The sequence below is a fragment of the Misgurnus anguillicaudatus genome, chromosome 15, assembly GCF_027580225.2.
Source record: "Misgurnus anguillicaudatus chromosome 15, ASM2758022v2, whole genome shotgun sequence".
NCBI classification, from domain to species: domain Eukaryota; kingdom Metazoa; phylum Chordata; class Actinopteri; order Cypriniformes; family Cobitidae; genus Misgurnus; species Misgurnus anguillicaudatus.
This window is the reverse complement of record NC_073351.2, coordinates 12,477,924-12,550,012: the sequence shown is the minus strand read 5'-3', so window position 1 is coordinate 12,550,012 and position 72,089 is coordinate 12,477,924. Positions and strand designations below refer to the sequence as shown.

Below are 72,089 nucleotides of genomic sequence, written 5' to 3'. Positions count from 1 at the left end.
GTCTTTTATCAGACATACCAATTGTTATAATTTATATTTGTGCTGGTCAGTTATGAATAAAGGTAACATTCAACTGCTAGCAAAAACCTGAGAATTTGGTGGGGCAGAGGGTCTCTCCCCTAACAGATGTTATCTCACTACAAACTTTTAAATAAAGCTTGAGAGCCCTGCATTCACCACAACAAACTTGGTCAGACATTTAAGTTAATCGCCTGATAGAACACAATAAGTAGTCTGTTGATAATGCAAAACAGGCAAGACATTCAACCCTCACTCAACCATCCATGTCATGGTCTCATTTAAGCACTTATGTTTGTATTGAATGTAGCCTACTGCACAGATACTGCTGTTAATTTTAGATGGTTACAGTTATTGTTTTCAATAGCCAAACCAAGTTTAGCCTGTTAAATACCAAATAAACATATTGTTTATGTATACTTTCATTCTTTCTTGTTTGTTGCTTGATAAGAAAAAAATCAGAAATCGGCTCGGAATCGGCCAATTTGCTTGTTAAGAAAATCGGTATAAAAAACAGCCATGAAAAATCAAGATTGTGCATCCCTATTTGTAACCAAGCAGGAAAATATAGTAGGAAGATTGTGGAGGTCAATAAAGCTCTAAAACTTGTCCAAACATTGCTTAAAATAAATAATTTTGTGTTCAGCAGAACAAAGAAATTTATACAGGTTTGGAACAACTTGTGGTAAGAAAATTATGACAGATTTTTGTATCTATCCTTTTAATGAGCTGCATTGACATTATAAGTGTGCAATTGATGGGCCATGATATCCCAGCATGCTTTGAAAGTCGTTCAAAGATTCAGAATCATTGTCATTTACACTTTCGAATGATGAATTTTTAGTAAATGTGCGATGTTATTAAATAAATTTTAGATTTTAAGGAATGTACTATTTAATTTAAACTGATGTCAAATTATAAACTAAGACTCTCTATATATTAAAGAATGCAGATAGAAACAGTGTAAAAAGTTGATTCAACTGAACAAAAAAGTCACCTACAGTACAGTAGTTGCCTTAAAATTGTTTGTTATTTGACTTAAAATAGTACTTGACACAGTATGTGACCCTCCCTGTGAAAACCAGGCTAAAGTCAAAAAATTTAATTGTGAGATTACAAGCATCAAAGTTTGATTTCACCTATTATTAGGGTGACGGATGTCGTATTTGTCGCATATGTCATCGAGGTTCTCACATTTCAGTTAAAAACATATACAACGTAGTTTCATTCTTACCTTGAAATGTAATAGTTGCTTTTCTGAAATAGAACCAGAAATAATAAACGTCGATGATGTATGCGATCGACAAATACGACTTCCGGAAGACGTACTGGAAATCCTGGCCAGGACGCGTCCCGGAAAAATGGGACGTTTGGTCACCTTACCTATTATTTTAACTATGATTTCAATCTTTGACATGGTCTTAGTCAGTAATAAAGATATCAGTGTTATATTTTCACAGAATGTTCTTTACATCATGTAGGATGAGTTATATTAAAAACAACAAATCACACAAAATAAAAACTACTTTAGTTAGGTTTCTACAGCGAAGATCATAATGTTTTTAAACAACTTTTTTTGTGTTAACTAATATTTGTAAGTTTAATCAACCACAAAACCTACTTTATTAAGTTGAACCAACAAATCTAAATCTAAGGCTTATATTTAGTTTTCTAAATGCTTAGTTAAGAGGAAATGATATATAAAGATGTATCTTATGCAAGCTGTCACAACAGAGAGTGAGGGGGGAACAGAATACCAAAACATAACTGATATATTATCTTCATGGCTAATTAATACCTGCCACATGATAAGAATCTATGTGAAATATGTTACACGCGTATCTCATTTCAGGGCTAGGCAACCGACCAAACCGTTTCGTTCGAGATTTCCATTTGAGAAAAAATATTTGTTTCATTTCTCATATAGGTAGGGTGTTATGAAAGCAATCATATAATTATGTACTCAAGCATATTCACATATATTATTTTCATATGTTTTAGCTGATTGCAGTGTATGCCAGCATAGCAATTTTGTCATAGCCGCAGTAGTGCTCTGCTATCATAGTCAATTACAAAGTCTCTAATTTACTTATATAAATTTGCTTAATGTCTTTATATGTTTTGGATAATTTTACCCTCTCCAACATTTTTCATACCCACAAAGGTGTGATTAGCATTACTGTTTGTCTGCATGTTTTGAAAAAAAAAAATAAAAAATCAGTAATGTTTTCTTTTCCTGCTTCAAAGGTTCAAGTGAGAAATTTAATTATGAAAATAATTTGATTGACAATTAATATATTATCAAAAGGACAAAAAAGCCCAAAGGCAAACCCCTTCAGATAGCAAATAGAGATGACATCATGTACTATAGGAAAAAAACAATTAATAATTTCCTTCCAATTACTGTAAGAGAGGATGGTAGGACGAGTCAGTCGGTTTCATGACCTCATCGCTTCATAACAATGATTCATTGAGGGCCACAGGCTTAAAGCTACATGGCAAATGGTGCCCATAAGTTTAATTTGGCATTTTACAACTATTAGGTCACAACAGTTCTGTGCCATCCTTGAAGGTGGCCTTTCTGTATATATTTAATTTATATTTAATAATATATATAATTTTAAATTGATGTAAAGGAAAAAGAGAGCTATTATTAAACTCTTACATTCCATGTGTCTTAATGCTTGAAATGTTTGCAAAGTCAGTGTGTGAGTGTAGACATTTGACACCCATTCTTTTAATACCACGTCGAGAGATTTGGTGTTTGATAAGACATCAAATATATATTCATAAATCATTATATGATGTTAAATATGTGTGTTACTTTGTTTCCCACAAACAATTCGGATTCTTTTGATGTACATTTGATGGTTTATTTGCTTTGGTACTTTTCAAACGTTTAAATCGCTGTACCTTGGCTGAGCTGTTTAAAAGACTTTGCACAGAACTAGTTCACGGTCGGTCCTTCTTTTCCCTAGCAATCACATATTAAGTCGAAATTTAAATGGCGTTTTAATCCAAGAGAAACACGATTACGAATTCTGGAATGATATGTGATGGCTATTAGTGTGTAATTGAAAAGCAAACATTATTTTTAGCTCAATGAAAGTGGTGGCCTAATGCAATTACTCCAGTGATGTGTGATTTCCAGGCATTTTAAGTACTCTTCTCTGTGACCAATCCAATCTCTTTACGATCTGCTTCATAAATGATAGTGTTTTGCCTGAATGCTGCCCAGGATCTTCTCATGTGAGTTATGAGAACATGAGTATGTGAATCAGAAACTGGTTTAAGACTTTGGACTGTACTCTGCTAACATTTGTACATTAAATCACATAGTTCTTGTGTTATGCGTTCACAGTTCATATAGGTAGTAATTTAACCCGTGTTAACTTTAACCTGAGAATTTTCTAATCTGTTTGTTCTTGTCATCCGACGGTTTCCAGAGTAACCCTGAATAGTTTGTCACATACTGCAGTGAATAAACCTTTACACAACCAGTGACAGGCATAGCTTTATTAAATTGGCACAACACTGTTAAAAATAAACCGTACATTTTACGGTAGAAAACCGGCAGCTGTGGTTGCCAGATCTTTACCGTCAAAAATACGGTAGCAATGTTATTGGTTTTACGGGATTGCACCCATTGTACTGTATATTTTACAAATTTTAAATGTTTTTTTTACAGTTTATAACTGTCTATTTAACATGTTTATGTTGCTAAAACAGTTTATATCTGTCAAATTCAAGGGTTAACATTGTAATATTTATGCTTCATTACCATTTTTACAGCTCAAAACTATTTATTGTAAAGGTTTATGTTGTACAAATGACGGTTCAGTACCATCTATTTTACAGCTCAGAACTGTCTAATTTAAATGCTACACTGTAAAAAAATCTTTAAAATAGATTACCAGTACTATTTCCATTATGTTTATAGACATTTCCTTTAATTCCTTTAAAATACTGTAAATTTACAGTATTCTCCGTAGTCTTTACAGACACTTTAATCCGCCTATGAAACGCAACAATGGTGACATTCAACAACAAAGCTTCACGCTGCAATGCATGCTGGGTACCAGGATTGTAGAAAACTCATTCATAACTCCCATCATGCATTGTGACATGACAAAATTGTGCAACTTTCTTACCATTTACTGTCACCATCATTGAGATTTGTATCCAAAGTGTTGATGTCTCTCTGAAGCAAAAAAAAGAAACTAACTAAAGCATTACAGCAGTCTTGTTCAAAGCAGTGTCCTTTTTTCAACTGAGCATCACTTTTTTGTGCTTTATATCTTTATTGTTCTTTTATCATTTCATGTTCATAAAATATTTATAAAATTTTATGCATATAAAATTATATGCATGAAATACAAGCAATTAATAGATCACATGATAGTTTTTCCTACACCCTCTAGCAATAAACAAGTGATCTTGATAAAGCACTGTTGCTAAAAGAGGAGAGTTAGGTCAGTGAAGGTTACAAGGACAAATGCCTAACTAAAGGAAACACTAATCACAATAATGGTGACTTCAAATGAATCTTAAAGGGGACATATTATGAAAATCAGACTTTTTCCATGTTTAAGTGCTATAATTGTGTCCCCAGTGCTTCTATCAACCTAGAAAATATTAAAAAGATCAACCCAATAACTTAGTTTTGGTAAACCATTTTCTGCAAGCATGTGAAAAATAGGTCATTGTAATTTGGCCCTTATTGTGATGTCAGAATAAGGTAATACCGCCCCCTTTATCTGCACTATCCAACCACAGCACAACCATTCAGTAGGGAGAGAAAGAGAGAGATAAAATATTTCACAGCACAATTGAGTTTCAATAGCAACAAACCACCATCATTGTGATCAGATGTTGCGCTTCATCCGCTCATTTGCATTTTAAATGACACACCCAAAACGGCACACTTTTGCTCAGACCTATTTTAGACTTACACTGTAAAAAAAATCCGTAGGAATTGCAGCTGAGTTGCCGGTAATTTACCGTAGATTTAAATGTATGTTATTCACTGGCAACATTATGTTCAAAGTTAAATGAACATTAAACATTAACAAGTCTTTGTCTTTACAGAGCAAAACTAAAAAAAAGCATCAAGCAAAACATTCTGGGAAACAAAATCTGAAGCAAAAACCAAAAAAAGGTTGATGATGATTTCTGGTTCCCAGAATGCTTTGCATGAGGCTGTTATTGTATAGTTTTATTCTGTAAAGATAAAGACTTGTTAATATTTAAAATTTATTTAACTTTGAACAAACTATTGCCAGTAAATAACATAAATGTAAATCTACGGTAAATTACCGGCAACCCAGCTGCAATAACATTGAAATTTTTACGGACTTTTTTTACAGTGTAGTTTTCATCTTAAAAAAAATCTCATAATATGTCCCCTTTAAACAAACACAAACTGGAGATTTAATGGGATAAATTTGGTGGAAAATATCCATTTGACTTGTGATTACATCACGTCAGAAAGAATATTTGTCTACTAAATCACGTGTGTGGATGCTGGAATAGTTGAGCACTTTTATCTTGTTTTGACAGCAGTTGTAAACTTATCGTCCATGTTTAGAAAATAATTGTAATTTTATGTTTAAAAGTAATTTTAGTGTGATAAAATTAGGAACTTGATGACAAATGCCTGCATGATGACCACTATAGTGCAGACTGATATTATTCTAATTTTTAAACTCTATCAACAAGGATTTAGTAAAATATAAACAGATGGTTCAGTATATTGGTAACAAATATATTCTCTCAAAGTTTTAATGTTACATCAATAACGCATAATGCCATATCTATTACGCTGATATTGCTCAATAATTTTTTTTTTTTTCATTTTTATGGTAATACAGTATCTTGTTAATTTTACTGCAATAAACCATATTTTTATATGTTTTTTACTGTTAAATGTAAGGTCTTAGTCTGTAAAACTAATTAAAGTTTTTCACAGTGAATCCTACGGTTATCACATGTTTTGTGAAATACGGTTTTATACTGTATCATTTATACGGTATTTTACTGTTCAAATTACAGACATTTTTTACAGTGAAGGTTGTTGTTTTTTTCCTTCTGGCATACGTGTTTTATTATATGTTGGGGATTTAACAAATTATTTCCATTACTGCTTATTTAAAGCCAGTTTTCAATATTTCCAACTTAATATACCAGATATTAAAGGGATAGTTTACAGAAAAATACCTTAAGTTGTTTTAAAACTATATAAATGTCGTTGTTTTGCAAAACACAAAGAAAAATGGTTTAAATAATATTTGTAACCAGATAGATCAGTGGCACCATTCACTTTCATATTATTATTTTTCCTAAGTCAATACTGTGAAATTAGATGATGACAGAATTTTCATTTTTGGTGAACTATCGCTTTAAAGGTGCAATGTGTAACTTTTAGAAGGTTCTCTTGACATAAATGCAAAATAATATACAAAACTATATTATCAGGGGTGTATAAAGACCTTTCATAATGAACCGTTATGTGTTTATTCCCTTAGAACGAGACCTTTTTATCGACATACAAAGAGGGTCCCCTAACATGGAAGTCGCCATTTTGTGCTGCCATTTTTCTACAGAAGCCCTTAACAGACAATTATTATTACTAAGTTGTCTTCAACGATGACATGTTTGTCTGGTGGCAGCTAATGTAGCTTCTCTACTGTATGTGTTTCCAAAGCAAGGGGTGAGCAGTGGACTAAGCAGTTGGTTGCAATTCGCAACCTCACCACTAGATGCCGTTAAAATTTACACACTGCACCTTTAAGACTCAATTTCTTGTTGTTTCAAATAATAGTTGGGTACACATTTAGAAAAAATGCCCCCTTGCTGTCACTGAGGCAGTACCCTTTCAAAAACACTTTGGAACCTAAGTAGTTCATAAAACTGTGTATTTGTTTAATACATTTAAGTTATTGTGATCTAGCAAGGCTTTTTTACTTTCAATATTATTATAATTTATTTATAATAATAAATTCATAAATAAAGAGAGCATGTTAGTACCTCAAAGATACCAAATTTATGCATATCTGTACCTAATTGGTATATATTAGGACATTTTAAAGGGGAGAACCGGGTGTAAGTAACGTGAGACGAAAGTAACAAAACGATTTTCTCCGAGCCCTGATAACATTTGCATCCCAAACTATGAAAGCATCTTTAGCACGCAACCCTTGACAGAGCTGACAAATATCGCATTATTTACTCACCGTTTTCCACGTGTAGATCCAGAAAAGTGTTTTCAACCATAATAAGTAAATTCCTAAAGCGGTCATTTGTGTTTCTCGTTTCATGTGTTATAATACTGATCAATCTGCAGGTTATTTAGTGCTCTAACACATCCTGAAGTTTGACTTCACAGAGTAATTAAAAATAAAAGTAAATTGGGTATAAATGTCAGGAGTTCCTTGTCCCGCTGCTAATACCGTTGTATATGTTGAAAAAACGTTTCCTATTTAAATTTGCGCATTAATCTGCGAATCGCATGCGAGCCGAACTGTCATGCTGCAATGCGGTACACCACTAAGTAATATTAACCGTATGTAAAACAACAGTACAATCACACATGTGTAAAGTTAATAATACGCCAAAATGTATGTTTAAAATTACTTACCAATTTTCTTGATTCCCGTTGTACCATGCCGAGTTCATCCATGCGTTGTAGTGTAACAAGATGGCGGAAAGCTGAATCTGAGCTGAACGTCCTCACGCACGACCACGGATGACGTTAGAAGTCACGTGACAATGGAAACTAATATTTTTAATTTAATTTACAGAAATGTATTTACTTTACACCAACAAGACTTACTTTTAATTTAAATAAAACACATTCTTTACATAAAACTGATGGCTGGATAGAAAATTTATTTTTTTGAGTTAGATCAAATATAACAACTTCTTTAGAGTAATGACATGCTTTGTGCACTTTTTTCAGTGTATATCTTGAAAATTGATATTATTCTAATTTGATTTAATAAAATTTTCAAACTGTTGAATTTTTTTTTAATTCTCAACAATTTAAGTTTGCACTGTTGGTTGCTTTTGAAACATTTGATGAAACTGAAATTTAAAATAAAAATGTAATTTCATAATTTTTTACAAAGATAAATGACAAGCTCATAGTTATGTATATTTACTTAAAACAAGTGTAACACAAAAATCTATCTTGTTTTGTTGTGTTACTTTTGACCCACCAGCGTGTTACTTTCACCCCTGCTCTCCCCTACTGCCCAAGTGACAGCAAAAGGACAATTTGAAAAACATTTCTGACATAAAGTTAGTATTCCAATTCTGAATATCTGGTATATAGAAGAAATACTGAACATTGGCTTTAATGAAACTAAAACTACAGAAATGCAACTTTAAATATTAAGTAACGTATGTATAGTTACAAACGTCTACCACCAAGTAATCATTTTCAATGGATCAATACAAGCTGAAATTTTTGTGGGTGTGTTGGGAATATTAAACAGTAGGTTCCTTCACTTCATCATCTAGTCTCATAAATGCTTGTTCTTTTGAAAGATTCATCACTTTTATAGATCGTAAATAAATCTGAATTTAAGCTCTGCTCATCAATCAGTATCTACATATTTTAGCAGTTAACACATTCAGCCCTAGCCTTAGTTTACTTTAACCATGTGCGTTTGTGTGTGTGTGTGCGAAATCTGAATGTTTTGTCCGTTCATGGGTGTTGTTGTGCATCTTTCAACACGCTGTTTGCATATGCATACCTATCAAATCCACCATGCCGAACTATGCATACCCTGTAATCGTTACCATAATTGATCTCACCAGGATTACTTTGTTTTGATTCCCCTTTGAAGCTGTTTGCTTTGCAGCTTTATGCCTAATTAATCACATAATCAGAATTAGGCGCAGCGGTTTCAGTGGCCTGCACAGAATAAACAGGACTTTCAATAGGTGGGTGGCCGAATGGTTCGTAAGCGAATACACACCTGGTTACTCTGTAAACTGTTGTATATCAACACAATGACTCAGTTTGTGCACTAGATGTTTGCTTGAAAACGTAGCTTATGTGTCAATGTAGCTTATGTAAACATTTCTCCTACGTATGATTTATAATTGATCGACATTAATCTTAACTATTCAGTGATCTTGGATGGACTACATGTGGATGGTTGGAATTGAGGATGGATTACATAAGAACATCACATGGGGTCATGATGACAGGTACACGTGAAATAAATCGGGTTGTTATGTTTCACCTGCTGAACACAAGGAAATACAAGTTTTACGAATGCTGCCAGTCTCTACATTGTGTTCACTGGACACATGCCAGGTTGATTCGGCTCGTTCAAGTTCACCAAATGCATGCATTACATCCCTTTTTATGTATCTGAAGTTTTGTTATTCATTACACCTTTCTGTAGGAGTAAAATTTCCATTTTGATTGTAGTGGTACTGTCATGCTCAGCTGGCGCAACTTATTTTGAGTAATAATTAAAAGTAGCAATGTAACTAACATAACAAGATTTTTCAGTAGCGTGACTGTAACTGAAATATACTGAACCCCTTCCAGGAACAAGTTATTTTTTACCTCAAGTCGTGGTGTAGCATTACAAAACATCACATTGTTGTTGTTATTTTTGCTCATTATCTTGTGCACGCTGCCATGCAACCAGTCAAGCTTAGACCATCGTTCGCTACTGTAAAAAGTAAAAGTTGGATTAACTTAAAAAATACTTAAATTGGTAATCCCTTAACTTAAGTCTTCTCGCTTTAACTTAAGTGATATAGTTGATAAAGCTTAAATTTGTTTGGTTTCACCGTTCCTGTAGGCCCACTGGCAGCACGTGCTCGCGTAACAAGAGCGGCGCTGAAGCGCAGTGCTGCGATTGTTTCAGTGTCGGCTCTATTTTTGCTGCACTGCTCAAGCTCAACTAAAGTGACAGAGCATTGTTTATAGTTAAATAATCTTAAAATGACGCCAATAGTGTAATTTTACCATAAAATCATGAATGTGATGCCAAGTGTGTTTAAACAGTCATGACTTTGAGCAAAAAAAAACAAAAAACATTGAGATATACTGTATAAAAAAGTATATCTGTTGCCAAAAGACTGCACTGTCATTCACTCTCTGCCCAGCGCTAAATGATTTCTCATCTATCTTAATAATCTTCAGAGAAACAGATACATCTATAAATCTAAATCTTATGCTTATACTGTTGAAGGAAAACACGATCAATTGCATTATGCTGTCAATCACTGAGTGAAATCTATTTTACTTCAGAGAAACAGATTTAATAATGTGCCATGAGCTTTTTATGTCTATAATTGTGTATTGTGTCGTTATTACATGGACCAGAACAGCACGAAAACAATGTGCATTAAACAAATCACAGTTATATAAATTACACTGACCTTCAAAAAGCGTATTAAAGAGGTTTTGCTCATGAAAGCATGTAAAATAAAGTAATGTGAACTTTAGATTTTTATACTGTTATTAAACTGCACAGTATGCGCTACAAACGCAGCCGGTGTGAAAGCACAATGGCCATGCTTGGCAAACGCTCTCTTCATGCGCTGCTCCCGCTTGCGATGTAAAACCAGAGTTACTTTTTACAGTGCAGTTTCACATGTGTATTAATACATTTTACTTTATGTTGTCTCCCCAGTTACCATAGACAATTATAGACAAATATGGTTTTGTTTAACTGACTTGATTTCATTTAAATATATTCACTTTTAGACTTAACTGTAATTTCTACAGTTACTTACCACAAAATGGACAGTAAAATATCATTATTTTCTTTTCCAGTTCATTACTGTAATATGCATTGCATTATGGGTATTGACATTTAATTTACAGTGATTTACTGTATGTTTTGAATTTGCGGTAGACTGCTGTAAAACAACAGCAGTAGTGCTACTGCAATTGAATAAAACAGTGTTATAAGAGCATATAAAATGGAAAAATAAAATATATTCATAAAATGAAATACATTTTATTTGTTATGCTTTTAGCAGTGAAGCAAATTTCAAAATGTGAATTGTTTTTCAGCAGTGTAAATAATTTATTGAGAATTGCAGATTCAAGAGAGTGATTATAGATAAATGCTTGACCGTCAGATTTAAATTTGACCTCAAGACTTCAAAACACTAGTGACGCCAAGATTTCGCTCCTCAGAGTGTCGGGAGAGTGACAGAAGAGGCAGCGTAGCAAGTACTTTTATAAAGTGACTCTGTGGCACTGTGGTAGTGTTACGGCCCTATATGACCTGGGTTCGATTTTCCCTTTGAGGCAATGCATTTTTTAATACTAGGTTACAGTAAGGGTATTATAATTTAAAATGGAACTGCAGTAAAGGCATCATACTGTAAAAACATGTACAGTTATGTTACTGTAATGGGGCATTTACAGTAGCTCACTGGCAACACGTTGCCAGTGAGTTACCGCATATATATACAATAAAAATCTAACAATGTTGGCCTTTCATAAAGTTGCACTGTGAATATATATTTTGCCTACTGAATACTTTTCAAAAGTTTATCAATGGAAAGCTACCGTACTGTTTTCTAATTTTACTGCATGTCTTATTAAATCTCATAGTGTATGTTCACACTATGATCATTAAGAAAACTGCTAGCTGCCTAACTAGGCATCACCCCCAAATAAACACTTTGCTATAGGCTTGGAAATATGGAGTTGAAAGATGGCCTCCTTTCTGTTACTCACAGCAAATAAGTCTATCAACAAATCAGTCTCGCAGGAAGAGGAGCCGCTTAAAAGCTCATAAATGTCTCCTTTTCTGCATTTCCTTGTTGGTTATCTTGTCCCTCCGGGCTAACGGCTGCTCTGCCCTTGCACTGTGTAGAAGTTTGAGGCAAAGTTAAGCGCGATTCGGCATATATAGCTTCAGATAGTAAAGGTCTAAAAAGCTATATTGCAATTAAGCCTTTGGCGCTTTATAATTTAATTAATGTCAGGAGAAAATAATACTCAGTCACTAATCATTAGCGATTTTTATAGTAATTCTGTGTTTTATAAATTGTCTTCAGGACACTTTATATCTCTCTATCTGAGTTTATATGAAATAAGGACTCTAAAGGGTTTCACTCTTCCAGCAGGTCAGTTGCATGCATCACTATTTGCAATGTATTTTATTTGTCACTATTTGTACCGTCTGCACTAACCCTAATCTAAAGCTGTGTCAACTTCGAAGGCTACGACCTTCTAAGGGCGTATTCTAAGACTGACTGCATCACAGCAGCATGACTAAAGGCTAGTAAGGCCGTCCCAATTCGAAGGATGCTTAAAATGAAGCCTCAAAAAGTCCTTATTTCTCTGCGCTGTTAAGGATAGAACGAATGAATACTTCACAGCCAAGGTTATCCCAAGATTCATTGCGCGCCTCTAATGGCTGCATATAATGACTGGATATTCTAAAATAAACAATTAAAACCTTTATTAAATAAAAGTGTTTTTAGCAAAAAAAAACTTCTGTATTAACTCATTCCTGGCCAGCCATTTATTGAAAAGTAGCCCCGCCAATATTTTTTGTGACTTTCAAAAAAGTTTCACAAAATGCCTTCCAGGAATTTCTAAAAAAACATATAAACATACAAATATATCAAATATATCAAATGAAAGACAAACAAACAATAAACAAACAAAATGGGGGAAACCCGTTTCATCCTATCTATTTTTTTTTTCTTTGCTTATAAACTCTTAAATATGGGTATTTTTCTTTAAAAATATTTTTTTAGCAAAAAGCTGAAATAATTGCATGTTTTTGAAGGAATTTTGTAAGAGATCAGATTCAAAACCATTATCAATCATTTATTTTAGTGTACGCTTACGTGATGTACAACGATGTGCTGAAAATTAACTTTTTATTTTTTATTCATTTTTTTAAGGGATCCGTAAAAACTAAATAATAAAAGTGTAGTAGCCCAGTCTCACGAAATTTTGTTATATAGTCACATAAATTTTTGATTATTTTTTTGTGATCTTATCATGAATTCCCACGTTTTTTGTGATCGTATAATGAATTCCTGTTTTCGTGTGATTATCACGTAGGCCTATTGGTTACTCAACTGTTTTGTCCTATTTTCTTACCATTGTGGCTTCGGTTTTAGATTTACATAAAATGACATCCCTACCCAAACACAAATCTAACCTTAACGCCAGGCGACATATAAAGAAATAAATCAGAAAAAATAGTATAAACCAATACATAAAGTGACATTCTTATGCAAGCACGAAATCTAACCCTAAACCGAGGTGACAATGGTTTGAAAAAAGGAAAAAGCAGTTAAGTAACCAATACGTGATAATCACACAAAAATAGGAATTCGTTAAAAGATCACGAAAAAACGCGGAAATTCTTTTTAATATCACAAAAAAAAAATACAAATTTTAGTGACTATATCACGAAACCTTGTAAGACTGGTAGTTGTATTACACAAGCTACTGTAAGCCAGTAGTTGGAATGGCACATGAACACATAATGCACATATTGTACACATGACATCACCGTTTTCACAGAATGTGTTGTAGTTTACTTGGACGATAATTGTGTTCTTTAAAAACTTTGAATCCAGTTTTCAAAAGTTTGCTTTTCATACGCCACAAAATGCTGTTGTTATGTAAATAAATGGCCAAAACTAATAAACGGTTTTCAAATTTTATAGCTGAAATTTTATCGTGTAAACGGCCCATAGATTGTCAACCTGTCTGATCTATAAAGGCTGTTGGAAATTACTTCAACTGCAAACATCAACAAAACAAAAGCACGTAGATCACTGGAAATTAATAAAGCAGAAGAATATATACGTCTGCACACCAAAGCTCCAAAAATACAAAATAATTGATAATAGACTTTACATTTTGGACCTGCAAACATCACCCAATATGTACAATCCTGAACCAATTAAATAAAAGGGCATTAGAATTTAATAAGATGGGTCACTTACAGTACTGCATACTGTCTACTACTAACTAACCGTAGTGTTGTATTTTAAGATAATTGTTCTGGATTGGACAAATAAGTTTTAGGGCGATCAACCAGACTATATCAACTTTTGGAAGAATCCTCTCAACCAAAGACCCTTTAATGTCCACCCTGACCCTCTGTTCCAACCAGGGATGCCACACATGTCCTGAAAAATAATATCCTAAAATACACTTTGCCCTCTCCATGTAAACAGTGAGCCAAACGTGAAAAAAATCTAATTACACTTAAATAAGTTATTCTCTATGTTGGTGTTTGTTATTTTGATCACATTAGTTTTTTTTTAAGGTTGGTTTAAGTTGATTATTAGACTGCCAAGTCACCCAATAGTGTATTTCGACAGCTTGGTGGTTGCTTAAATGAGACCACAATAGCCCATAAAATGCAACCTCCACAATGGGCCACATATTGAGTTATAAAAATCCACACGGTTTTGTAATTTGCCAACAACAGAAAACATCGCAAAAGTAAAAATGAGCAGATAAACTGATGCTTTCCCTCATTAGTTGCACTCCTGTATGGGTCTGGCATACAGGAAAATTGGACTGCGGTACCAAGTTTAACCATTTGAAATCAATGTTACATACAGCTCCTTTAAAGCAATTCAAAAAGTTATACCTACATATAGACTTTTTTTGCTTTAGATTAAAGTTTTTGTATGCATTTTGCAACAGCCACTAATACAACGTGCAACTTCCCTTTTTTGTTTGTGAATCACTAAGTTAAATTCTGCCAAAACTAATTATGTAATGTGAATGCAAAATTACATTTTGATAGGAGGTGTCGTCTCCAAACAAAGCACGTTTCTTTCAGGTAAACTGGCTCGTACCCTCTTGTCATGCCGTCATCTGTTTAAATTGTGGCTGTCATAAAATAATTGCGTTATTATTACAAGTTGTTTCCCAGGAACAGATCTTTAATCCTTTCTTGCTCTTGAGTGCATCTGACATGTAAACAAGCTCTCAAATGGAGCGTTGATTGTTGCTGAAGGTACGGCCGTGCAGAGCTGCTTTATATTACAAAACTCAACTTTTCACCCACTTAAACAAAACAGGAATGCATGTTTCATCCTGAGCCACGGGCATCTATGGGCTCTTACAGCAAACATGGAAAACAGTTAATGCCCAATGACAGATTGTCATGCTAGAGATTCCTTGCCATGAATCGTCATGCTGTCAAGGTGAAACATAAAAGAGTTTAATGGAGAATATCTGCACCTGATGCTAAATATGTGGTATTTAAACAATATTTTTTGTTTATGTAGAAAGTGTTACTTTCATAAAAGAAGGTCTTTGTATCATACGGGCAGGTTTGTGAGTGGGTCATGTTTTTGTAGACAAGCGTTTTGCCGCTAGGCCGAAAATTGATTTACATGTTTCTGTTCACACCTAGGACTCATCGTATATCACGAATGACAGGCGGAGATCGAGATGCAGCAGGCACATTCAGTCCACAAACAACCCAACATTAATCCAGCCCTATAATTGTTTCGAATTTATAGTGTTGCATTGCCTCCGAGCAAATGAGGCAGATGCTTGCACAATCGACTGGCAGAGGTGTTTGGATACGCAGTGCTTAGCACTGGCATTTTTTAAGAGTGATCCAACTAAGTTACCGTTGCGTACACGTGCTTTCGTGCATGTCGACCTGGGTTCGTAAAGAGTTTGAAAAGTTATGCTTTTGAAGTGAGAAAGTCATTTTATTTTTATTTGTTTCTGTTAATGTTTTCCTTAAAAATGTGTTATAAAAGTACATATAAAAGAATAATCTTGGTTCCGGTAATGCGTATCGTAACTCGTTGGCTTGACCAAGTGTTGGATTGTTGTTACACAACTATGGGTTATAATAACCCAGCAGTTGGGATAAAACAACCCAACATTGGGTCGATTTTAACCCAGCATGTGTTCTGTCCAATACTTACCCAGTATAAAATGTACGAACCCTAAATGTGAGAATGGTTTCATCCAGTGTTTTGATTATAGAAAGGAATGTTAATGTACTGTATATAAATTTATAAACCTAATCATATATCATCAAGAGATGTCTATCAAGTTTTCATCACATTTAATAGAGGTTTAAGTTTTATTTAATGGCATTCTGACTCAGTTGACATTTAAATGAACCTGACAGCAGTAAAACAAGAAGTAATCTTCATGTTTTTAAGTGATTAACCTCCACACTGTGCTATTCTTGACAAATGAATAGATGGCCTATTCTGCTCAAGAGACAGACAGCTTGTTTATATCCCACTATTTTACAGATGCCCTGGTACCACAATACCAGGCTCACCCAGGGCAAGCCCTGACACCAGCCCTGCTCCCATCCAACTGATGCCAAACTGCTGTCAGTATCTGCTCCGAGGGGAAGCAACATTACTTATGTCTCAGATCCACTGATGGACGGATATGATGCATACAGAGTTTTTAAAGGATGAATGAATTTAGTGCACACGCCTTATGCCTGATCTTTAAAAAGATCCAACCAATCAATCTGCTAAAGTTGCAAAATAACTAAGTCTTATGTTAAAAAAACTGTAACATTGTATGCCTGGGTCATTTAGCATTGCTTCACTACATTATATATCACACACACACTGAAAAAAATACGAAGCATTTTGTCAAATCAACACATATGTTACTTTAGCTTAAAAAAGTCATTTGGCTACACACAGTAAAAATGGAGATAAAAATGTTTTATTCTTTATTATATAGAGGCAAAGATTTCATTTAAGAAATACATAGCCTGCATGAGCTCTATGTTTTATAGCAATGTGGCTGTGTTGTATCATTATATTTGCAGGATATCATCTTTTCAGTGGTTTCACAATAACTGTGAATCACTTTATCTGTGCAATATCTTGTATTGTAGCTCAACTGGTAGAGCATTGCAGCAGCGCAAAGGTCATGGGTTTGATTCCTAGAGTACATGCACCACAATATTGTTGTAGTGTATTCCTAAAATGTAATGTTTGTTTTTTGGATCAAAGTTGGCAGGAAGATGTTTTAATAACCTGTCAATGGTGGGGAAAGAGTTAATATCTTAGCATCAGTATTGTGGAAGTTTTTAGTTACAAATTACATTTTTAATAATGTAATTAGATTAATGTACATTACTCTCTCCAAAAAGTTAATAAATACTTTCTAAATCCTATTTAGTAAATAATACAAATATAGTCTTGAAATCGATTAAATCACATAAAAGTAAATAAATAATTCTGGTCACATTTTTTAAGGTCCAATTCTCAATATTAATGCAATGCAACTAACTACTAATTACTTTTGCCTCAATATAGTACTTACTGCTTAATAATACTTATTAAAGTAGTTGTTACGTTTAAGTATTGGTAGGAATTGGATTAAGGATGTAGAATAAGGTTTTTCAGAATCAGGCATTAATATGTGCATTTAATAAACAGCCAATATATCAGTAATAATGTCAATAACCAACCAGTTAATAGTGAGAATTGGAAACGACATTGAGTGTTACCATTATTCACTGAAAAAAATATTCTTTGAATTTAATCAATTTATTTAAGGTAAGTGGTTGCAATCAATTTATTTAAGCTACATTTAAACAAAAGTTTTATATTTTATTTTACATTAATAATCTTTTTTGTTTAAATGTAGCTTAAATAAATTGATTGCAACCACTTACCTTAACAAAATTGATTAAATTCAATGAATCACTTTTTTCAGTGTTCTTATTAAACCAAAGTATTTAAAGTAAGAAGGAAATATAAAAAAAACATGCATTTTAATGTTAGACTTTAAGTTATGATGTTAAATCCATATTGAATTCTAGACGGTTTCAGCAGTAACAACATAAACAAACGGCTTTCAAAGTAAATGTCTGCAAATATTCAATAAGTGCCTAGTCCTTTCAGAGTTTATTTCTGATAATAAGCTAAATAAATAACAAGAAGATTACATTAGTTCTAGGGATGGGCACTGAACTTGGTACTTTTATAGGCACCGACCGAATTGCCTCGGTACTACCGAGTATCGATTCACATAAAATCAATCGGTGCTCAATTTCGGTACCTGAGAGAACACGTCAGCGCGCCACGTGAGTCTGGTACGTAGCGAAAGTGTGTGCGCGCGCGCTAGAGAGAGATCGTGTGGGAAGTGAGCCCCTTTGCAACTTGCTCAGTGGCTTACAGAAAGCGCTCTAACCTGTGGTTACATTTCACAAAGGATGATGCAGACAATGCTACCTGCAATATTTGTAACAGTAAGTGCAAGGCAGGCAGTGGTAATACATTCAACCTGAGGAAGCACTTATTTAAACACAATGTGTAATTAAAAGCACAGGAGTGCTTATTAAGATGTGTTTTCGTCGATCGGATCACAAGTGGAGGAGAGAGACACATTTTGTTTACACCTGGTATTTATCAATACCAGTCTGTCTCTTTTGTCCACTTTAACCGCTTCTGTCCTGATTACTTTGAGTGTTGGTCCGTGGAGACTGCGGAGAAGTCCCTCTGCTTTTGTTTTAACGCGAGCTGGAGTAATGACGGGTTTACTAATACTATGGCGCTTCTTGTGCTGTAAGTAAACATGCTGCACATTGTTTTGTACATGAATATGTCGGAGCTTTCTGATTTTTCAGTGCAATTAATGAAATAAGATCGCGCAACTTTCACGCGCTCGCAAAATGAAACTACGCGGAGATCGGCCACTTTAGTTTTATCAATGAAAGGCTAAAGAAAGCGCTGTGTTCATGCTAAAAGTCAGAAAAGACGTAAAACTTTGTGCTCAGTACCACAGCTTACATAAATAAGCGGAGAGAAGGCGGTCTGTGTGACTGTTCGAACACATTCAATCAACCACATGCAGACCAAAAAAGTATCTCTGTGTCCTCTTCTACATCCTCGGAGCGAGTGTTCTCTACAGCAGGGGACACAGTGAGCGTGGAGCAGGTACTGTCACGGTTAATCCGTGTCATGTCTTGTCTCTGTTCCGATTGTTATCACCTGGACATTCATTGATTAATTACCTTCCTCATCACACCTGTTTGTCATTTAGTCTGTGTGTATACATACCTCTGTCTTCTGTTTGCTCACTGCTGGATCATTGTCGTTGCTACCATGTTTGTACTCTGTTCCATGTTCATCTGTTCCTGTGTTTTACTTACCTGCGGTTATTTTGAATCCCATGTTTTGTTTCCCAGTTATTTATTAAATGTTATTTATTCAATCTACAAACTCTGCACTTGCGTCCTCACTTCCTCACTCCTGCAAACCAGTCATGACAGAATGATCCAGCCATCAAAGGACGCAGCGAGTTTGCGGAGGAGTGCTTCCCCATATATTTTTTTGAGGGGGAGTACTGGACATCGTGCCCCGCAAGCTTCAAAACCCCGATGTCCCTTGGAGCTGACCGAGAGGGATCACTCGGAACTCCAGGACAGGCTCAAGCTAGCGGTCACCACGCCCGATTCATTCCCCGGGGTGGTTGCCGCGACACACGAGCCTGTTCCTGCGAGGGTCGAATCAGTTGGTTCCCCTGCTGTTGGAGTCGTCTGGTACGGTTCCTGGGAGGTCCACCACCATGCTCAATTCAGGGTTCTCAACGGACGCCACGCCCGATTATTTCCCCGGGGTGGTCGCTACCGTGCATGAGCCCGTTTTCCTGAGATGGTGAGAGTCGACTCCCGGGTTGATCGGATCCTCGTCGGTTCCCAGGAGGGTCGAGTCATCTGGGTCGGTCCCCGAGATGGCTGCTCTGGTTTTTCCGGCTTCCTCCCCTGCCGGCTTCATCCCTGCTCCCTGCACTGCCGGGTTCGCCCCGGCTTCCTGCCCTGCCGGCTTCATTCCAGCGCCCGCCCTGCCGGCTTCACCTTGGTCTCCAAGCCCTCCGTCCCTCCCCCAGATCCTCCCTCTCAGACTTTTGGTTGTTTATGTTGGAGTGTCTGGGAGCCACTCCTAAAGGGGGGGTAATGTCACGGTTAATCTGTGTCATGTCTTGTCTCTGTTCCGATTGTTATCACCTGGACATTCATTGATTAATTACCTGCCTCATCACACCTGTTTGTCATTTAGTCTGTGTGTATATATACCTCTGTCTTCTGTTTGCTCACTGCTGGATCATTGTCGTTGCTGCCATGTTTGTACCCTGTTCATTGTTCATCTGTTCCTGTATTTTACTTACCTGCTGTTATTTTGATTCCCGTGTTTTGTTTCCCGTTTATTTATTAAATGTTGTTTATTCAGTCAACAAACTCTGCACTTGCGTCCTCACTTCCTCACTCCTGCAAACCAGTCAAGACAGGTACGGCTTTTACCTAAGAAAGTTGACATGCTGATTTTTCTAAAAAAACAACTGCTAGTTATGTTTTCTACATAAAAGTATACTTATATGTTGCTTTTATGGCGTTTATGTTCTTTGATCACTTGTCTTACTTATATATTTTATTTATATGTAAGATATATGCCCTGGATGTTGTAAAGATTTTTTTTAGAAAAGATTGTGTGTATTATTGAACATTTCAAAATAAATAACAAAATGTTGAAAATGAGAGGTTTGGGCTTATTATGGCCACTGAAAGTCACTAAAGTCAGAGTAAAGTACCGAAAAAGGTACCGCTGGGTACCGGTATCAAATTCCAGGTACCGGTATCGGAACCGGTACCAGAAAAAATGTGAACGGTACCCAACCCTAATTAGTTCAAATCATAGCTACAGTAAAGGAAACTACAAATCAAAAACTACACCTAGTTACGTTACTGTGTAAAATGTGTACTATGTAATAATGTATATAATGTACATTTGTTATTTTTGACAAGATACTTGTCCCAAAACTCAGTTTAACCACTACTGTAGCAAGACCATTCAACAAACAGAGACCTGAAGTTCGGCCCAAACGCATCACCGTGACAATGCATGTGCGTCTGATGAAACCATCAATATATAATTGCTCTACACAGTATTTAGTTCAATTACATCAGAAGTAACTATAATTACTGGGAAAATAAGAGCAATCCCCTACTTTACTTTTTAAAGGAAAAATTAATTAAATTACAGTAACTAATTACTTAGTAACTAGTTACACCCAACACAGCTTAGCGTTATGTTACATTATACCACAGGGCTGTTGAATGCTTTATTCCGATTCGCTGAGAAATGTTGAATGGGTATGCATTATTTTTTCAATAAACACACACCTGACCTGTCAAATGTATTAAAATAACCATCAGAATCATGTCTTAGCAATGTCTGTGGTGTACCATGGTCAATAATTGACTCTGGTCCTTTGAATTATCCGCAAATAATGCACAATAAGGCAAATAATAGTGTAACCATCTTGGATGTGCATTTTTTTCCCCGAATAATTTAATGGCCCGTCATCAATTATTCCTTACATAACATTCAACTTGACAACCAAAATAGTATAACTGAGTAAAAAGTGGGCTAAGACCACAAATTTACTTCACTTTTAATGTAAATGCTAAAAGAATTGTGTTCATTTTTACTTTCCACTTTTTAGGTTTTGATAAACATGAAATGAGTGAGCATTTATTTAATAAAAACCAATAAAAAAATTAAAAAGTCTTAATAGTGACAGCAGAGTGCAGACATTACCTAATTTTTGGAAAGCATTGCTGGCAGGTTCAGGTTGTGCTTTTGTGTGATTTTGCTCATTTTCAGATTTGGAAATATAGCAGCAATAATATAAGACAATACACTCTAGGTTACTTTCAACCATTCAAAGGCCCCATTGACTTACATTGTAGAAAAAAATAATATAAAAATTGGGTCCATGATTGCTTTGGTTTCAAACATTCCTCATATTATTTTCCTTTGTGGTCATCATAACAAAGAAATGTATACAGGTTTGTTACAACATGAAAGTGAGTAAATGATGACAGAATTTAAATTGTTGGGTAAACTATCCCAATATGCCTTAGTTAAATTATGAATTTAAACTATTTTTTTACAACCATACATAACAAAAATCATTATTAGTGTCCATCTTGAGACAAAACATTGACACTGTTATATTTTAAGATAAGTCAGTGCAAGCTGATTTAAGTTAAGACAGCTAAAAAAAAATAACCCAGCATTTTTGAAGAGTATATAGAACACAAGTTTATCAAATGGCTTTCATTCAGAAACTATGATTAACTTAAACACCTGGTTTATAAAGGGGCCTGTATAACAGCAGCTTACCAGTTTAACCAGTTTGTTGGGAGAGCTAAAGGAAAAAGAACTTCCATGGTCATAGTTTTGATGATTTTAATAAAATATAATTACTTTAACTCCACTTATCCTACTCTTACGTAATCTCCAAACTGAATGTAAAAAACTATTTTGGAAAAATGACTGCATGGAAGTTCTGTAATAGTTTTTCCAGCACACGTCCCTAAATCAACCACTGAAAGATGCTTCCTGGAAAGTCAATAATTGAAGATTTAATAAAGTAATAGAGGATTAGTGGCATCTTATTCATGCAAAACCCCAGGGAATAACCAGATACTCTAGAAAGTATAGTGCACCTGCAAGACACTTACAGCTAACCGCAATATAGTCGTGGTTCATGGTCGCACCTGGGTCATGCACTTGGCCTTGCACATACACAGACACATGCATAGTGTTCTCAAGGGAAGAGGGCTGCGCCGAATGGGTTTATTAGTGCCTGTGCAGTCATTTTAGCCTCACTTAAATTGGAGCAGCACTTAACCGTGTGATGAAGCAACACGAGGGCCATTAGCTCACGTCGGCATTCGCCGGGTGCCGAGTGACATCGCCGGCAGCTGCAATTACCGATGCCTGCCAACACGTCCACGGCAAGGGATACGTGACTCCATGCGGCTGCGCTCCAGCTCGATGCTTTGGGAGCCTGTGTAGACATCACAAGTTTAATTCAACCGTATATCTCTTTCAGATGTCGAACATAGATAAATGAGCCCGTAATTAAGATTTCAAAGCAGGTTTTTTTTAAACCCTAATGCTGTCGGATCTCGAAAAAAGCTATGCCCTGCTGGCACGAAGTCCCAGAATGCTTGGTGTAACTCTACCTGTGGTCCTTCCCTGAGCGCCACGTCTATTGTAAACCATTTCAGCATTGCGTTTTCCAAATGGTGTGAAAGAGTGGCTCGCTGAAAAGCAAGTATGTCCTTCAGAGCAGCATTGGGTTTCTCGGGTTCTATAAGCAAGTCTGAATGTGTCCGCTGGGCTTTATTACTGAATGGTTAAATCATTTTCAGAATGCACAGTGATTGATAGAACTGGGCGTGTGTGCGGGCAGCCGACCAGCAAGAGGTCTTAAGACAAAGCTTGAGAGCGCTTACACACAAACACACATTGTTTTGTGCGATTACCTTGTCATATGCATGGTTTCGGCTAATCCAAGATGCTCTCTGCAGGCATGTGTGTGTGTGTGTGCATCTTGTTAGCCAGGTTAACATTAATGCATTTATACATGGGAGTGTTTTCTGCATTGCTTTGGAATGTGCTGGTCTGCCCGGTTGAGCACCGAAACCGAAGTGTAAGTATCACCTACAGAATACTGAATGTTTCCAGTAGGCCGCATACCGATCAAGCCTTACATTTTCTTTTGCAGGCGTTCAGCAGTAGACTTTGAAGACAAACTTCACCCCCCAAAAAACTGTATGAGTTTCTTGGGTTCTGCAGAACCCCAAACAAAACGTATATAGAACGTTCAACTGGATGATGATTGGGTGTTCCGAAACTACCAAAAATTTAAAGCAGTCCATGTGCGACCCATCTAGGTTTCAACACTCTGAATTCTGCTGGGTTGTTTTAACCAAATTCTGGGTAAATATAGAACACATGCTGGGTTATTAAATAAACCTATGCTGGGTTGTTTCAATGCAATGCTGGGTTAACAATAACCCAGCATAGGTTTATTTATAACCCAACATGTGCTCTGCTTAATATTTACCCAGCAATGGGTTAAAAACAACCTTGCAGAATTTGTGAAATCTTCAGAATTGCAAGACTTTTTTAACTTAAATAATCTCATATGATGTGTAAGTGATCATGTACATCTGAATTCTGCGCTGGTTATACATTATTCTGCTTATTACATGGCTGCTTGCCACATGATGGACAAATATTGATTTGTAAATAAATGCAATCCTTCCAAAAGGTAAAAATATGTTTCCTAGCGGCTTTAAGCAAAGACAAGTTCAAACAGATTTGAAGTTTAAACAAGACAAACATGCATTTGGTTTAAATCATTTGTAAATATCATGAAAAAAATTCAAAAAAAGATATCATATGTTATTAATTATGCATGTTTATATTGAACTATTTGTAAGTATTAAACTGCACCTGTCAAGATGGATCGCAGTACCCGGATAAGGCTGTGTTATTAGTGTCAGGCAGTTGTTATCTGGGAATAATAAACATCTGAATATCGCCACTGCCCAATCAGAATCAAGCCTTCAGCGTGTAAAAATTGCGCATAATCACCTGATCAAATGTTCCTGTAGCTTAATATGTAGCATTGTATTAGCAGCATGGGTTCAATTCCCAAAAAGCACAAATACTGATAACAAGTATATCTTATATTACGCTGTAAGTTGTTTTGTATAAAAGCGTCTGTCAAATGTATAAATGTAATGTATATAATGTAAAATGTGACAACATGTGTCATGCAAGTTTTAATCCCAGTTTTAATCCCCTTGGTTGGTTCTTATATGTCTCATAACCAAATCTAAAAATGTGCATCCAGCGTGTCATCATAGTGTTTTGGATGCATTTGTCTTTTTTAATATTAACTCATTCCCCGCCATTGAGGAGTTATCTCATCAATTAAGAGAAAACATCTGCATGAAAAACATGTTCCTGGTGAGTTTTTATGGTGATCTGTAATGTAGCGATTATCAACTAGATTTATAAAAAAACTGAAGCAATTTTTTTTTTATTTTACACACTGTATGTTTTGATAATCGTTCTGAATCGGATCTCTAACAAAATTCCTTTAAAAAAATGCAATTATTTCAGCTTTTTGCTAAAAATTTTGTGTTTTTTTTTAGAAAAAATACCCATATTTAAGAGTTTATAAACAGAGAAAGATATGATGAAACGTTTTTCCCCGTTTTGATTGTTTAAAAGCAGAGGGTCTTTTCTTTCATTATATATATATATTTATATTCATTATATATATGTTTATATATTTTAGAAGAAAATTTTATTAAGCTCACATGTTGCTCTGCAAGCGCGCCATTGACATACAGACATAAAGAGAGAGTAGGAAGGTCTGGGGTCAGCAGGGGTCAGACAGTGAGTATTTAAATTCATGAAACATAAGGAAGAGGCACATGCACAGGCAAGTTTCTACCCCACAGCAGTAAAACATGGTAACTTCATGTTTAATTTCCATATGCAAGTTAATTATAAATATCAGCATATGATAAGATCCACATAAAAGTTAAAAGCATTACCTCATTAGATTTTGTTTATTTTACTGGAGTCTAATGTATATTGGGAAACATTTTATATGTATGCAGAAAATTGCATGGCATTTGGAGGCTATTACCATACCTGTCAATCATCCAATTTTTCCCAGAATTCTCCCGTATTTTACCATTCTTTCCCACCATCATAGTCTTTCTATAAAAAAATTCCACTTGCCGTATTTTATGTTTGCTACAGAAATACTTCCGCCTCCGGTAAAGCAGGCGGCAGTATATCTGTAATATACAGGTTGGTAATATATCGTTCAAACAACACCCGCCAATAAAACAAGAAGAAGAAAATCTTACAGAGGATGAAGAGGGAAGATGATGAGCCGCGTGCAAAGCTACAACCGCCACACGCACGTCCACCTGCCAGCGTACACAAAATCACAGATTTGGATGTGCGGGCTGATGCGTGTGGCGGGGTGTGCAATTCTTATAACTTTGCATGTTGGGAAACTGCTATTTATGTTTTACTGCTTAACTCAAAAGGTGTTAAGGAATGCAATGTCACTTGCAGATGCAAGAGAGCCATATAAACAATGATAGAAGGTATACGCTGCAAAAAAAAATGACTTTCTTAGTATTTTTGTATTGTTTTCAGTACAAATATCTAAAAATTCTTAGATCACGATGCATTTGCTTGATGATTAAAATGACCTAAAAAAATAAGTCTAGTGTTTAGACAAAGAAATCTTAGTGATTTTGTGATTAAAACAAGCAAAAAAAATCTGCCAATGAGGTATGAAAAGGTTACATTCATATTTCTTGAATTAAGTGTTTAAGAAAAAAGTTTCAAGTTATTCAGCTTATTTCAAGAATTTCTTTTTTTACCCCGTCGGCAGTTTTTTTTATTGCTTGTTTTAACCACAAATTCACTTAAATTTTATATTTTTTTGTCTAAAAACAATTTTCTTAAAATACATATTGACTTAAGATTTGTTCGATATTTGTACTGACAAAAATGACAAAAATACTAAGTAATAAAGTCATTTTTTGCAGTGTACCCATCCATTCCCTTGCGTGGTAGTGATAATGGGGTGGGAGTGTGTGGGGTATGGTGTTAGGGTTTGGGAAATTTTCCTTATTTTCAAATCCCAATGTTGACAGGTATGACTATTACAAATATGGAAATCGTATATGGAAATCTTATTTTGTCTCCCCTTAACAGCTCACCCCATTAACAGCCTTTAATGTACCCTCACAGTCTCTTTATTGACACCAAACTGTGTTCATTTGACATGGAATCATTATTAAAGGGGTTGTTATTATTACAGTTATTCACTGTTAGACTTAAACAGTCGCTCTTGTTGGTGATAAACCCAAGTAACTTGTCTATCTCTCATAAGATTCAACAGTTTGTTACCAACTGCACCTGTTTGTAAAATGTGCCTATTGCTGTACAAGACAGTGAACATATAATTTATTCATTTAAATTGAATTTATACATCATTTTTCCCAATGCACCTTTGCATTCAGTGCAATGCCCTTATAAAGCAGTTGTGTAATCTAGATACATTGCTGAAATGTTTTCCTTTCATAAATATAATCTGAAGTTTTACCTAAAATAATGATGATTTATTATGTTTTCTGTTGAAATCTCTGTTTCTGTTTACATATGTTTTATGTTTAAAGCACCGACTGTTACCTGCTTAAGTATGCACACACCTATGAGACCCATTATACTGCATATCACACCCAGATCTTGTTTCAGACAATACTCTATAGTTCTTCCTAAATATTATAACATGATTTAATGAATGGATTATCACACTTTTACTGATATTTTAACCATAGGTTCTTGAATCAGTGGTTGAAAAGTGTCTCAAAGGTGAACTGAAAGAGTTGAAAAGAAAAACAATTAGTTGAACGGAATGTGGCATGAATGATACTTGGCTTTGTATCCTGTGAAACAGGCTCCTCGGGCGTTTTGACCATGTCCCCTCAGGCCCATTGAAACAACACCCATTGCTCGCAACAATGTTTGTTTACCCGACTCCTAGCAACATGTTTCTGCGTTCGGTTAACATTTTGCGGCTTCTTTCGTTTTTCACTAACCTCAGTTATTAGTCCACTTGTGTTCTCACCTAACAAGCGTTGTAAATTAGCTATCATTTCTAATTATTTATGACCAAATAACTTTGAGGTATGAGACAGCCAGACATTACATCTTTGACTATGACATCATGGCCTTTTTTCCCCACCTGGACCAACGCTTTGAAGCCACGGTGTTTAGACTGGAAATAAAGCCTCGAATAAAAGCGTTTGAAACCATGTCTTCAACGTCTTGCAAATGACTGCGTGTAAAGCAAATCAATATGCAAGTCTTTATGCACTATTTTAGCCTTTATTAACCAAAATTGTCATTAGTTAATGATTATATTCTTGCAACTCTCAAGTAACTACATGTAGTTTTGGAGATGAGTTGTAGGTGTGGTCACTGGGAAATCTTCAAAGGGATTAAACAGGATTATGATGAAAAGTAATCAATCTAAACTTTAGCCGAAAACAGACTGTATGTGTGTTGAATAAAGGGCGTTTACAGTAAGAGATTGCAAAAAACTGAACATCAAGAGAAATGATCATCTCAAAAATTTAAAGAATTCTCTGCTATGTGATTTAGAAATATATATTTTTTTTAAAAGTACAAAATATTATAGAAATTAAAGTAAGTGTACATCAGTGTTCCCCAAATCTTACTCTGGAGGGCCGGATCAATACAGAGTTTAGGTCCAACCCTAATCAAACTTACCCACCTGTGATTTTCTAGTGATCATGAAGACCTTGATTAGCTTGCTCAGGTGTGTTTGATCAGCGCTGGGGCTAAACTCTGCAGTGCTTTGGCTCAGGGTAAGATTTGGGGAACCCTGGTGTACACTGTTAAAAATACTTTGCTGCCTCCAAATTTTTTGTTAAATCAACTCAGATTTACAAGTCATGTCAACAGAGATGAGTAGTCCCAACTTATACAATATAGTTAAGAGAAGTCAACTTAATTAATTAGTTATAACAACTCACCTGTAGTTATTACAACTCATCTCTAGTGAAGATAATTAATAGTAAGTTGAAATTACTTGTAAATTCGAGTTGATTCAACAAGTATTTTTTTACAGTGTAATTTAATTAAAATAAAAATACAAATATTTTATATTCATTAAAATACAATAGATTGGTAACACTTTACAATAAGGTATCATTGATGAAATTTTTTTATGCATTACTACTAACATTAATCAATATTTTACAGCATTTATTATTCTTTGTTAATGCTAGTTAATACCAATACAAAGCTATATTGTTTTATAACATAGGATAACATGCTTAAACATGGTTAAATGCCTTATTCTTAGTGTAATGTGATTTTAGCGACATGGTGAGGTTGTAGAGTCTCAGACGTGATCATTTGAATGAATAGCACCTGTTCTGTTCTGTTTGGGTTTACATAAAATTGCAGCTTTTTATTACAGCCATGATTTTACCATAATCCTGTAACCGAATTCTCTTCGTTACGACATCGGCCTGTTGACTGTGTTTAGGTAATGAAGGTTATTTGTTTTTATTATTATATCATTTTATACTTACATTATGATGTATTCATACTTGGCAACCATGAGAGCTATAAACATATATATTTTTAACATTATTCAGAACCGTTTTTCTGAATTAACCCTAATAATTGCAGTGGAAAGAAAACATTTATTTCAAAATTGATGAATTACATTTCATCATAAATGTCTCACACTCTCTCTTCATCTATATCTATCACTGTTGTAGAGAGCAGCTGCGGTGTAACAGGTGCTGGCCCAGCGTCGCTGCGTCGGGCCTGGTTTTCTCAGCGGGCGAGGACCCTGGATAATCTACTTAAATCTCCCTGTAATTCGGGATGGATTGAGTTCTTCAGATGAGCTAGTGGAAACCTGCTTGTATGTGTGGGAGTGTAACAGGAACAAACTGGCCGCGTTTAAAACACAGACACACACATTTACTTTGGTTTCCCGATGTCTGCAGAAGGGAAAAAAATGGGCACTGCTGTCGCTACTGTACTGTGCACTGAAAAACTTAGGCTGTCAAATGCATGCTTTTATTCAGTGTGCTTCATAAATGCATTTCCAAATAAGGGATTGTTCTAACATCTCAGGAATTCAACTTTCAATTATTCCTCTAGCTCATACTCAAAATACTAGAGAGGAGGACGAACCAAACAAAAGGGATCTCATGCAAACTACTTTTAATTCAAGACGTAAACGTGTGAACTTGGCGGAGGGACCGCAATTAATTCGGGAAAGGGCACACGTATCTCACGGTAGATCATCACATTCACTGTATGTATATACTTTCATTATAGCTGCTGAATTACATCACTATTTGCATAAATTAAACATTTCTCACCTTTGTCCCTGGACACACCCATATCACATGACCATTCGCCAACGGTCGCTGTCACTCGTCACCCGAAATTGCTGTTGCGAGCGGGGCTTAAGGAGGCATTAATGGGCCTCTGTCGAAATCATCAGGATGTGTTTTTGGTTGACACGCTGTATATAACGCACAACAGTCTGTTTTCAACACACAAACACACTGACAGATCTGCTAGGATTACTGTCACCAGGAGAAGTGTGTACATCTTGACAGAGTACATCACGGAGGCACAAAGCCCCCCACCCCAATAACAAACACGCTGATTATAAAGCGATTATGAAATATGAGAAGCAGAAACTATAGTTGTTTATTTATGTCACACATCTGTTCACAAAGGAAGCAAAAATCATAGTGTGGAAGAGTTGATGGATTTATCACCTCAATAAAACGAAGAATTTGTAACGTAGATCTAATAACCACAGAGAAGACGAGAAGATCCTTCTTTGAAAAGGTGTGTGGGGTTCTCTGTAATGTTCTGAGATAAAATGAATACAGCGAACACTTCAACTGCCAATGACTATAAGCAATGTTGTAAGAGAGCTATATGAAATTTCTTATTAAACCTGTATGATAAGAGCAGAATTAGATCATGTTTTGCCCGAGGATGTTTGAAAAGTGATTCATTTCTCCATCGATCCGATTAATTGCTGTCTGTTATGATTGTTCAGTCATGTTAAATCCCAGATGTTAAGCGTAATAATTAACCTCCTCATTGAACCCGTCACTTGTTAAATTTAAACATCCAAATCATGAATTTAATAAAGGTTGAAACCTTGTGCTTTCCATAAGACTTACTTGAATACATGCTGATGTATCAATTACAGCCTGTCGCTTTTATAAAACCTAAACAAAAGTATTGATGCCTCCTAAAACCTCCTTAAACAGATAAAGATATTTTCATATTTTACATAAAACACCAGTAATACCCCCACTCACATGTCCTTAAAAAGAAAGTGCTAAAAAAAATACTAAATGGTACTACAAACATTATCACGCATGAAAATCTCAAAAATACAAATACATTTCAAAGATTATATAAACAGAGTCTTTTTTTCCACAAAATTAAATAAATCCAAGTTTTTTTCCCAAATGCTATAAATCTATTGAATCAACATATAAATGTGTATGTTTTATTAATTTAGTTGACTAGTGGTATACACTGATTAAAAAATAAATAAACATTAATGGCATTAATCAAAACACTTTTTGATTTTGTCATATCAAGAGCACTGTCATTGCTGCTGTCATCCTTGGGACGTCGTCGCTTAACTTTTTTGACAGCGATAAGCTGTAAAATATTTTGTTCCTGCTCAATTTTCGTTGACTTCACATAAAATAATGGAAAGTTTTTCATAAGATCCTCTGGGGTCAATGTGTTAGCATGACAGAAGCTTGATGCTGTCGTGTGAGAACAAGCAACAGCCGGCATTTTTCCGTCTCCCTAGTGCCTCTTGCATAAATTATTCGATTTTGATGGCTTAATGTTCTTCCCCGTCACAGAAAACCACCACAGGTATGTCAATGCCATCAAAAGTATTATTTTGTTTTTGTTTGTTTGTTAATCACAAAGTACAAAGTAGATGAGGAAAACTAGGCTTCTGTGTGTTATCAACCTGCAGCCATTATTGTTTACAATGCATGGAATGGTGCACTGTGATTTGTTGAGCGGATTTATTGCATTCTGCAGAGAAGGAGAAGTGGCGTTTATTGCGTTTTGGAAACATAGGGAAAAAAGATGAGATAATAACACTGCGGATATCAGATTTTGCATAAAATTCAAAATTTACTTTTTAATACTGACCAGATACAATACTTTCATACTTTTTTTTTAATGCCGTTCATCACGTTTTGGAACCAAACTCTTCATATCTTAATGGACAAAACGTGCAAGTATCATAAACTTTTGTTGATCCTGTTGACTTTTTGTTGAGGTATCCCATGCAAATCTACCTTCCAGGTTGGCCAAAAATACGTTACCCGTGCAGCTCTCTATCCGCTTGTTAAGTATAACATCATGCACCGCTTCCAGGTCCAAACATGGGCTCATGGACGTGGATTTTGTACAAATTATTAATATATTGCTGTCAGTGATCCTGGAGACTGCAGTGTATACTATGAGTTAATGAAATGTGTCTCTTTAATGTGTGATTTAATAAAAAGTGCTAATAAATGGCTGTTTAATAATATCCTCTATTGAAATGAGTTAAGGCTTGGACCCGGGACAGCACTCTAAAAATGGCTGGGTTATTTAATGGGTAAATATTGGACAAAACACATGCTGGGTTAAATATTTACCCAATGCTGGGTTGTTTTAACCCAGCACAGGGTAATTTTTAACCCAGCATGTGTTCTGTCCAATATTTATCCATTAGGGGTCAAAAATAACCCAGCCATTTTTTAGAGTAGGTATTCCTTACGTCATAACTTAACAAAGTGCACTCCTCAAGCAAAGTTACAATGTCTTGATACTTGTAGTCAGGGATTTTTGAGAAAAAAACTCATGATGCTAAAAATGCTATTGATCTTTAAGCTAGAAGTCATTTTTCCCAGACAAACAGCTTTCAAAACAGATTAATTGGATTTTGGTGAAATATCTATAATATGCATTGTGTCAACACTCCCTTGTGAGGATCATTGTTACAGTGACAAATAGTCTGTTCTGCTTTCAAAGTAACTATAATGTAACGCATTTTTATCGCGTGCATGTGTGTGTGTCTGGTCATAAGAATAGGAGTGTATTCAGGTATGCACACATTCAAGAGCCTTCAGAATCTACAGGTAATTTCCCAACCTGTGCGTTACACAATTGCAGACATTCTTCATTTAATTCTGTTAGATTTCGTCACCGATTGATTTTGTGCTGGGCCTCTTTATTTTTCGAAACATACAGTACACGCCATTGTTTTAATGACTCAAGTTAAGCATGTCTTGACTGTGTAATTAAAATTAACATGAAATGTCTCAGAGGCAATTGGAGAACAATTAGCCTTTGTGCACACTCCAAGTGACTCATCCACGGCATATCTAAGGCTTACTATATACTCTACCATTGCACATTTTCTTTTCAGTAATTTTTATTTGTTTGTTTTTTTAGCCATTTGCTATGTATGTTTCTTGCCATATCTCATATTGGAAGCATATATGCACCCCAAATTTTTCAAACTACATCATTCAATCGGCAGATAAGGGTGCATGGATGATTTACAGCAAGTGTAGCTGTGTACGGGTGAGCACAAGGCTCTTCAGGATTACAGAGAACGCCACTTGTTTAATCCCTAATGCATCTGTTGACAGGGTGACTTATACGATCATTTTTCTACATCATCTACGTGATTTGATCTTTATCACATCTGCGGGGAACCTCCTGACTGAATTTTATAAATTAACTCCAGAATTGCATCTCTCGCTCATCATTAATAAACAGCGGGGTGGACAGATTCCTTTTAGTCTGCAGTCTAATGAGGAAACGTCTTCAGTAACTGCGGTGGAAATCAAATCATTACCTCCCACACTGAAGGAAAGATAAACTTGGCAGTGCGCTAATGCGTCTGCAAAAAGATTGCCGCTAAGCTCCCGAATGGCTAGTATGCAGATGACCAATCTTCAACTTGAACTTTTCTCTCGCTAACTAAAAACAGCGCATTATTGTTTGTTAGGTCGACTAGGGAGAAACCTATATTGCTGGTTGTGCTCTCGAAAAAATGTTGGCTCTGTGCCACGCATACTGCTTCATTGAACAGCAATGCAGCCCTAGCCTTTGGGCGCTGAAGCACTCACCTTGTCAAGAACGGAGGCACATCGGATCCTTGAATGTGTGGCAGCTTGCCAATCTTTGTCAGATAACATCTCGAAGGAAATATTACAGTATCACAGAGTCAATGTAAATTACCTAAATGTTTATAGCAACGAGGAGCAACAGACACGGATTGTTGGCAGAGGAATGCTGGCATCGTTCTTTATGGGATCGTGGTTTCTGACGGCTTTGACAGCTCTAGCAGAAGATTTGAAGTCACCTGAGTCAATTGAGCTTGTTGTGTTTGCCTTTGAGATAATGGCCTCATTGTTTAACAGTATTACCACAGGCATTACAGTATACCTGAACAACTTATTCAGCCTAACCAGTATTTCCTAGATTATATATATATATATATATATATATATATATATATATATATATATATATATATATATATATATATATATATATATACACAAACACACACATATATATATATATATACATATATACATATATATATATATATATATATATATATATATATATATATATATATATATATATATATATATATATATATACATAGGAGAAGGCATTTTATTTTGACAGTACTGTGGAGAACATTACATAAACTTTTAGGGGGGAAGGAGCAGGACCACGAGTCTCGGGTCGCCTAAAACACTACTGTACATAGTATAGATGGTTTCGCATGTTGTTATATACCTAACCTCTACTCTTGTATTTGAAGCCTATATCCTCCCGTCACTGCTGTTGGTAGTTTAGGTTCTCTTACCTTCAGTCATTTTCTAGGGATTGGGTTGGCAGACTCATACCCCCAGGAGGATTCAACCCAATGGACACGGTTGGCCTCGTTGACATGCACGGATCCACCCTCTGGGTCCATTTTGTTGTGGGTCGGCCAGGAAGAAATCTGCATACAAAAGGATGCAATTAGTGTCACATATTTACATATAATTACTGTCACTTACAGAAATGTGCAATTGCCTGTAAATGTTTTATTTGAGTAAGGACTGATTATGCTGTAAGATTGTAAACGTTAGACAACAGTAATGCTCTATAACTGTGGATTCTGTAATAACAGAGTCAGAACATTTTAATTATTAATCATGTTAGCAAAACAATTTGTTATGATATCATACTTGACATATCATGGTTGCACCTAGAACACCTTGCAAATGCTCAGAAATGTCCTGGCAACCATTCAGAACATTTTTTCATCCACCTAGCAACCACTTCAAAACTCTTAGCAACCGCAATCATTTTTCAATTATGTAATGAATGTCACTGACACAAGTACCTGTGAATATTGCATTCAGTTTTATGAAAACAATAGCACTTTTTTTTCTTTTGGATTGGCATAAGGACAAATTAATATTGAGTCGTACAGATTTCTGTGTACATTTATATGCGAATCATTAGCCTGAATGAAAGGTGCATTATGTGTACTTCTAATCAAAACCAACTTTTAAGACTTTATCTCATTGCAGAGTTTTCAAGCTACTTTACATCCACCAAACCCAGGCTGTTCTGACTTAAGTTTTTTGAACCGGCCTGTCATGTGCTTATCTGTCATTAGGGACAGTTTATTAACTCTGGCTAATGCAAGATTGTACACTTTTCATTTTGAAAAAGGTAAATTCCCAAATAGCAGTGTCAAAGGTATACCGTGTCAAACAATGGCATACTGGAATGTTGTTGAGCAGCAGACAAACAAATCATAAACTGTGTTTCACATTCATGCACTGTATCATAGAAGCTTTAACATGCTCGGTTCATTTTCTGTGTCTGAGGAAAATAATTAAAAATGACAAACTTGACTACCCAGTATTTATAAGTTACCCACAGTAGATATGTAAAGTGTGAAACATATTATTCGTATAATTATACCATTAATCTGTTTGATTATAATCCTAAAGGTCACCTATTACTGTATGCCAATTTTACAAGATGTCTTTGTGAAGGGCTCTGTGAATTTTCAGATCAAAATACCCCACAGATCATTTATTATAGCATGTCCAAAATGGGAGCAAAGAACATGCAATTCCTGTTTTAATGTGTGTACCTTTAAATGCAAATGAGCTACTTTTCCTCACTCCATTACCAAAAATAGACCGTGAGCACTTTCGATTCGAATATATCTGATACAGTCTGAAACAATAATATCTCACTATTGAGATATGGCAGACAGCATATGGTACAACTCATTGAGGGTGGAAAGTAACTATGCTAATGCAGGACTGTCAGTCAGTAGCTGTGGGCGGAGCTTCATCCGTGTGACATCACATTAACAAGAGAATTAAAACAGCACATCTAATGAGACTGCTTTGGTTTAATGGGGATTAAAAAATGAGTGGCTAAATTTTCATTGTTGTGTGGTTATGTTCAAACACACATTTGTGTCCAAAATTGGATTTTGCATAATAGGTGCCCTTTAAAACACACGCACAAAGAAGTAGTTTTGGACTCTATACTGACACCTGTTGCCATGGATGCATGAAGATTGTTTACTAATTGCTTTTGCTGCACAGGTTCATAGATATGTACACTAAATGTCGCCTTGACTAAGGCAGTTAATTTAAATGAATGCGTCAAATAGAGCTGCCATCTTGAAACAGGGGAGCCCCTCCTCTTTAAAGGAATTCTTCATCCAATTGAAATTTGAATATATTATTAAATTGTGTCACCTATGTAGTAGAACTGTGGAGTTATTTTAGAAATTGGTGCCTTCTAGGCCGAGAAAAGTCAGAAAATGTGTTTTTTTGCTCATGTGGATGACAAACACCAAGTCCCAGAATGCATTGCTTCGCTGCTCTACGAGGCCACTCCCTAGTCACGCCTACCGGTTCGAGACGGCAGGAGGGAGGGAGGGAGATTCAACTCGGCTAAATACAACTTTTACAGACACGTCTGCAACGATTTAGTTGATATATTATTATAAATACTACCTTTTCCACATTGAAATGATGATACGTTGCGTTGTAACGGGATGTTCAACCAAAACCGAGAAAGGACAAGCAGTAAGTTTTCATCATTTGCCGCGGTGTAAACAATGGCTGCGGGCTATCAACCACGCAAAGTTCAGAGAAGACAACGATGCGGTAAAATTGAAATACCTGAGGGTTTGCAGTCTCCATTTCAAGCTGGAAGATATCGAACCCAATGTACTCGGAATGAAGCGAAACACGCTAAAGGACACTGCGATTCCGTCTATATATGTACCTTCACAGACACGACGAACAGCCGGGGCCATCTGGCATCAAACGCATTCGTCTACGTTAGAGGTAAGACTTTTGCTAATACTCGTTTCTGATCACACAGTAGCCTTTACATAGTGATACAGTTGTAAGCAGTAAAGTTAGCAAAGTAACGCTAGATAGACAATAACATATAAGTTGGCTGTTCTCAACATAAAACAACTGTTAGCTACCGAGCTACTTCTAGAGTTTTACTTTACCACGCAAGCCTGTTGCTGTAAAGTTATTTGAGATAACTGCAGATACATTTGCGAGATGTACATTATTAATTCAATAATATTTATGCTTGCTACACGTACCATATTCTTATTCAGACTTTATTGATAAGGTGGTAGGGTGTTGATAAATTTAAAAACTACATGCAAAGTCAAACTTCTGCTGTTATTTTGGTGAAAGTAATGCAAAAGTATTGTTCTGCATTTACTCACAGGTTTCCGGAAGAAGATGCAGGAGAAGGGGAAAAAAGAAGGTAACACTTTATTTTACGACCCGCAAAGTACCGCGTAATTAAACCGAATTTACAGCGTACCTACTTGTAACAACAGGGTACCTCTACAGTACGTACTTGTAGGTATAAGGGAATAATATTTTAAGTTTGGTGTAATAAGGGGGTAAGAATATGAAGAATTATAAATTATTTATACTCTAAGTATTTTATAACAACAGGGTACCTATTGTAATATTACGTGGTAAGTATGACTTAGTCAAGTCTATGGGGAAATTATGTTTTATTTTTTTATTTTATTTTATTGTGAATTTTTCATATTGACTACTGAATGTTGTATACAGTCGATGTCTACAAGCCACATCGGCAAATAAATATAACAGCGCATCACTTTTATTTTAGTAGCCTATATTACTTGCTTTTAATAACAAACGTCCAGCTGATTTAATGTGGTTATCTTTTTTTAAGGTAAGTACAATAAAAATAGCAACTTATACCTGTTTACCAGGAAACTCTTACATTTGCGGACATATTTGAAGTGGTGCTTTGCTATTTATTTACTTTTATTTCAAATGACACAATAATGACCACAAAGCAGCACGCTATTTGTTTATTTTTAATAGGTGTTATCATTGGTAGAATTGAACTTTGCAACATGTGTAAACATAAGTATTTTAGCCAAATATAATTTATGCAATGGCAAACCAGAATGAAACAACAGCAGATATCAGCTCCCGCTAAAGCAAAAGACGACTACATGCGTAGGCTAGTGCGCAGGTGTAGAGCGCGGGGCCGTCTGCAGGAGGTTTGCTGGAACGCGATCCTGAGGTGAAATTTCTGTAAGAGGTTTTAAAAACTTTCTACCCTGTGAAGTACGGCTGCGAGTGATGTCAGCAGGATCCGCATGCTGGATAAGGTGACTGGTTTTGTTAATACATGACTCAAGCATTTCAAACAATGTAGAAAGTTGCCAGCTAACAGTAGCAGCAGGTTAGCTAGCACATAAGTTAGCCTAAAGTTATTAACTGGCTCAGAAAAGTTTCTGTCAAGGCACAGTGAAGAAACATTTACTGAAGGCTTTCATTTATGTTTTATATATGTAATGCAGAACAGCATTTGTGAGACGACATCAACTCATCATCCGAGTGGACAAGAACACCAACAGAGGAAGCCAAGCCGCAAAAACAACGAAAAATTATCATGACTTTTTATTTGAAATAAAATTTATGTGATAATAAAAATTAAGTGTTAAGTGTTGGCTTAATTATTGTGTTTTAAAGATGTTTTGAAATAAGTTGTTTTAAAATAAAAATAACAATATTCTGTATGTTTATGGTATTTACCCTATAACATTAATAACAAGAGGTGAACAAAGCACCACTTTAGTTTACAGCCCGCAAATATGAGAGTTACCTGGTACATACACAGCACAAGCGGGGAATAAGCACCACTTCAATTTACAGCCCGCAAATATAAGAGTTACCTCTTAACTCCTGTATACATATACAGATCAAAGAGGTACAAGTTGCTATTATTTTTATTGTGTGTTATATTTTATTTGCCGACGTGGGCTGTAGACATCAACTGTAGGCTATACAATACACTTCATCAGGCAAGTAGCATATGAAAAAAATATATATAACAAAAAAATTAATAGACCATATTACCCATAGACGTAAGTCATACATACCACGTAATATTACAATAGGTACCCTGTAGTTAAGAAATACTTAGAGAATAATTTTCCATATATTCTTACCCCCTTATTACCCCAAACTTAAAATATTGTTCCCTTATAACTACAAGTACGTACTGTAGAGGTACTCTGTTGGTACAAATAGGTACACTGTAAATTCGGTTTAATTACGCGGTACTTTGCGGGTCGTAAAATAAAGTGTTACCAAAAAGAACAATGAAATCCTCCTTGCATGGACCAGGTCAGTGTTGGTTTGTAATGTGGGAGACTTTACATTGGTTTGCAAGGTTCAAAGTTACTAATTGTATTATCTTTCATAGGTCTGTCATAAATCATATGTGGTTTTCCTGTGCAACCAGTAAGGGGGACGTCGAGGTAAGACATTTGATTCTGATTTGTTTCTTTGTTTAGGAAAAAAGATTTTTCTAGACTTATTGATAATAATCATATTTTCATGCAGGTACTGAAATGCCGGTGGAAGTCCATTCTACACCATATATTAAACATAATATTATATTACTACTCTTATAATGTTAGTTCCTGCTCTACAATGGTACCACACTGCCCATAGCTGTACATATCTTATCTATATGGTTCTTGCTGAATATGAATATTTATTGTGTTTTTCTTATAATATATTCTGTTTATACACTACATCAATATTATTTATACTACTATTAGGTTACTGCTACTAAATCGCACATATCTGTACATGTTGTTCATACATGCTTCATATTACAAATCCATATTTATTCTGCTCTTACAAGGTAACAGCTAATAAACTGCACACATTTATATTTTGTTTATATTACTCTAACCACCTTCTGTAAACAAACAGTATACTACTGTCTATACTGCACTATATTTTTTTTGCAGTTCTGGTTGGAAACAAATTACACTTTGTTTTTTTTGTACTTGTACTCTGCATAATGACAGTAACGTTGAATCTAATCTAATTTCCTACCCTTTACAGGAGAAGCACGGTTCAACCAAATGTTCTGCAAGAAATCCAAGCAGTGGGTCTTGAAGAAAAGCTTCATACCACACACCACACAGTTTGTAGACGAACTCATCCAGTAGGCCATTGACAAGACTCAATCCAAACATTGTGTTCAAAGTGCCAACCTCCTCACTTGCCCTGCCACAGCCTGCGCTGCCACCCAACATTGCACCAGTGCCTAAACCATCAAAGGAGGCTGCCACGACTTTTCAAAAGTCGCTTCTGAGACTGACACTTTCTAATAATAATAATAATCACCTCTTCCCCGAGTCCTATTGCTGTATCTAATCAGATTCTGCTGCCACCACTCTTTATATTTATATTATTATATACTGTGTGTATATATACACAATGTTTTTGTATATATTTTTGCTTTGTTTTTATTTTGTGCAGGACATTTTTAGATGTAAATTATGTCATTGTTTATTTTAATGTGTGCTTTTCACTGGTGACACAATATTTTTCCTTTGTGAATAATAGAAAATAAATATCTTCATCTAACTCTGTCTTTTGTACACCAAATTTATACATTAGACTTGTAGAGGCGCAATGATTACTGTTACTGTGATTTAGCTGTCATTACTTACTTTACAAAGTCATTTGGGTTAAAAATAAAGCCAAATATTATGTTTGTTACACAATTTAGACTTAAACTTTTAAAAAAAGGCAAGAATGCTTTCCTCAAATTGCAGTCACTCTAATGTAGCAGCAATAAGGACTATAACGCGAACCACAATCAATGTGAGTTTTAACTTTTTATTAAAAAACATAAACAATTCACACGTATAGCTCATCCAGAGCTTCATCCGTTTATTTATAGTCGCTATAATGTCCGTGAGGAGCTGGATATCTACGTCTGATGTCCTGGACAACGAACACAGGCAGGTAAAACAAGTTGATGTCCTTTCCCCAGTCTTTCGCCTTGCAAAACTCATTCCAAGAAATGACGATAGGATGTAAGTCGATTGTCTAAAAACAGCAAGCATGACGTTAGCAATGCAAGCTATTTTCACATACAATAGGCTAACATAGGTGTAAATATAACAACCATAGCTCAGCTGACGGACATGAAAAACAAAATACTCACTTTATACTCATGCCTCCGTTTCTCCTTGCGGGCTTCAAGAAGAAAATGCCATCGCTGAAATTCTCTTTCGGTGTCCATAGGCGCACAGCGAGAGCGCTCACACCACCAGACCGGCACCACCTCGGCTACAGCAGCCGCGGTGGCAGCCTCTTGTTCCTCGATCATCCGTAACTGTTCCTCGTTGTATTGCGGCTCGTACAGGTACCACGACCATCAGATTCGAGCAACAGCGAGGCGCACAGCGAGAGCACGTAAAACCACCAGACTGGCCCCACCTCGGCTACAGCAGCCGCGGTGGCAGCCTCTTGTTCCTCGATCATCCGTTCTGCTCCTCGTTGTATTGCGGCTCGTACAGGTAACCACGACCATCAGATTCGAGCAACAGGTCATCCTGAGCAACAAAATCCCCTTCTGCCATCCGTTTTCAAAACTACACTCTGCCGTCGTGGTTTGTTTACTCTGCTTTCTCCACAAAGCAAGATCCAGGCTAGCTTAGCTTAGAGAAGATTAAAGATGGCTGACTCTCGTTTTGATTCGGGCTTTTCCGAATGGACTCGCAGTCCAACCCCTATGGGCGGGGAAAAAAACATGCGGATGTAGCTCCTAATACTGGCTGTAGTCTTTGCCTCTGGCCAAAATCTCCTCCGATGACGCAAAAATCGTCATTTTGCGTCATCGGAGGACTTTTTTGCACAACCAGAATACAGATATCTCTCCTCTCACGGGGACATGAGGTAGGGAAACACGGTCATTCAGAAATACTGCCAGGTTTCTACTGAATGCTAAATTGGTGAAGTATTCCTTTAATGCATCAGAGTCAATGTAGGCAAATGTGTAACGGAAATAAAATCACCATAAATTGTCATGAATGTGATTTTCTAGGTTTTTTATTTTTCGTTCCAAAAGTCAGACATGTATTTAGCCTAACATCCATACGCAGCAAAAAAGTCCAGCATCGTCCATGAATTCAAAGTACAGGCGGAGATAGCAGCATTGCATAGCTATTTCCTTTGACAAGACCCCTGTTTCATGATGGTGATGGGTTTGACACATGCTTAGAACCCAAAGGCAACATCTAGTGTATATACCTATGGCACAGGTGAACCGTTATTTTATGGTATGGTTTGTTTTTCTCCATTCTAGTATTGAATCTGTATTCAGTCAATGACCAGAAATCTTGCTTTATCTGGTCACCTATCGCTTAACACCCTAAACAATTTTAGTTTCAGGAAAGTTAAATAAGAAAAAAAAATGAAAAATGTATAAAAGTTGGCTGAAGAGTCACTTCTATTCTGTCATCTAATATAAAGCAGCTGCTCTTTAATAAACTTGCAATAACTTTCCAAACAGAGCTGATGCTTGCATAAAAAGTAGTGTTTTAATGCATTTAGCCTTTTATGCAGCTCACCTCCCAAAGCTGGAAAAGTGTGACTTACTTCTACCTGTAGACTCGTGAAAGTTTTTTTTTTTTTTTTTTTTTGCAGTAATATTTTCCTCATTTTCCTCTTTTTGAAGGAGTCTTAGGGTCTGGTGCAGGAGCCAGGGGTCTATTAAAAATATATGAACCATGTAATTGCAGTGATCAGTTGGATAATCGTGTCCGGACGACGGCATGGTAAGAACAACTTATGTTTTTCTTTCAATAGTATTCATTTATATAAAATTCTGTGGTTAGTAATTTAAACATCATTGACGTTACGTGTAATTTTCAGGCCTTTGCAAAAATGTATGTACGTGCGTACTGTACATGGAGACATGCGTGCATCAGTGTGCATGTGCTTGTCTCCTGTCATCGGTTTTACACACAATGACTTTGTGTTTATGTTGGAGGTGGTCTAAACTTTTCGACATGTCTCTTTCTTCTGACCTGCACGTGCTAGAGCTTCAGTGTTAACATACCGCATTACAGGCTGTCACTCAAAAAACAACTAATCCCGCCCAATGACTCTCTCCTGACCCTGATCTGACCTCCAACACAACTGGAGTTCGAGGAAGCAGGTGCCTGCAGAAACGGCTCTGACATCCAACTCTGTCACAGCTTTCGATAAAAGTGAGAGTAAACTGTCCGTGATGGGATAGACCTCTCAACGCCTGCCACTCGTAAATCTGGGCTTCCTCTTTTTTCCTCTCCTGCTTGCTGGAAAATGTTTTGCAAAGGAACACGGCATGTTCGTTCATAACGTACAAAAATGAAAAAAATAAACACACTGACTGACGTTAATACCTTAAATTCTCCTCTCAAAGACTTGGCCATAGTGACGAGCATTTAAGATGAAAGGTCGGAGATCCAGTCTATCAACACAGGAAAGTAAGAGAAAGGGATTAGGCAAGGTGAGGAAAGGTTAGCCTATAGGTCGGAATCCACTATGAATAGAAGTTGAACACATTTTAACTGCATACCCATTCTGCATTTTTTTTTTCAGGATTTAGTAAAACATTTTTTCATTTAGGTAACAGTGGGATTGTGGCCATGAAATGTGAGCTGAACGCAATATGCAAAGAATAATTTCCCATTTTCTCTGTCTGACAGACTTTACCAGGTACAGTATTGCTCCAAATCTGCGATCCTTATGCTGCCAACGTTTTTGAGAACACCACACTCTGGATCTATGCTCAAGAATAATGTTGTTCTCCATCATTGATGAGAATTGATTCTGTAGATTGATAAACAAACACAAATTTTAAACAAAATTACTTTTGCTTTCCCTGTGATGCAATAACATAAAGTTAACTGCAGTTAAAATAAATTAAGATTATTATTATTATTATTATTACTATTATTATTATTATTATTGTTGTAAAAAATATGTTATGTAAATAATCATGTTCATGTAATGTAGCAGTCCAAAACATGATATGAAGAACAGGATCTAAGTGCAGATAGTGAAGTTTAATAAATCCAACAAACATAATCCATGAAATATGATGACTATACTAGAAAAATTAACAAATGTTTCAAATGACAGCACACCAATTCTGCAATAACCAACAAAGGAAAATGGCAACGTGAGGGCTTATATCGGAACAGGGGACCAATAGATGGGTTGCAAGTTTACAAACATTACAGGGTGCGCGCGCATCCAGGAGGCAGAAAGCCCGCTTGGTGAGCTGATCCGCTACTGCAACAACCTTAATTATTGAAGCTTTCTTTATTGTTTGTATATAAATAAAACTTGATTTTAGTTGAATCTGTTTTTCTGTCTTTATTTTTGCAGTGTTACTGTGATACATGTATGAATTATAATGTTAGGCTAGTAACGTAATAGTCGTATCTACTGGTATGTTAACATCAGGCACCCAGCACTGACTCTGTTGGTACTATTTTCAACGCAACAACTCCTTGGCATTTTGACTTACAGACACAGCTACTAGCATACAACACAATGCACGTCTCTTCTTTCTGCCTCTCGGTTGCGCGCGCAACCAGTTAATGACGTCGCCGTGCAACCTATCTATGAGAACATGACACATTTCACAGGGGAACCAATAGAAAACCATGACAGTGAACAATATCAAAATAAAAGACATGAACATGAGACAACATAGTACCTCAAAATAAAAGATATGGGCGATAAAACGATATCGATATGTAGGCTACCGTTGCAACACATTTATCGATAACAATAAGGGAAAAAAACGTTCGGTATAATGCATGTTAATGCATTGCTAAAACTGCATTGGACTACATTACATCTCCATTCCTAGATCTTAAACAGCCTATTACATGCCCTGCTTAAGGAGCGTGCCGCGTCTTACCAGCATCGGAACAATGTTGTGTGTAAGCTGCGCATACGTGTGGGCCAGGCAAACTTCTTTTAGTTTTATATGGAATGACTATTCAGCATTCACAAGTATAGTTAATTTTGACTGACATGACATAAGCAAATGATATAAAACAGCAGAGAATTGTATGAAAGCAATTGATGCATGTACAAAAGCATTTGCAATTTGTTGGAAGGAATGAGAAACTGCTACTATGACTACATGACTACATGACAACATGACAAACAATTTGACTGTCTTATCCATGACTTGTCATTCTGATGGCACTGACATGTCCATTGACACAGATATTTACTTTTGAGAGATAAACTAAGGATTTTGAGTAAGATAGTGGCTTTTGCAGGTTATCCATAGTGTTTTGCTATTTGTACAATTTTTTTTTGAGAAATGCACTTATCGTTTTGCAAATGTCGAGGATGATTCAAGAAATGTAGCAAAGTGACTGAGAAAAACTGTAAATAATGTATACGTTCACAGGATCTAAGTGCAGATAGTGAAGTTTAATAAATCCAATTACATAATCCATGGCATGAAACATGATGACTACTAGAAACATTAACAAATGTTTCAAATGACAGCACATCACTTCTACAATAACCAATAAGGGACAATGGCAACATGGGACAGGAGACCAATGAGAACATGACACATTACACAGGGGAACCAATAGAAAACCATGAGAGTGAACAATATCAAAATAAAAGACATGAACATGAGACAACATAGTATTTCAAAATAAAAGATATGATCATAAGACAACATAGATATATCGTACATATTTTACAAGTTGGCTAATTCGTATCAATTCATACGAAGTTATCATAAAAAATCGTACAATTCTCATGAAAAAACAACAACAATGAAACTGAACCCCTAACCCCAATGTCACAAGGGTCAAGGCATATCGTACCAAAACTTACATATGAATATATATGGATGGATGGATGGATGGATGGATGGATAATATGTTGGGTAAAATATGTACAAACGCAACAGTTGGGTTAAAATGAACCTATGTGGGGTGTTTAATATGTTTAGTTTAAGACCCCCCAACATTTTTAGAGCATATTGTCGCTGTCTGATCAAAACCACGTATGTCCATTTAGCAGATTTTGAGATTTTGCGATGGATTGAAAGTCCAGGTTAATTTCCGTATACAGTATGCTTCACATATCTAAATGGCCAATGAAAAGTTGTGAAATCATGTCATCTGATTTTCACATATATCCATTTGGTGTCAAAGCTGTCAATCACGGCGCGTATCTCCTGCCCGGTGGAAGCATCTCGCCGGTCTTGTGAAGTTTCATCTCAGCACTGGATAGCCGAATAAACATAGCCTGGTGAGACATTGACTTTCCTTCATCGAGGTAAACATATCCCCCTGACGCCAGACGTACGTCTAGGAGTGACAAAATTACGGTAGGACTGTGCAAACAAAGTATCTGTCTAGCATTACCATGTCAGTGTATTGATTCATTGTCCCTTCAAAGTTTGCAAGAGACATTTAATACATTGATAATTAATATTAAATAAACTAAGCGTATTTAATAAACTAAGACATATGCTATTTAATAAACTGAGCGTATTCATCTGTCAATAGGAAACGCGACTTGGCCATTCTAATTAATGATCGGAAGAAAGCGTATCGACCACCGTTACTGTAAAATATGCTCGTATGTCCATTTAAACTCAATTTTGGTCAAATGTGGATTATATCATTACACTTGCAAGAATATGGTTAAATGTATGCCGTACCTGTATGACAACGCTACATTCAACTGCTTTTGAAATACAGTGTTTTTTTTTCACTTCCTAAAAAGTAACTGTTTTGGACATATGTGAGTTTCATCGGGCAGCGACGATATGTGCAAATTAACTTGTCTATAATTTACCCAACTATTACTGACAGACATTTTTGCACCAAAACATCATGTGCAGAAGTGGCCCAACTGTTCAGTAAATTCACCCGTTGACTTTCTTCAGAGCTTGCAATTGTTTTCCAAACAGTTAAATCACTTCAGATTAAATAACACTGGGCTCCAAACCAGCTGCTCAGTGTTATTGTACATCATCCGTTATTGACTGTACATCATCCATTGTCCACACCAAAGTAATGAATCAATTCCTTGCTTTGCGAGACAGAATTTCAAATGTTTAACAGTTAGTCTGAATTTAAGCCTTACAGCCTGACTCTGTTCATGGACTTCTAAAGCATATCATTTCCATAAGACACATTCACTCTTGCGATGGCCTTTCAACAAATACGTAATTGCACAGCAATTTCCAAAGGCAGTTGATCCTGAATTACACAGCGTGCAGCGTGGCAGTCCTCTTCGCTCTCACTGAAGTTTTTTGTTGGCTCCGAAAGCAGCTTCTCTTTTGAATCCAAGTCGCAGTATAAATGTGAATTACAAGCCTTTTAGCAAATGTGTTTCATGAAGTGAATTAAGATTCATTCTTTACCATTAGAGGAAACAAACGCTTGAGGTCTGGCACAGAAGAGCATAACTCCCAGCAGAGGAAGAAAAGCAAGCCTATTAAAACAGTGTGAAACATGCATTTGTGTGCACAAAACCTGTATTTTCAATCGCAATTGACTTCCAGCATAAAGAATTTGCATGAAAGTGTGCTTTGGCTCAGCCATTGCTGAAGTCTTAGATCATGTTGAGAAAAAAAGGTGAAAGGAAAGTCCTGAACAGACCAGGCTGTGCTGTGCTGGTGGATTCTGGGAGATTTTGTGCGCAGCTGTGCCCAGTGATGACTTATAGCTTGACCAGCTGGGTGACAGTGACCGCTCTGCCCGGCTCTTCCATCCTCACTGTCCACCCGTCCTCATTACATACTCTTAATGGGGTGTTTGGGCACCACAACAGGGGGATCACATGTCCCTTGGACTCCACACTATCTGTGCCATGTCTGACTCATGTCTCTGCGGATGTCTCGGGGAGACGACAGGGGTTTGGGTGTTAGCGGTGGGGGACTGGAGCCGGTTATCTTTCTACATAGATCATGGGATTAGTCCCAGGGTTTACTCAAACTATTAACAAATATAGTTTGATTGCACTGTAAGTCACTTTATAGAGAAAAGCATCTGCCAGATGCATAACTGTAAAGGTACTTGTGGGCAGGGCACTGGTTTGAGGCAATGGCAAGACTATATAAGGGACAGGATGGCACTGGCCACTTAGATTGATGGCTGGCCCACCCAGTCAGAAGATATTCACAAAATATTTTTGTGGGAAAAGCTGAAGAAATCATGCATAAATGATTATAATTTCTTTAATGATAATCACTTTTAAAAACCCTTCATTCAAAAATAAATAACTATTTATATTAAAAGTTTATAATTTGCATGTGTGTCTAAACCTTGCAAAGTTAAAGGGACACTCCATCTTTTTAAAAAATATGCAAATTTTTCAGCTCCCCTAGAGTTAAACATATGATTTTTACGTTTTTGGAATCAATTCAACCGATCTCTGGGTCTGGCGGTACCACTTTTAGCATAGCTTAGCATAATCCATTAAATCCAATTAGACCATTAGCATCATGCTGAAAAATAAACAAAGTTTTGATATTTTTCCTGAATTTTTTAAACTGGACTCTTCTGTAGTTACATAATGTACTAAGACCGCCAGAAAATTAAAAGTTGTGATTTTCTAGGCAGATGTGGCTATGACTATATGCTCATTCTGTTTAACAATTAAGGACTTTGCTGCCGTACCATGACTGCAGCAGGGGCAATGATATTACGCAGTGCCCGATAAAAGTCCCCTGCTATTGAAAGTAACCGAGGGGACTATTTTGGGGCACATTGAATATCATTGTGCCTGCTGCACCTATGGAAGTCCTTGATTATTACGGCAGAATGAGAGTATAGTTCCTAGCCATATCGGCCTAGAAAATCGTAACTTTTAGTCTGTCTTTGTACACGATGTTACTACAGAAGAGTAATATCAAAACTCTTTGGTTTTTTGAACGCAATTCTAATGGTCTAATCGGATTTAATGGATTATGCTAAGCTATGCTAAAAGTGGTAGCGCCAGACCCGGAGTTCAGCCGAATGGATTCCAAAATGGTAAAAATCAAATGTCTAACTCTAGGGGAGCTGGAAAATTAGCACATTTTCTAAAAAAAAGTGGAGTGTCCCTTTAAAATTCAAGCCATTTTAAACAAATTGAGTGCAAGAGATTTCAGTGAGCTGTTTTCTGTGTGCACAGACACACACACACACTCAAATGAACACACAAGCGCACACACAAAGATGTGCATTTAAAAAAGAACGCAAACACAGAATCTTTATTCGCTTGACAGGACACATACACGCAAAATTATTGGCAAATATTCTCATTCAGTTATGTCTTAAAGTAAACGCAAACAGTTCAGAAAGAAATCAGATGTGCGTCAGTATACTGTAAGGATCCGTGCTTATTCGGTCTTAAAGTGGCAGTACCCTAAAAAAAAATCTGTTAATGTTTGTGTCATTATGTTAATCAAAACACTAATGTGGCTTTAAAAAGATAAATTATATTTAATTTATAGAATGAAGAAGACTAAGTGCTTTTTATTCATTTATTTATGTTCCTGAATAATAATTTTATACTTATTTGTAACGTTGTTCTTTTCCTTTTTTTATATATGCTTATAATTTCTTAATTTCTTCTTATTTTATTTTCCTTATTTCCCCTTTTTTGCTGATCCATGACTCAAAAAAAAAAAAGTTAGGGGATGTGTTTAACATCTACTATATTGTAAAATTATGTAATTTGAGAGTAGGCACTGAGGTAAACCCTATTTCACAGAGGTCTCAATTTAAAACTTCAGGCCTCGCCACTGGTTCGAGGAGATTTGAGGGGATTGGTTGTGATTCAGAGTAATGTGAGTGTATGAGGCAGTGAGTGTTTTATGTGTGTGTAGGAGGCAGCGCCATCTCGCAGATGCTGGACAGATTGTTGACCGGTATATGAGTTAGCGGGGGTGGATTGCTGAAGGGTAATTGCTATTGTAAATACATTTGCTGCGTATCTGAAATAACACCAGCCGGATGTCCCCATGGAACGACCATTTATGAATTAAGTTGTGACATGATAAAGACTGATTGGTTTTAGATGGTTTTAAATTCTTACATTCGGATTGAATGCGTTGATTCGATCTCATTAATATTCATTCGGATCTTGACATCTGTATGTCTCTGTCTGTTATTATGAGGTATTATTGCAACAGGTTGAAGCATGTGATTGTCTCTTGTTATGAATAGGACTGACATCTTTAGACATGATTCATTTACATTACATTTATGCATTTGGCAGACACATTTATGCATTCAAGGTATACAGTATGTGTTTCTCAACAGTTGAATTCATGGTCTTTGTGTCGCAAACAGTAAATATTTATACTTGCACCTGCTTTAAGGACCCACTGGTTAGGTTTAGCACAAACTTATGTTTTGTTAAGCAATTTTCTCTTTTACATATGCTTACACTTGTACAGTTTAGTCCTGAACATCATGCTGCATTCCACTTGTTCCCAAATGTTTTATAAACACTCCTTTGATGAATGTTCGGTACATAATGTACATAAAATGGGCAGAGTAACAGCATTGCTTTAAAAACATGTAATCATTGTGAAACATCTTCTTTCAGAGCGATAGAGGATGAATTACAGATACCGAGCAATGCATTTGCTGTTAGTTTATGTACATGCCCTTTATAATGACAGGTTGTCCTCCGTAGGTGAAGACAACTAGGGCCATTGTTCGTACAGTGAAAGGGTGGATCCTTTCTACTGGACAGGTTGTGGTTTCTGCTCTTGGTATGTGGAAATCGTCTCCCCTGTCACAACAAATATAAAGCAAGTACACGAATGTTAGCACAAGTTTTTTTTTTGCAATATGCTAATCCCTGAAGTACAAGCTACGCTGACAGGTGAGCGATGATACAAAGGTTGGTTAAGTGGTGGAGGTTATGAGGTATGGAGTGGGGTGCAGTGACGTCGCTTGGGTTATCGGACACCATTGACCTGATTGTGAACCTGGGGGCAAGGAGAAGGAAAATGATTGCCTCTTCAATTAGAGCGACGTACCCTCTGGATGTTTCTCTAACCTGACCGTACCACACAGCAGGTACCCAGAATGCAACAGGCCTGCCGTGACCTGCCATGATAGAAGAGATTTAACAGATGTCACTCCGGGTGACAGATAACTACGTGTTCATTATAAAGACACCAAGGTTTACAGATAGCTCATGAAAATATGACATGACGTTAACTGAAGTTCGAAAGGTATGAATTTGAAGAATTTGAATCAAATAAAAAATCATAGCCAAGAATTATGAGTTTGAGAGGTGTTACATTAACATTATATTACACTTGTTTTTTAGCAAATATCTCTATAAATACATAATGTATAGCTTGTAATGTCACTTTGTATAAATGCCAAATGTATAAATTTAAAATAGGCAGGGGTTGCTTATATACAGTAATAATGTAATGGGAAGCCAATGCTGATATTTTTACACAATGCGTAAATAAATAAAATGTAACAAACAAAAAACATTAGTATACTGCAGCCTTTTGGCGTTTGTGTGTTTATTATAAGAGGAAAAGGACAAATCGAAATACTATAGACCTGTTACTGTTGTACTGTTATAACTGTACTCTTGTAAGGTCGATGCAAACACAGTGTTGTCTACAGTATGAGTTGTGTTGTTACATGACCTGAAAAGTTAAAACACAATGATTTGTTGCTCTTTACTGATAGTTAGTGACACTTCAGTCATTGGCATTTCCTGTTTTGACAAATCTCAGCTATAATCCTCTTTTACTGCCTGGGGTTTAAAGATACCTTTGACCCTGACCCTTTGCTGCACACACACACACACACGTGCATAATGTTCATTCATGCATGAACACACTTGCAGCCAAGGATGCTTACCTTTGCTCTCATCAATGTGTGGTACAAACTAACAAAAATGCTCTTGACAGAAGAAACCTGTTTGAGCGGGTCACTGAAGTGCAGTACAACATGAAGAAAGTGTTCAGTTAAAAAGACAATTTTCATAATTGTGTGTCTTCGTTTTTAACTTGTTATGTAACGATTTATATAATTACACAGCGTTACAAATTATTATGCACATGCCATTTTTGTTTATATAGTCAATAAGTTTACACATTTTATTTTACCCTCAACAGTTATATGACAATGTGGATGTTATTATATTTAAATAAAATCAAAATGTCAAAAGATACTTTAATATTTTGAAAAATATGTAAAATATCCTGTTCCAAATTATTATGCAGAATTTACCAAATTTGTAATGATATAATAGATTAAAATAATCAAAAAACCGATATCTGTCGAATGTGCTGCATGGACAGATCATATTTTTATTATTTCAAAGAATTTAAGTATCTTTTGACATTTGTATTTCATTTAAATAGAATAACATCCACATTGTCATATATATGTTGATGCCTTGAGGCTCAAATAAAATGTGTAAACTGACTGTATTGGAAAAATAAACAAAAATGGCATGTAAATAATTTGGAACGCAGTGTATAGACGGTTTTTAGCAGTAACAACACAAACAACTTCCGTTAAACTCTGCGAAGAATAAATAACAACAAAGCTCTTTTAAAGTAGTTTATTTATATAACAAGCAAAATAAACAACACGTAGATTACATAGGAACCCAAAATTTGTTATTTTCGACGAGGTATTTCTTTAAGAGTTCAGTTTCAGCAACTAGCCGGAGGTAAAGTTCGGACCAGACGCTTATCGCATACAAACTTTTCTTAAGACAGGACAAACAATGACTGCAAATATATTTGTTTACTCAAACTGTAAAAGAGCAGCTATACATTTTATGCAGGAGTTTGCTAAGATAATAAGAAATGTGAATTGCTTTGCATACAAATAAAGTATGCTTATATGCATACATATATGGTTATATAGAAGTTGCATTTTATTTTGAAGAATGTTTGTGATTTGTTGAAATGTTTTGCAGCATAAATAAATCATGTGTTATTAATATATGGTTTTTGTTTTGCTGTTTGTTGACTTGTTTTTTATCATTATTTTCAATCTTTGACATCACCTTACTCAGTCCATATTAAAGATATCAAAGTTATATTTTCACAGAATATACTTTACATTATGTAGGCTGACTAAATCACCAAACAAATTATCTTAACTGGGTTTTTACAGGAATGGTCACAAATCTGTGCATCCATATATAAAATAATATAATATATTATATAATAATATATTTGCTTTATAAAATCTCTACAAAAAAGTTTTCCATGTCAATTCAACCTACTAAGTTTTGGTTGTGATAAGTTGACATAACTTATAAAAACAAGTTGAAATTGTTTAGCTTAATTTGTAAAGTTAAAGGAAAACACCACCGTTTTCAATATTTTACTATGTTCTTACCTGAACTTGATGATAAATTAATACATCCCTATCTTTTTTCAGTGCACTTTTGATCTTTGTACAGCGCCCATTCATTCCTTAGGATCCAAACAGGGATGAATTTAGAAGCCACCAAACACTTCCATGTTTTTCCTTTTTAAAGACTGTTACATGAGTAGTTACACGAGTAAGCATGGCACAAAATAAAACTTTTTTTGGAGCCATAGGAATGAATGGGGCTAGGCTAAATGCTAACACATTTAAGAAGCGCTGTACAAATATTAAAAGTGCGCCCATTGAAAAAAAATAGGTATGTATTAATTTATCTAAGTTGAGGTAAAAACATACAGTAGTAAAATATTGAAAAACAGTGGTGTTTTCCTTTAAAGTAACATACAATGTATTACAGTGTAGTTCAAAGATCTGCATAATTTATAGCAGGTTTTTTTTTTTTTTTGAAGGTTAACTGCAAAAACTACTCACTTTATATAGACTTGTAGTTAATCCTAGTCTATAAAATAGCTAAACAAGTTTTTCACAGACTGAGGCAAGCCTCGGGCAATGTCTCGAACAAGACCCTCGCTGAAGCTTACGTGTCTGTCTACTAAAATGTCTGCAGTAAATCTCTTTATTCGTGCAGTGAAAAATAAACAAATACACAGAGCTCCAAAATTAATGTCATCTTTATTAAATGTTTTAAATATGCAAACAGGCACGCACATACACTAAGAGAACACTTGGGTGAAAAAGGGACGTTCATCATATATCTATAGTCTTCTCTACAAAAAAAATAAAAATGATACAAAATAACTGCATTATTCGCTCACCCAAAACAATTCAGTATGTACACCACAAAAATAGTGTTTTGTATCAAAGAAGGAATATTTGTTAGCCAAACACTGAAAAAAAAAACTTTACAAATAAAGTCTTAGTAAAAGGCAGCAACGGTTGGACATCATCAGTTTTTGTGGCATGTATGTGTAGACTGTCAGTCAGATTTGTATGAATGTACACAGCTCCTGCGGGCTTCCACATGTCTCACACATTTTATCTCTTGGCAGTTTTTCTGCAGGTTTCACTGAGGTGATTTATTAATTGCTTTGCGTCTCTGACAGATTAAGTAGTTTTTCTTAAAGTAATAAAATCTGCCTGCACTTAGCCGCGTTATATCACACAGAGGAAAAAAGGTTCGACAATTTTTCATTTTTGTCAATGGGAATAAAAAAGGAAGAAGCTTACACTAGCTAGCATGCTCATGGGAGCCCATACATCATGTGTTTCAACCTAGTACTTATAGCTGTGCAAGGGTTATGCATACACAAAAAGTGATTTGATGCACGATTCAGTTTAGATACAATAAAATTGATCCATGCCACACATGAAACGAACAATGGAAATGCAAACACAGAAAACATTACAGCTAGCTTGAGAGAGGGCACTTTAAAAGCGGTACTTATATCAATATTGCTCTCCAAATATTCATTTTTGTGTGTTTGTTCTCAGTTGACAGTTTCTTTGTCCGTTAAAATGTTAATGAATAAAGTTAAGCTTTACCCAAACTGGACGATCCTGCTTTTGAAAAGAGTCACGGTTTCTCATGTAAAATCCAGCTCTTTGTACATGTTTACACTGGTATTCATACTAACCCGTCCTATTAACTTTTAAAGGCAGCAGCTTCATAGATGTGTAATACGAAAGGGGGGAAAAAACGAAAATTACCTCAAAGGGCATTTTAGCTGCTTAGAAATATGTGTTTTGGCACCGAATCCCAAACTATAGTACACAGGTGCACCGTAAACTACAGGGGCAATTAAACACGTAATATTTACAGGGAAAGAGGAATTTATCCAGAATAAACTAAACACTTACTGTTTGTCCGTACAGAACATGCTTGTACTGGTGCGAGAAAGTAAGTCTGTGTGATTCGGCTTTATGTAAGTGTGTCTGGCAGCATATTAATGGTTTTAAACCATATACATATACACGTTATAAAATACTGACTACATTTCAGGAAGGCAGCTGTTTGACAGGAACAGTTAAAGCAATATTACAACGTGGATAACTGCATCGCCTTATACAGTTGCCTCATAAAGTCTTTGGCCACTTAGCAACGCTTACAAATGTATGAACTCCATTGCATTACAATGCAACACAAATTTCTGTATCGTTTTATGTTTTTCTAATGCAATGACATTCGTAAAACTTTGAAAGTGCGGCGTATTCGTTTCATTTATTTTGGTGGCCACTGCATTCAAAACAAACACAGGCTTGCTAAGCCCTTCAAGTCCACAGATCATCAGAAACACAAAGTCGTTCAGTAGCAAAGTCTTTGGTTGCGCGTTAGCACGCGTTAGCATTTAGCTGGTCGCCATGGCTTCTGACAGAGAAGGCGGGGCTTGTTCTTGACCCAGGGTCTCTGAACCAGAGAGGCAGATGGACTTGCTAGGTATAGCGGAAGTACTCAGATCCTGCGGTTGAGACTGGAAGACGTCCTCTTGCCCCTGAAGCTGCGGCTCGGTTTGTAACCTCTCCTGGTCTGCCAGCTGCGCCGCGAGCCGTTCCTCCGCCTCGATCTCCTCTGTGGTCGGGATTGAGTTTTTCTTTGGTCTGCCTTTGGGCTTGGTAGGAGCCTCGTGTCCTCCTTTAAGCACCTAGAGGGATGAACACATGCAGTTAAGCACTGAAAAATGTAGGGCTCGGTCAAAGGTGAAGGTAGTTATTACAGTGATTAAGAGAAGATGTATGACTACAAGGGGTCGGCCGTACACGCTCGTATATCTCGGAGGTGAACGCGCTGTGGATCTTTTGTTCCTTTTTAAGAGGCTGATGGCACTGACGTAGACCTGCACAAGCCTTTAAATCATCACTCATGAGTGTCATACACAAACAGGGTCATGGATGATACTGCATTGAACGTTGAGAGGGGTGGCTCACGGCTCATCTAATGGATTTTTAATGATATGTCTCCTAGTTTCCTTTTCCAAACAGAAGGATTTAAGATTTTACAACAGAAGGCTGATAGTTTTGCATTACATATTAAGATGTTACAAGGGCTGCCCGTGTCTATTTCAATTAAGTCATTGACGTTATTTTAAGCAAACAAAATGCAAATGCTCCACTGACATCTACCATATTTGACCGATTGAAGAAGCTTCTCACAATTTTGTATATTGTTGCATAAATAAATCTGGTATTAAATAGATGATTACTTAAATCGCAATGTAATGTTTTGATTACAACTGTAAACTGTAAAATTGCTATTGACAGAAATGTAAGATTTACAATGTGAAAATTGTTATCTGATATAAAACATGGACATCTTTGCACCGTTGCTTGATTTGCATATGTCAGTGCAGACACAACACATACAGCACATGCAAATCAACTGTACATCATTTGGCACAATTTATTCTTAGCAAATTTCCCTCTAAAAATACCTTATAATAGTACAAAACAATCCTTGTTGCACTTAAGTTTTTTAAAAAAAATTAACTTTTAATTAACAATTAATTTTAACTTCCTTGACTATTAAGAAGATGCTATAAATTATAAAAGTCGAACTAGCATAAGTTATTTTAACCTTTTTTTATAATTTATAGCAACTCCTTATTAGTCAAGAAAGTTTAAATTAATTGTAATTGATTAAACTTAAAAATGTAAGTGGAACAAGAATTACTCCAAACAAATCTCATAAAAACTATTTTATGAAACAATTATCAGAAAAAAAAACAATAATGAAGCCCCACCCCTATACCCAAGGCAATGGGGTTTCTTATGAAAATTAACCAGGATTTTTTGTGGTAAAAGTGTAATAACCATGTATTTTTTGGTTACTGGTTTTACTACAGTAACTATGGTTTAACAATAATTTTTGAAAAACATGATTGTCAAAAACATGGTTATTTTAAGGTTTTACTACAGTAACCATGTTTTTTATGTAGTAAAACCATTTAAATTTTCGTAAGGGCTGAAAGCAGATCAAACTATATTGTACAAATGAGGTCGAACAAATTCAATTAGCCACCTCTTAAAAATTTTACGTACTGCACTGAGATTGTGTCGAATCGTCCAATAAGTTGGTTGGACTCACCATTTTCTTCCACTTCATGCGTCTGTTTTGGTACCATGTCTTCACTTGCAGCTGTGTGAGTCCCAAAGATTGAGCCAGGTCCAATCTGAAAAAAATGACATTTTTGTTATGAAATATTTTGTATTTATAAGTAAAATCTAGAATCTAGCATACTTTGGGACACCACTGTACATCAAAGCCTACAAGCAAATAATGAGAAAAAGAGAAACTTCAGAACTGGAATTCCCAAAGTCACCTGTTGTCTTACACATAAAAGCCAGTGGGTGGCCATCTAAAGTGCAGATGTAAATGTAATCGCTGCAAAATTTCCAAAGCTGGCATGACATATCAGAAGGTTCTGCCAGGCTCTGAACCGAAGATTCTTCCCAGGCCCAATGTAATTGCAGACCTCGCGTGGAATGCCATCTTGGTTTATCTCTACATTACAAGGTAATCCAGGCATGGAGCTTCTGACCTGCCCAAAGCTAACAGAAACTCTTTTTGAGCAACTTCAGCAGACGCTGCATGACTAATGCAACAATTGGTTTATTGTAATGTGATAGGAATGATTGGACATGTGAGATGGGATTTGAAAGAGAGCGAGTGCGAGTCTATCAAACAAACTGCGCCGATTACGGCTACATCTGCTTTCAAAGTTCCTCTCACCGGCCAAACAGGATTACGCACCTCTTGTGTCAGGCTTCTTAGAAGGCCATGTGAGGTGAAGTGATCTTCTAGGAAATGAGCAGATTAACACTCGCCTTCAAAAGCCCTTGACTTTCTTCTTCTCCACTAGCTAAATGTCTTTGAATCTCTTTATTGCCTAATTTCATTTTGCTTTATTTATGACTGATTTGTCTATGAGACAGATATGTAAAAAAGGTTATTTAAGGTAAAAAAAATTAAGTTTCATGTTTGTCTTAAAAATTTACGGCAACTTAAAAATATTAGTTGACACAACAATTTTTTCTACTTTTTTTAGTTAACTAATATTTTTTAATTCAATTAACTACATTTTTTAAGGCAACCAGATAACTTTCTTTTTAAGTTGAACCAAGAAATATATATATATATATATATATATATATATATATATATATATATATATATAGACAGTGGATTGCCTAGGTGTATAGGCCTATACATACAGTATGTACAGTAATGGGCAAAAGTCTAATGTTGCGTTTACACCAGCCGCGGTAGAGGCGTGAAGCGCGAGTGATTTCAATGCTAAGTCAATGTGAAGACGCGTTGATGCACGTCTGGAGGTCTTCCGGCACGGATGACGCAATTCCGCCTCATTTGTGCGTCTAGTTTGCGCGAATGGCAAATTGAGCACCTGGCACTGGTACGCGCGAATTGTGCTTTTTGTGCATTTTGCGTTTGACGCGAATGACGGCTGCCGGCTGAGATGAAAAATTTGAACTTTGACGGAATTTCGCGCCGCGCTAACCAATCAGCAGCCTGCTTGCTGCTGTGGCTGCAGCCCGCCTGGAGTCACTCATTCAACATGAAGGAACTCTTGATATTGTCCATAAGCAGTCACCCGGAGCTATACGACACAAGTTCTTATTTATATAGAGACAGGAATAAAAAGGACCTCGCTTGGAAGAGTGTCAGTGAGGACATTTGGAAACCTGGTAAGTTGTAAATACACATTTCACTTTTGAGTCACGTGACGTTTATCGACCCGAGCCGTTTATTTCCCCCCTTTAGTAAGGTTACCAAATAATAACCGGTAACGCTCTCGATAAATGCACAATCAACATCAGTCATCTTGCAAACAGACAACCGCATAGCACTTGTCCCTCCCACAAGAAGCGGATTTTGCCTCTGACGCGCATCAAATGCTTGCTTTTTCCGCGTGTCTACTTTGCTCTAGATGCGCGAATGTATTCAAACTGTTCAAGCGGCAAACTAGACACGGTAGACGCGATTTTGACGCCTGAAACGCGGTTGGTGTAAACGCCGCATTAGGCCACCGCTTTGTTGTTTTAGCATGGTTTTAAAGATCATCCATGTTTATCTTTATCTCTCTATTAAGATACAAACATGAAATACAGGAAATATTTACACAAAATATAAAATTGCAACAAAATGTCATCTTCTGTGAAAGTCAGTATTTAGTGTAATCTTTCCTGGCACTAAACATCTTAAACTCTTTTGAAGAGAAATTTAGGCTTAAGAGAGTCTGCAGGTTCTATTACTCAATAACGGAGGATCACACTAAATACATGGCATAAAGTATACGTATACATGATTATACTGCATACAAATTTCCTGTATTTTCTGATTGCATTTTTATAAAGAGATTGAGAAATAATTATAGATGGTCATAATATCATTGCAAAAACAACAAATCTTATGGTGGCATATAGTGATCAAAGACTTTTACACACTTCTATACATATATACTTATAGCTTTCACATGTCACTCCAAGACAACACTTTCTAAATACTATTTTTGGATCACTTAAAAACATTTGCAAACTGACAGAGTAAAATTTGAACTATGTATGTATTCATTTTTATAAGTGTATACAGAATTATGTTTAAGCAGAACGTATAACTGCAAGCGATGTAGTAAATTAGTACTTTTCTAAAAATATCACCAATCTAGATGTCTATTATTTGCAGCTCCTTTCTGTGCTGTAATTGCAGGTAAGAGAAGCTCCTTTGTGTTTGTGCTTATTATTCTTCAGAGAAAATCCACACACAAACACACACGCATATATATACACACACACAGCATTCCAATGCTGGCACGTTCCTTACAGATACGGCCCTAATCTAAGATCAGTTTTACTTCTGACATTTCTTCATAATGATGATGAAGAAGATTATAATCATCACTGCCTCATAAAAAACCATTAACTTTTGATGATATAAATCATTATGCGCTAAATTGCGACACGTTTTTCATTGCTTTCATGTTCTGATTGTGTGGCCTGGGTGGAGGAGCCAAAACCAGCAGAAGACCTTCGGGTCATCTGTGTGATTGATACGACACAAACCTGAGGCACTTTGAGGCCCAGATCTCAAATTGTCAGGAGATGAAGAATTTCCCTTGTCTTTGTTCTTGCTTCAGCCATGAATTAATTTGTTAATTCCTGAAGCAGAGCTGCAGGCCATAGTGCATATACACTTCTATGTATTTTTGTCTGCAATTGTGTGCGTATAGACTGATAAGGGCGTTTGTAAAAAAAAAAGTTATTTTAACTTAAAAAAGAAAGTTATCTGTCTGCCTTAAATTAATAATTAATTCAACTTAAAAATATAAGTTGACTCAACTTTTTTTGAGTTAACTAATATTTTTAAGTTAAATTAATTCAAACTTTTAAGGCAACCAAGTAACGTACTTAAAAATTGAACCAATAATTATAATTATGATCTAGCTCTGAACTGATGGACAAAACCCTACACAGCACCTTAAGAGGAGATCACGAATCGAAAAACCTGTTTGCGTTCAGGAACATTTCATGATTGATTTGAAAGTTTGTGATGACTGGTAAATCTTTTGTTTTACATCAAGGAAATAAAAAAGTACAAAAAGTAAAAAAGCTGTCACTGTACCCTTTTAAAAGGTCCTGATATGTAGCATTTAGGTATCGATTTGTACCTAAGTACCTGTATGTACGTTTGAGGTATTAATCTGCACCTTTTAGAGAAAAAATTACTTTATAAAAGGTTATCACCCCAGTGACAGCTTTTATAGCTTTAATCTACTTTTACTGTAACTTTTAACTTATATATTTTCCATTTGAATTACCTGATATTTAATGAAGATTGATAAAAAGCATAATTTAGCATAATAATTTCTGATCTACATTAAAATTTATTTAATCAAATTCTAGTTTGGACACTGTTTATTGTAAAATAATGATATTCAGCTATTCAGATAACTCAAAATGTCTGTATATTGGTGCATGCTTATAATAAATATGTTTTTTTTTTTTTTTTTTTGTGCAGGACGGAGCGTTTGCAAATTTGTGTGTCTGTGTCCTATCAATCCGAGACGAAATAAAACGAGTCTTAAAATTAGACAGTATTATGAGCGGGTGGGATCGAGTTACGAGATTCATTGACGGGCCAGAATGAATCAAATGAACGCTGCAACATTTCATAAGACCATTGCAAGGCAACATGTTGAACAATTTTGAAGCGCTCGGTAAACCAAACTAATAAAAGTGGAATGCTGGAGGGAAACATCTCTTGGTTTTGCATGTCTGGTGGCATTGACAGTGTTCAGGCAATTATTTCTGACAGCTTATTTGCTGCTGGAGGACAGAAACCGTCTTAAGGCTGCGCATGACAAAAAATTCTAAAAATTGTTTTTGTGGCAGACACGCTTAGAATCCTTGTAGGTGGGATAGGACTGATTTCGTGGACTTAAATACACCCGCTGGGCCATAATGGAAATACATCCACTTTGACCAAATCTATAAGTGGAACCTAAAATGAAATGGAAAATGTGTTATGGTCACAAATGTGGCCACGAGAGAAGACCTACGACATGTTGATGACCTCATCTCATTGTACAAAGCTCCAAAGTGTTTTAAATACACCTGCATGTGTTTTCAATGATTGGCACGGAATCAATGTAGTACACTTTTGTTTGCTGTTCTTGGCCTGCGTCCCTGTTGTCTTGAATGGGGTAGTGTTTCTTTACGAAATTCAAAGCATGGCTAAAATGTTACTGTCGTCTTACTTTAAACATTGTGCATGTCATACTTTAGCTAACAGCGCTTTTAATTTGTTGCTGAAATGAAAAGTGTTTGTTTTGGGTCTTTAATGCGCTGAGACTTTTAATTTAAAACACATCAAAAAGTTTCTCTGTGACACCAAAATTGAGCCTGTTTACTTTTTAATGAATGTTACTGCGTAAAGTGCATCCTATTTCACATTGTTTCAATGTTGTTTGCCTTCATAATCTTTCAGCAAAATGTAATAACCTCCTCCGGCTCTAACACGACAAACCATTGTAGCAGACGGTACAAATTCCCCTTTTTGTCAACCACTCCCCTAAAACACCTGGTTTTTATTTTGGTATGTTATGCCACTCAATTATTGACAGATAATATATTCATTTAGAAGTAAATGGGTGACAGGCGGTGTTGCATAAATAAGGAGTTTTTACCATCAGGTTTTGCAAACGTCGTAACTTTTGTTTCTCTGAGATTGTGAATTAACATCACAATAAACACCATGATGTCCATAATGATATACCTGTGAAACTGCATACATGTGAAATTAACCATGAAACATATAAGCGAGCCCTACAAAATGTATTTGATGACACTCTTTGGTGTTAAGTGAGTATTAAGTGAATGCTATCTCATGGCAATTCATACGTATTTTACGAGATGGCTAATTTGTACGACCACATTTGTACAATTTTGTACGATTAGCTATTATCCTGTGACGTTAGGGGTAAGGTTAGGGATGGGGTTTCACTAGTGTTTTTTTACTAAGTTGTCTCCGATGACATGATTGTCCGGTGGGGGCTACCGTAGCTTCTCTATGTGATTAAAACAAGAGGGGTAAGCAGTAGACTGAGCCATTGGTTGCAATTCACCAGCACTTCACCACTAGATGCCGCTAAAATTTACACACTGCTCCTTTAAGTGTAGCTGTGAACAATTGTTCAAATAAACCATTACTGTCTAAAATGCTGAATGATTTACATTTGGCAGAGCGACCTACTCATGATATACACTTTGTGTGTTTCCTGGGGTTTAAACCCTTAAATTTGGCATCATTTGTGTAACTCTCTACCTGCAAAACCGCAAACACTTCTTACAGGACTGATGACTACTGACCTGTCTGGAGTGGACAGATATTTCTGTTTCTGAAATTTCTTTTCCAGGCCCAGGAGCTGGAGCTCAGTAAAGATGGTGCGACTGCGGCGTGGTTTCTTCAGTCGTGGGGTGGAGTGCTCTGTCTCTGATTCGCTGCTGATGCTGACGGGCGTCTCGCTGGGCGTGGGCTCCGAGGTGAACGAATGCTGGGGTGAGAGAAGGGGCAGACTGGAGACCCGTCCCTGAGGAGAGGGTTGAGAGAGCTGTGGGATGCCAGTGGGAGGTTGATGCGTGATCACGGAGAGGAGAGGGTACGATCTTAAAGGGGCGGAGCCTGGGAGACACATAAATGAACAGAGATAATGGCCTGGTTAATGTAGTACAAAAGCAAAACTGCAGAAGTAAAAATATTATTCATATAGTATAAATAAACCCTTTGAGACAGACCCACTATGAGTTGTTTTTTATTGGACTGATGTCACAGATTTTGTCATTTTTCATAAATCACATGTAGAGTAGTTTCAGTATGAAAACAAGCAGTACTTTCTTTTGGAGACAAGACCAGAAAATGGTACATGGTCGTACTGATATTAAATCAAATATTATTCAATTGATCTTTGACTCTGTTAAGTTTCAGTGTTGATGCAATGCATTTCAATACGTTCTAGTTTTAATAAGTTTCAGGTTGTAACTTTCATGTAGTTTATCATGTAAATATAACACTTTTTCAAACCTAATAAATGTAAATGTCACAATAAATAAATGTTGCCTGCCTACGTCTAGCAATAGTCACACATCACTGTAAAATTTATTTTACAGGCTGTTAAAGTGAGCCAACTTTAACCTTCGGTTTTAATAGCTTGTTGAAGCAGCCGTCATGTACAAGTGAACTAAAACCGTGTTATGGTCTTGCCCCACCCACACTAATGGTGAAGGTAAGTGTTAAAAGTTTTGCCCTCAGTGATGTAAAGTGCCTGAACTGCATGTCCGCGGCGATGACGCAACCGGTGTTTTACATCACCCCATTGAACCCTGGGAAGATAATGACTCTCCTATGATCGCAGTCACAATGCACTTTGGGTAATAATTTTAAATCGGGCATCCACACCCCCTCCCTAACAGTTTTAATATTTCTAATTCTCCAAAGCCTCTCACCTTCTCTCTCGCTCTCTCTACGTCTCCTTTCTTTCAGACATCAACAAGACGCCAGAGTCCATAAAATGCTACAGTGGACCCTTCTGAGCAGAGAGAGAGAGGTCGAAGCTGTGAAGATATTATACTGCTTGGAGAAAAGCGTCCAGCAAAAAATTCCCCTGATTTATTGATAAAAGAGGAATTGTAAAGTAGTTTTGAAAAGGCACAAAGGCAAAATATATATATATATATATATATATATTACATGCAAATGCTTAATTAGCATAGTAAACTAAGTGTTTGCAATGTGCAACCAAGAGATTTGCAACCAAGGGGTTAGCTTAGGGTGGCCATTCGTGCCAGTTCCGCCAGACACGTCCCGAACATGTTTTTGGGTTCGTTCTCTGGAAGTCGCGTTGGTCGACCGCATACATCATCAAGGTTTAATATTTTGGGTTTAATTTCAGAAAAGCAACCGTTACATTTCAAGGTAAGAATGAAACTACAATGATTGTATATCTTAAGAAAATTAAGATTTATTTCTTTTATGTATTTTAACTGAAATGTGAGAACCTCGATGACGTATGCGGTCGAGCAACGCCACTTCCGGAGAACGAACCCGAAAACATGTTTGGGACGTGTCCGGCGGAACTGGCATGAATGGCCACCCTAGGTTCGCTTGTATTATTTTTAGTAAAAGTAAAGAATGTAATGTCTGTGCCACTAGCAAACACTAAACACATTTTCAAAATCAAAGTTTTAAAGCAACACTGTAGTTTTTTTTACCTTTAAATAATGTCTCTAAAATTATTTCAGTGATAGAACAACTTTTAATTGGACAAATTGTACTGTTGCTGCAACCTGAGCAGCCTCCTAGCTGCTACAAGCACACTCTGAAAGTGGCGGTGGAGGGCAGAGCACACAGCCCCGCCCCTCCCCCTGCCTGCAGAAGAGTGTCTGATATCAGGCACTGTTGCGCTTTTCAACCACATGGGGGAGCTGTAAGTCATTTTTACATGGAAACTGTTTGCTTTAAATCATTATAAACATTGCCTTTATTTGTATTTGGCTGGACAAAAAGTGAGCTCTCATTGGTTGATCCAGCACTGTTATGTTCATGTTAATCAGGCCAGAAGAACAGATTTTGATCTTATTTGGAAGCACAAATGTCACACTTTATATTTAAATAATGAATAAAATAAGACGGGTTTTTTTTTACAGCACGCCCTGAAGCGACAACTACACAATTAGACACATTCACAGGATAAAGTTACTCTACAAATTACATCTGAATTCTTTCGATTGCAATTGTTTAGGTTCACACGGTACTCTTGTTCTTATGTTTAAGGCGCAAAAATCTGAGAGAAATGTCAGAAGTCGTCATTAAATCTGTCAGCGTTATTATATTCAGAATCAGAAAGTTTTGCATACCTCGAACAGAAGAGGGCGGGATTCAACAAAATCACTTTTAACCAAACATTTTTTTTTAGATTTAATCTTGGATAATGTTTGTCATATCTCATCATTTGATTGCTTACAGGTGGAGAATACCAAATATTTCTGTAATAATTTCCTTACTGACTATGACCTCAAGCAAACATTAACATCAGCAGGTTTATATTTGTACAATTTAAGACAAGATGGAAATTTTGGAAAGCAAGATACAGATAGATGGAAAAGGGATAAAGGAAGAACTTCTTCCATGCTCGCACACACACACATGCACATACAGTACAAATGCATAAACATGCATGCTCGCATAGTCTAGTTAAAATGAGCTCATCGCCACTAATGTAGCACGTCCAGGCATGAAACATTGCCTCTGGCAGAACTCTCTCGCTGTATAACTTTTCTTTCCTCAATATCTATCCCCACAGCCTCATATTAAGGTCTATCAATCTATTTAATTTTCTCTATAAAGTCCCGTGTCACTGGACCACATCAGTATGAGGATCTAACAGGGCTTAAAGGAGAGATTTCGAGAGTTTGCAGCTGTCAAGATCCAATCAGCCCTTTTCATTGATTTGAAGTCAGACAAGGTTTCATACCTCGATCTCAAACCCATATGAATCACCGGTCTCTTACTAATATACCTCGAACGTCTGATTCCCTGACCACAGCAGACAAACACATGATGTGTCTCTCGTTCTCTGCAGAGCATCTAATAAAACAAGCACCCATGTGTCATTATAATTTTCCTAAGGCCTTATTCCATATTTTCCCAATTGAGTCCTCGTGTGTCAAAATAAAATCATTACGATTCAATTATAAGTGAAATTAATTTGGTGTAACACATTTGTAGTGGCATGCCCTCTATCAGGAACACTTTGAGTTTAACACCTTGAGTTCATTCAAACCTTATGAACGAGGTGTCATGTTTTCATTATTCACAATTAAGGAGTGAACCTTTCTTTCCAATTGACGGCCAAAAAAACAGTAGCAAACGTTAAGCCCTTGATTGCTCTCTTTCAGTGCTGTCTTATTTCTCTTGACTGATTGGATTCCAATGCGATGACTTCACTTGGCACTCGATGCGCATTTGAACTCTGTTTAACTCGGTACATAGTGTTTTGGTTGGGCCGTGTGGTGACAGGTTTTAAGGTGCTTCATCACTGTTGAGTTTTATCTCTCAATGGCTATTAAACCAATCCAGCAGGTTGAAAAAAGAGAGAATACAGCACAATATGGAGTTTAGCTGCATCTATTGAATGAAAAATGTTTATTTTACCAATGGTCCCTCGCTGCAAGACGATTATTTGCTGAATTCACTCAGGCATGGGACTTCGGATAAGCGGTGTTGACATGTCATCATTATTTTGCTCTGTTTGACCTAAAGGCACAAATTGCTGTTATCTACACCAAATGTACAAAAGGTTTTGGTTGGTCTCAGTAAATTGTTAAGATACTAAAATTGTTAGGGTCTAAAAAACATTTAGTGGTGTGTATATCGTATTACTCATAAGTGTTATGTAAGTGTTTGAACATGAAATGCAACCCTGAGAATTGTTTGAGTTTCATAACTGCCTTAAGGAATATCTCACAATCAATATCTCGAATATTCTGACCATTAATATTTTCCTATAAAACTTGCATAATGCATGTAGCCACAGTGGGTGTGCGCATAGATAGATAGATAGATAGATAGATAGATAGATAGATAGATAGATAGATAGATAGATAGATAGATAGATAGATAGATAGATAGATAGATAGATAGATAGATAGATAGATAGATAGATAAATCATTAATTTCTGAAAACAAAAGACGTGTGTGAACATAATCATTTGTCTTATGAAAGGTATCCGGTTTTATTGTCTCCAGTGGGTTAAATGTTAAGGTGTGTACTGTATAGTTCTTGCTCATCTGTTTCATTCTCTGTCTGTCTCTACTATTAGTTTGTTTTTAAGCGAGCTGTCATGGCAGATTACGTTATCGCAGATTTTTATCTCTTTTGCCTCCTTTACAAATGCTTCTAAAAGCTTTTCCTCGCTTTACGGTGAAAGACATGTCTCCAAACGAAATATTATAACCTGTTATTACACTGTGCGTCTCTCTAAGGTAATATTTTACAGAGACCTCAACATGTGTCAGCAAAGCACCGGTAGACCACATCCATCCCCAATCTGAATTATAACGCATATTACAGAATAAAATAATATGTTTAAATTTAACAGAGATGCTGGTAATGTGTTTTCAAGTAATTTAGCGTAACTCTAATAATGAATAATTGATATTATGTTGCAAAATAAAGCTCATTATTATTAAAAATATCATTATGAACCATCACCTCTTTACTATTTAAACCATTACAAAATGTCTTGTGTCTAGATTTTATTTCAGGTAGGTGTGTTTTGATTTAATGATGTTTCCATCCACCAATAAAATCAATTTGAGACCTACGGATAACATTTACGTTTCCATGAAAACAAATACAATTCCATTATAACCATTAATCCATAAGAATTTCTGTAATGCTTTCTATTGTTTTTTTTCAGCATGTGTTTGTCGGAAGTCACGGTATAATTCAAACACGTTTGGGTAAGGAAGCAGACAGCAATGCATTTTGGACTCACCAACTTCTGTCTATAGCCCTCCTAAAAGCATATATTTATTTTCTATTTAAACATTATTTTACAAGCAAGATGTTCCTATTGTGATTTGACATGTCATACACCGCCCCCTAGTGGTGTCAGCAGTAATAAGAATGAGAGTTTAGTGCTGTCTGGGGGTTTGGAGTCAGTGGCCTTTCATTCAGTGGCAGTGCCAACCTTAATGCCAGCCACATTCTATATTAAGCAGACCATCCATTGATGTGCTGGCATATAGTATATCTCACACTCCTCTGACTTGAAAAGACACTGTGTGTGCGGGGTTTTGATATTTGGGCTGGATACTCTATCTCACCGCCCACCCTGCCAAAACCTTCATGCCTTCTACTTCACAGCTGGACAAACTGTACAATCAGAGAACAGAAGAAGTGTGTAAATGCGTCTACATGTTCGCATACGCGGGTTTATGTGTTGCATAAACAAATATGCACATATATGCTTGTATGTGTTTGTGGACGAAGAATGTGTTTTTCATAAAGAGAGCGAACTGCTGAAGCTATTTTTATCATGCGGCCTTATCCACTAAGCATATCTGATTTCAGAAACAGCCCAGCAGGTATATTTTGACCTGGTACATTGTTAACATACTGAATAATTTAATACTTTAAATTAAATATATTACCAGTAACTTGCAAATATTGCAAATATTGGTTGCTTTCAAGATTTTATATTTTATTTTTGTATAAACATCTAGGAAGTTTATTTAAACTGCACTGCAGCATTTATAATGTAACCCTGCCTTTATATTATAAATCAGTGTGAGTGTAATGTTTCTCTTATGTAAACACTAAATTAATGAATAAATGTATACATTATACAATGATTTATTAAATTTATATATGTATAAGCAAGTATCGAACCCATTATTTGAAATAAAAAACTTTATATTAAAGAAAATCACGATTTGCTGTAAAATCTGACATTTCCTAAAAACAATAAGCAGTTTTACAAGAACAAAAGGCTTTACTTGTTTATATCTATCGTGCCTTGCCTACCAAAAAATGAAACATTGTTCAATTGGTAGAGCATTGTGTTAGCAACACAAAGGTCCTGGGCTCAATTCCCAGTGAACACACATACTGATAAACTGTATAGCTTGAATGCACTGTAAGTTGTTTTGGATAAATGCATAATTTAAATGTAAATTTTTACTGTCCCAACAATTTGTGGTTGGCCTGCACTGTTATGTAGAAATGATAAAGATTAGTTTTTAGAGTAATGAATTGTTACTATAGAAACATTTATGTAAAATACATTGCAATGTTTGTTTTTTATAATTACAGTTTATTTAATTCTTAATCTATTAACTAACAAACTTATTCCTGCAGATGATAATGTAACTTTGGCACAACATTTACTGTGAATTTTTTTTCTTCAGTGAGTGCAGATTTAAACGACAGAAAAGGGCCTACAAATGGGCTTTGGAGTTAAGTACTTGCTAAAACCTGTGGATAATACAATGCCGCTGCAAGAATTCACAAATACACCTAATCAATCCTTTAAACCTAATCTTCCGGGTACTGCCACCAATCTTCCACTTTGGATGTCATGGTGGCGCATTGCTGTTATGACACAATCAACTGAAACAGATTAAGTGTCTTGACTGTCAGCAATGTTGTATGCACCCCATAATGCCTGATGTATGTCTACTCGGATTTATAACACATCAGAAACATTTTAAAATGACCTGTGAATTTCACACAATGCTTCTCATTAATGAAACGGCATTGCACCTGTTGGTTCAAGTTAATTGTCAGACTTCATATTTTGCACAGTCAAAAATGGGGCAACAGAGCTCTAAACAGTGTTTCCAAGAGTTTTTGCTCTATTGGGTAATATGAGAAGAGGAAATATCAGATTTTAAACTGAACTAAACAAATGCATTTTAAGCGAACATGCACACAACATCAGTGGGGAAATACCCTGAGCTAAATTAGGCAAAGCTACCACATGGTTATAAAATAAAAATAAAAACTAACCATAACCATTATTCCTGTGACAAATTAAAAATAAAACACAATCTCAAAGGTGAAATCTGAATTTCCATCAACATAGTAGGCTAAGCTTAATGTATTTACAACTAAAATAAAATACACATTTTTGGTGTAAGTTAGGGCGCATTCGTGTAGTCCATGCAGCTTTGGAGTTGAAAACATGCTATTAAACTTTAATGTTGATTAAAAACGTGATTTCACATTTAACATAAATACAATAAATAAATAAAATAATATGAAAATACTAAATAGGCCTATTAACTGTACTGCCGTAGCTCTCATTAAATATTTTGCATTTAAGATAACACTTTATATATTTGACTCTGAACTGTAAGGCTGTATTGCATACGTGTTTGACAGTCAGTATGTTGAGAAATATGTTATTAAACATTTTAAAATATAACATAAATACAACCTAATTATACAGTGGTTAACTGCGTAGCCTAAAGTGCGCATGAACTTATTTTTGATACAAAGAAGAAAGTAAAAGACAACCTTACCTCCGAATACCAATTCAAAATCAACGTTATTCATTGATTCACTAATTTATTAGTGCATTTGGTTTAGGCTATTTATACTGTACGCGTAAAACGTTATTTCCCACACCAATACGCAATAGGGTTGACACATGGCAAAAAAAGAGTCAGCATTATTGTTTAAAGTGATAACAGTGATTTTGATCAGCAAAAAATGATTAATTCACAACAAATAAATCTTGCCGCAGGCCAATGTCAACGAGAGGTTTATTTTAATTTATTTTTGCAATTGCGCTTCTTAACAATATGCCTATAAGTTACACCTTGCATGTAGGGAAAACATTATTAAACATTGTGTAAACAATGAAAAGGCAGAAAATAATGTAAACGGTATCAACGTTCATTCAAAAGAGGGCATTAACATGTTACATTTGCCTTTTGCAAAAAGAAATGTTTGCGTCACTTACCCGAGCATGAATGCAAAGGTTTGGGTCTGACGATTAAAGAGGGACACACCGAGTAAAGAGAAAGTTTCTCGAAGTAATCACATGTTTCTTTGGACAGGATCTCGTCTATCATGAAAGTCTTGTATCGTCGTCTGGCCGCTTTCAGTTGCGCGCTGCTCGCGAGTCTCAACTCTGCTTGACAATGCATACTGTTCCAATATAAAACAGCCTCAGCTGGATGTGACGCGTTCCTAAAATGCGTTTTTAATTCGCTACAAGTCGTGTGAAACTTCTTACATATGAGTATTTTCTATAAAGACATCTCGTTTAAAGGGCTTTGAAATCCTTGTGCAGCTGAGCTGCGCTGGTAGTGTTTTCAGTGTCTTCCGCGCGCTCATTCATGCAGCGAGTGCGCGCTGCGTTCTGACTCGACGCTATATAAACCAACTCTCCTATCACTACACTTCTGCTGTATGAAGGAGCCGACACACTTCACGTCAATCAAAATCTCTCTCTCTCTCTCTCTCTCTCTCTCTCTCTCTCTCTCTCTCTCTCAAATAGAAAAATAAACCGGTTTTCTCTCTTTTACATGATAGATTCTTTAAGCACAATGCGGAACTGTATTTTAACAACAGAACAATATTTTTATTGCATCGTTGTTTTTATTATTAGTAGTCGTATGTAGTAGGAGTAGTAGGAGTAGTATCTGACTGTCAAGAAAAATCATATACGCATTTTGCCCTACAATGAAGCGGAGAAAGCTTCGTTT

At 36.1% G+C, this 72,089-nt stretch overlaps 1 protein-coding gene and 1 long non-coding RNA gene across 2 annotated transcripts; one reads left to right on the top strand and one right to left on the bottom strand.

Moving 5' to 3' along the window:
* Window positions 1–39,222: 39,222 nt before the first annotated feature.
* Window positions 39,223–40,469, top strand: LOC129438122 (uncharacterized). The gene is made up of 3 exons (XR_012357674.1): window positions 39,223–39,257; window positions 39,337–39,391; window positions 39,990–40,469. It is a non-coding gene; the product is annotated as an uncharacterized lncRNA (long non-coding RNA).
* Window positions 40,470–53,958: 13,489 nt separating this feature from the next.
* Window positions 53,959–71,794, bottom strand: barx2 (BARX homeobox 2). Its single transcript, XM_055174445.2, has 4 exons — window positions 71,342–71,794; window positions 63,182–63,494; window positions 57,384–57,468; window positions 53,959–55,944 (listed from the first exon to the last, which is right to left on the bottom strand). Exons 1-4 carry the CDS (start codon window positions 71,526–71,528, stop codon window positions 55,651–55,653), a joined length of 879 nt encoding a protein of 292 aa, XP_055030420.1. The 5' UTR covers window positions 71,529–71,794; the 3' UTR covers window positions 53,959–55,650.
* Between the last annotated feature and the right edge of the window lie 295 nt (window positions 71,795–72,089).

Coding starts and splice junctions, on each gene's coding strand:
- barx2 (XM_055174445.2), bottom strand. CDS start 71,528: ATGCATTGTCAAGCAGAGTTGAGACTCGCGAGCAGCGCGCAACTGAAA. Junction 57,469..63,181: donor TATCTGTCCACTCCAGACAG/GTCAGTAGTCAT, acceptor CATTTTTTTCAG/ATTGGACCTGGCTCAATCTT. Junction 55,945..57,383: donor GCATGAAGTGGAAGAAAATG/GTGAGTCCAACC, acceptor TCATCCCTCTAG/GTGCTTAAAGGAGGACACGA.